This window comes from Prunus dulcis, chromosome 1, assembly GCF_902201215.1.
Source record: "Prunus dulcis chromosome 1, ALMONDv2, whole genome shotgun sequence".
NCBI classification, from domain to species: domain Eukaryota; kingdom Viridiplantae; phylum Streptophyta; class Magnoliopsida; order Rosales; family Rosaceae; genus Prunus; species Prunus dulcis.
The window spans coordinates 20,357,492-20,428,716 of record NC_047650.1 but is presented as its reverse complement, the minus strand read 5'-3'; the positions used below and the strand labels follow the sequence as shown (position 1 = coordinate 20,428,716).

At 39.4% G+C, this 71,225-nt stretch overlaps 6 protein-coding genes across 6 annotated transcripts; 4 read left to right on the top strand and 2 right to left on the bottom strand.

The window, feature by feature from the left end:
- Positions 1-16,670: 16,670 nt before the first annotated feature.
- LOC117616786 (GSH-induced LITAF domain protein) lies at positions 16,671-17,792 on the bottom strand. The gene is made up of 3 exons (XM_034346201.1): positions 17,313-17,792; positions 17,076-17,202; positions 16,671-16,971 (listed from the first exon to the last, which is right to left on the bottom strand). The coding sequence occupies exons 1-3, from the start codon at positions 17,504-17,506 to the stop codon at positions 16,888-16,890; spliced, it is 405 nt and encodes a 134-aa protein (XP_034202092.1). The 5' UTR covers positions 17,507-17,792; the 3' UTR covers positions 16,671-16,887.
- Positions 17,793-27,495: 9,703 nt separating this feature from the next.
- On the top strand, positions 27,496-29,641 carry LOC117614698 (putative uncharacterized protein DDB_G0284695). The gene is made up of 2 exons (XM_034343593.1): positions 27,496-28,134; positions 28,861-29,641. Exons 1-2 carry the CDS (start codon positions 27,832-27,834, stop codon positions 29,239-29,241), a joined length of 684 nt encoding a protein of 227 aa, XP_034199484.1. The 5' UTR covers positions 27,496-27,831; the 3' UTR covers positions 29,242-29,641.
- A 6,709-nt stretch (positions 29,642-36,350) lies between these two features.
- Positions 36,351-37,429, top strand: LOC117614947 (leucine-rich repeat extensin-like protein 3). Its single transcript, XM_034343886.1, has 3 exons — positions 36,351-36,591; positions 36,698-36,890; positions 37,110-37,429. Exons 1-3 carry the CDS (start codon positions 36,543-36,545, stop codon positions 37,156-37,158), a joined length of 291 nt encoding a protein of 96 aa, XP_034199777.1. The 5' UTR covers positions 36,351-36,542; the 3' UTR covers positions 37,159-37,429.
- Positions 37,430-37,614: 185 nt separating this feature from the next.
- Positions 37,615-39,014, bottom strand: LOC117615785 (GEM-like protein 5). Its single transcript, XM_034344940.1, has 2 exons — positions 38,141-39,014; positions 37,615-38,055 (listed from the first exon to the last, which is right to left on the bottom strand). The coding sequence occupies exons 1-2, from the start codon at positions 38,828-38,830 to the stop codon at positions 37,846-37,848; spliced, it is 900 nt and encodes a 299-aa protein (XP_034200831.1). The 5' UTR covers positions 38,831-39,014; the 3' UTR covers positions 37,615-37,845.
- A 210-nt stretch (positions 39,015-39,224) lies between these two features.
- LOC117615786 (cysteine-rich and transmembrane domain-containing protein WIH2-like) lies at positions 39,225-40,441 on the top strand. The gene is made up of 3 exons (XM_034344941.1): positions 39,225-39,584; positions 39,685-39,898; positions 40,160-40,441. Exons 1-3 carry the CDS (start codon positions 39,536-39,538, stop codon positions 40,206-40,208), a joined length of 312 nt encoding a protein of 103 aa, XP_034200832.1. The 5' UTR covers positions 39,225-39,535; the 3' UTR covers positions 40,209-40,441.
- A 724-nt stretch (positions 40,442-41,165) lies between these two features.
- On the top strand, positions 41,166-43,545 carry LOC117616166. The gene has a single exon (XM_034345396.1). The coding sequence runs from the start codon at positions 41,383-41,385 to the stop codon at positions 43,363-43,365; it is 1,983 nt and encodes a 660-aa protein (XP_034201287.1). The 5' UTR covers positions 41,166-41,382; the 3' UTR covers positions 43,366-43,545.
- The last annotated feature ends 27,680 nt before the right edge of the window (positions 43,546-71,225 follow it).

The window sequence follows — 71,225 nt, the reverse complement described above, 5'->3', positions numbered from 1 at the left end:
ATAATTGGCTTAGAATACTATTTTGATGTTCTTAAAGACAAACCCTTTTTGTTTGTGTGTAGAGGACAAAGAGTTGGTCACTTTGAAGTGCATCATGGTGGTAGAATTGTGAAAAACAAACAGAAAAAATGGTGTTATACTGGTGGGTCTGTAGGATATTTGGATTAGTGTACTGTAGAGTATATAAATATGTTAGAGATGTGGGAGCAAGTGAAACTGCTTGGGCACATGGGGAAAGTATCACTTAAAGGAGTAGTAAATGATGAGTTACTGGATATAGACACGGATGGTGAGATGTTAAGTTTGTATGATAAGGTACCACTTTCTTATGAGAGAGTGGTGCTAATTTATGTACAACACATTGAAGAGGAAGGTGTTACAGTGAATGAGGATTGTGAAGAGATAGGTGTGGCTTTGAATGAGGATAGTGAAGAAGAAGGTCTGGCATTGAATAAGGATAGTGAAAAGGAAGGTGCGGCTTTGAATGAGGATATTGGGCTTGTTACTGAGGATATTGGGCCACTAAACTATGATGAAAATGAGGTTTTTACTAAGGGCAGTGGGCCACTAAACAATGATAAAAAGAGGTGGCCTTTTACTGAGGATCATGGGGCTGCTTGCACAGTTCAAGACTGGGTTTTAAGTGATGATGATGGGCCCTTGAACAATGAGGGTAATATGGCTGATATAGGTGAGACTGATGTGGAAGACATGAATGAAGATAGTGAAGAAGAAGACAAGGAAGATGACCTTGATTTTGTTGACAGTGCTTATAAGCAGAGTGAAAATGAATGTGAGTTGTTGAAAAATGATGATAAAGCATTTGAAAATTATGTAGACCACCCTGAAGTAGTTGAAGACCCAAATGCCCTTGTATATGAAGATGAGGAGTCAACTGATGTAGCTAAAAGTGATGTTGAGAGCTTGGATAGTAGCTCATATGACGAGGATGATGGGAACCAGAAGAAAAGGAAGAGGAAATTGCCTAAATTTGAAAATTTTAGGCCATAAATAGACATGCGCAACTCTGTGTTTAAGTTGGGTTTAAGATTTGCAACCACTGACCTATTTAGGAAAGCAATTAGGAACTATTCAATTATGAACAAGAGGATGATTAAATTCAAATGCAATGATCGTGATAGGGTGAGGGAAGTGCGTGCAGGGAATTGCAACTGGGTTTGTTTTGCTTCAACAGTGAATGGGTTCAAGTGAAGAAGTTTGTTAACGTGCATGATTGTGGGACAGTTGACCACAACTTTCATGCTAACTCAACTGTCTAGACTGCATAATTGGGATATGGGAACTTTTAAGCAACAAATACAAGAAGATTTGTTTGTGATAGCTTTTAAATCCCAAATATATAGGGCAAGGCAGAAGCAACATCCATCACTGAGGACACTTTCAGAGGATTTACATTTGTTTGGCTGCAATTAAACAAGGGTTTTTGCAGGGATGTAGGTCAGTGATAGGATTTGATGCTTGTCATATCAAATGTCATCACCCTGGACAATTGTTATTTACTGTTGGTGTGGATCCTAACAATGGCATGTATCTTATTGTGTATGCAGTAGCTGAGGTGGAGAATTATGAAACATAGTCATGGTTTTGTCAACTGTTGGCAGAGGACCTTGGAATCGAAAACAACACATGATATGTCTTTATTGTTAAACGTAATGCATTTTCTCTTTGTAAGATGTATCAGTTGTTAAGTAGAGTTGTCTCTCTTGAGAAGAGCTATGTTTAGGAAGAGTTGTATCTCATTAGAATTCTAGAGTTGTGTTTGCAACTCTTGGAACTAATCCAAGAGTTATGTCTGTTATGAAAATATCTGAATGTTATTATAAATAGCCAATAAAATGGCCTAATGTTGTAATCAATTTTAGGAAATCAATAAAGCTTTAGTTTTTCTGCTTAAAACTCTCTTCCATATTCTCTCATATCCATCTTTCTCCAACAAATTTGGTATATCAGAGCCAATCGATCCCTCCGCTGTGTTAATCATGGCATCAAGTTCAAATTCCTCAACTATTGGAAATATTCAAAATTTAATGCCTATTTTGGATGGAAAGAATTATGAATAGTGGAGCCTACAAATGAAGACCTTGTTCATCTCTCAAGATCTTTGGGATCTTGTAGAAGATGATTACGAGGAACCGGAAAAAACTTCGACGGGAAAAGCGACATCGGAATAGTAGCAAGCAGTTAAAGAAAATAGGAAAACCGATGCCAAGGCTTTATTCCTAATTCAACAGGGAGTAAGCAAAAATCTCTTTCCAAGATTACTTTCTACAACTACATCAAAAGAAGCTTAGGAAATACTCAAAATTGAGTTCCAAGGTTCACAGAAAGTGATCTCCATCAAACTCCAATCCTTGTGGCGAGAGTTTGATAATTTATTAATGAAGGAGAATGAGTCCATTCAGGTTTTCTTCACAAAAGTTTCTGGAATTGTTAACCAAATTAGAAGTTATGGGGATACAATTCCATACAAGAAAATTGTAGAGAAAACTCTCGTAGTCGACCGCCAAAGTTTGATCATGTTGTTGCAGCAATAGAGGAGTCCAAAAGATCTTGCTGCACTTTCGCTCCATGAATAATTGGTTCTTTGGAAGCACATGAAAAAAAAAAAGGATTAATAGGTCTACATACCAATCCTTGGAGCAAGCTTTTCAATCCAAATTGGATTTGAAGGAAAAAGAAGACAAACAAAAAGGAGAATCTCAAAAATCCCAAAACAGAAAAAGTTTTTAAGGAGAATCTCATTGACAGAAGAATTACAACAAAGGCAACTATAACAACAACAATCAGCAAGGACACAGCCATCAAAACAACCAGAATGGTAACCTTGTCCCTGAATGTCATGTTTGTAAAAAGACTGGGCACAAAAGTGCAGATTGTCGGTATAGGTGTACCCGATGCAAAATACCCAACCATTCTCAAAGAGATTGCAGTTATTAGAAAAATAATGAAGCCAATTTCACAGAAAATAATGACTCTCCAGAGCAACTATTTTATACATGTCTCAGTGCTCGTCAAGAACCAAAAGATATATGGTACGTGGATAGCGGATGCAGTAACCATATGATGGGAAACAGACAATGTTTTGTCAAATTTGAAGAAAATGTGAATTCACAAGTCAAGCTCAGAGATGGAAAGCTTCACAACGGGAAGGCAAGGGTATTATCTCTGTTCAAATTCGAGAAGGTGCACCAAAACTAATCTATGATGTGCTATATGTTCCTAACTTGGCACAAAATTTATTAAGTGTAGGACAACTCCTACAAAAAGGCTTCTCTGTTAAATTTGATGATGATCACTGTGTTATTTCTGATAAAAAGAATAACACTGTAATGGCTAAGATAAAAATGATGGCAAACCAAGTCTCTCCGTTGATCATGACATCAAAAGAAAACTATGTTTTAGAAGCTGAAAATGTAGAAGAATCACTATTGTGGCATATGAGATACGGACATCTAAATCAAAGAAGTCTACAGCTCTTACACCAGAAAGATATGGTGGTTGGCCTTCCTTCTGTTTAGTCTAGAAAGAAATATGTGAAGGTTGTATTTTTGGAAAATTTCACCGCTTACCATTTTCAGAATCAACATGGAAAGCAACAGCCCCTCTTGAATTGGTACATGCAGATATATGCTGGCCGACTCGAACACCATCTTTTAATGGCAAGAAATACTTTCTTCTCTTTGTTGATGACTATTGCAGGATGATGTGGGTTCATTTTCTAGATAAAAGTCAGAAGCATTCTCTTTTTTCAAGCAATTTAAGGCCTGTGGAGAGAAACAAAGTGGATACAATCTGAAGACATTGAGAACTGATCGTGGTGGAGAGTTCGCATCAAATGAATTTTCAGAATTTTGCAAAAGCAATGGAATAAAAAGAGAATTGACGGCAAGCTACACTCCACAGCAAAACGGTGTTGTGGAACAAAGAAATCGAACCATTGTGGAAATGGCAAGAAGCATGTTAAAAGCAAAAGGTCTGCCAAATGTGTTTTGGGCTGAAGCAATTCATACCTCAATGTTTATTCTCAACAGGTCACCTACCAAGTCTGTCAAGGATATAACTCATTTTTAAGCCAAATGTTGATTTCTTTAAGATCTTTGGTTGCATAACCTATGCACATGTTCCTTCTCAAAAGAGACAAAAGTTTGATGAAAATGGTGAAAAATATATTTTTGTGGGCTATAGTGACAAGTCCAAGGCATACAGATTGATTGACCCAAGAACTAATAAGTTGGTAATTTCTAGAGATGTTATTTTTGATGAATTCAAGGTATGGAGATGGGAAAACAAACAAGGTGAAATACATAGTTTTTTACTGGAACTAGAAACATCAAATTTAGAAGAATTTCTGCTGCCCCAAAGTCTAATTTCAAGGGCCCCAAAGTCTAATTTCAAGGGCAAGAAGTCCAATTCCAAGTGCAAGAACATCTGATCCTAGTTCACCATATTCAACTCCTAGACTAAACGCAAGAATGCATTCATTGGCAGACATATATGAGTAGTGTAATCTTGCTTTGAGTGCTTTGGAGCCTCAAAAATTTGAAGAAGCAGTGAAAGAAAAAATTTGGCAAGACACAATGGAAGAAGAAATTAGAGTTATCAAGAAAAATTCTATGTGGGAGCTTGTTGATTGGCCTAAATCAAAGGACATCATTGGACTTAAATGGATCTACAAGACAAAATACAATGAAGATGGCTCAATCCAAAAGCATAAGGCTTGGCTGGTTGCCAAAGGCTACTCTCAACAACCTGTAATAGATTTCAATGAAACGTTTGCTCCAGTTGTACGAATAGAAACTATACAAACTGTGTTGGCTTTGACAGCACAATTGAAAACTCAAGTTTTTTAATTGGATGACAAGTCCGCTTTTCTGAATGGAGAACTTGAAAAAGTTTACGTGGAGCAGCCGCAAGGATATATTGAAAAGGGAAATGAAGACAAAGTTTGTCAACTTCAGAAAGCAGTATACGGCTTAAAGCAAGCGCCAAGAGCATGGAATAGCAAAATTGATCAATATTTCCGTCAAAATGGATTTGTAAGAAGTCCAAGTGAGCCATGACTTTATCTCAAGAAAAAAGGTACACATGATTTTCTTATTGTGTGTCTTTATGTTGATGACTTGAATTATACAAGTACCAAACCAAGGATGGTAGAAGCATTCAAAAAGGACATGATGAAAGAATATGAGATCACTGATTTGAGTTCTATGAAGTATTTTATAGGAATTCAAGTCCAACAATCGGAAAAAGGGATTTTTATGTATCAAGAAAAGTATACAGAAAATCTCTTGAAAAGGTTCAATATGTTGAACTGCAAGACAATGGACACTCCAATGGAAATCAATTTAAAGCTTTCAAGTAATGATGGAACACCAAGAGCTGATGCTTCTATGTATAGAAGTATTGTTGGCTCATTGATTTCTTTATCTAATACAAGGCTAGACATAGTTCATGCAGTTAGTGTTGTATCTCGATTCGTGAATGATCCAAGTAATCATCATTTTGCTGCTGTTAAAAGAATACTAAGATATGTGCACGGAACCAAAGGATATGGCATCAAATATACACAAGAGAAAGAAAGCATTTTAGTTAGGTTCACAGACAGTGATTGGCTGATGCAATTGATGATAGAAGAAGCACATATGGGCATGTGTTTTTCTTGGGAAGTAAAGTTATATCATGGTCGTAGAATAAGCAAAGTATAGTGGCATATCAACAGCCGAAGCAGAATATATTTCAGCCACAAGTACAGCATGTGAAGCAGTTTGGATTAGAAGAATATTAGCATATCTTCGTCAAGAACAAAACACTCCAATAAATTTGTACTGTGATAACATGTCCACAATTGCCATGACAAAGAACCCAGTCTTTCATAGCATGTCAAAGCACATAGAACTTTGTCATCATTTTATCAGAAAATTGGTTGAAGATGGAGAGATTGAATTGAAATTCTGTGTTACTGATGAGCAAATTGCAGATGTTTTAACAAAAGCACTTCCAAGAGAGAAGTTCTACTATTTAAGAGAAAAGCTAAATGTAGCAAGACAAATGCATTAAAAAGGAATGTTAAACGTAATTCATTTTCTCTTTGTAAGATGTATAAGTTGTTAAGTAGAATTGTCTCTCTTGAGAAGAGCTATGTTTAGGAAGAGTTGTATCTCATTAGAAGTCTAAAGTTGTGTCTGCAACTCTTGGAACTAATCCAAGAGTTATGTCTGCTATGAAAAGATCTGAATGTTATTATAAATAGACAATAAGATGGCCTAGTGTTGTAATCAATTTTAGGAAATCAATAAATCTTCAATTTTTCTGCTTAAAACTCTCTTCCATATTCTCTCATATCCATCTTTCTCCAGCATTTATCACAGATAAGCAAAAAGGCTTGATTGATGCAGTACATGATAATTTTTCAAACGCTGAGCATAGACACTGCCTCAAACATTTAGACACAAATTTTTTGCTGGCTAGTCACAGAGGATTGGTGTTGAAATTGCAAATGGAGAAAATCGCAAATAGCACAACCATCCCATGATGGGATGCTGAGATGAAAAATATGAGACAGTTGAGCTACATTTGATTGGGTGGCTGCCTTAGATCCATCACAATGGTGTAGAGCTCACTTTAAAACTCATTCCAAGTGTGACATCTTTTTAATAATATGTGTGAGGTTTTTAATGGTGCCCTTGTAGAAGTTCGAGACAAACCCATTTTAACCATGCTAGAGAGGATTAAATACTATATTATGTTGTTAATGACAACTAGAAGAGCATATTGTGAGAGATGGAAACATGACATTGGTCCAAGGATTTTTGGTATTTTGGAGAAAACGAAAAAAGAATCAGCTTGGTGCATTCCAAAGCTTGCTGGGGAGAGTTTATATGCGGTCAAAAACCAGGATGGAAGTCAGGTTGTGGTTGATTTGGCAAGGCATAGTTGTTCATGTAGGAGATGGGATATCACTGGGATCCCATGCAAGCATGCTTGTGCTGTCATTGGGCAATTAAATGGGGATCATATTGCTTATGTTGATGCTTGTTACAAGAAGGAAGCCTTTATGAGAGCTTACAGTCCAATGGTTCACCCAATGACAAGTGAAGACTTGTGATATAAGTGTCATAGGCCTCCTTTGATGCCACCACTTTATCACAAACAACCTGGGAGACCAAGGAAGAAGAGGATGAGGTCAGCAGGTGAACAACCACTCAAATCTAATCCTACAACCGCCAAGTTGCAGAGGTATAACTTGGAAACCCAGTATTCACTTTGTAGATAAGGAGGCCATACATTGGCAATGCATATTTGTTTTGGATCTTTATTATTTATTTTCAAGTGATTCTCTTCTTATGTTAGGTCCCATGTAAACCAAAGGTGAAGAAAACAATTGACACGACATCAACTAAAAGGGTTACAAGACAATCAAGAGCCAAGAAACCTATAAATGACTTTTCTTTGATATATATTTAAAGGAAAAGGTATGGGATGTAATTGATGTAAATTGCCTTGTGCTTCAATTTTTAGGTCAGAAGAAGGTTGGAAACTGGCCAGTGTTCTGAAATTGCCCAATGTTCTCAAACTGCACATGCTTTTGAAACAGCTCAAGCTTCTCAACCTGCCCCAGCTTCTAAAACTGCCCAAGCTTCTAAAACTGCCCCAACTTCTCAAACTACCCAAGCTTCTCAAACTGCCAAAAAAGAGAGGTTCAAGTCTCTCGCAATGAGGATTAAATTTACCAAAATGAAGGATGGTTCTCAAACTGTGCAAGGATCTCAATCTGTGTAAGGAAGTGAATCTGTGCAAGCTTGTCCAGGATCTCAAATTGACCAATGTTCTCAACCTGCCCAAACTTCTCAAACTGTGCATGGATCTCAACCAAGTGCAAGCTCATCACACGCAGTGCTACAAACAAAAAGAGGTTCAAATCTCCTACTAAGAGGAAGAAATTTACCAATCGAAAGGATTTGTTGGATGGTTATCAGCCTTGGAAATTCTGATGATGTGCAAGTGTTCTATGTTTTGTTAAAATGCCTCTTATGAAGACCTTTTCATTCCACTGTTATTTTGCAAGTCCAAGTGTTAAGGACAAGTGTTAAGGACAACCTTTTCAAATGGGGCTTTTGATTGAACTATTATTTTGCAAGTCCAACTATGAAGGACAAACTTATATCAAGTACTAGTATTCATTTTGATCTTAGGTCCAGATTGAAAGTAATGTTATAAATTGTGAGGAGTTGATGGATGTTATAAACTGTAAGGATTTGATTAGTGTTATAAATTGTTTCCAGCTTGGTGCAATTTTGATCAGTGTTATGAACTGTTTCCATGTATTCATTAGATAAGTTGATTTGTATACTCTTTTTTGTACCTTCTAGGAAGTGTTGGAGGTACTGTTGTATACCATTACAGAAGTACCAAAATCCAAAAACTGACTCCCACATTGTGCTTAAAAAAACCACATTCATTAGATAAGTACCAATACATTGTTACATACAATTGCAAAATCAAACCATGTTCCTCCATCATTACATATGTGCCAATACATGATATTTTACATACAGTTGCAAAATACAGACTTCTAAAATCTGCCTAATTCCTCCATTGCAATGGCCACATTTTGTGGCAACTGTTACAGACATTGCCAAAACAACAACATTACTAAACCCCATGAAAGAATAAGCCAACTCATTAACTTTCTTTCTCTTGATTGACAACGCCCAACGTCCTTTTCAAGTTCCTTCAATCTTCTAAGTAGCCAACTCACCAGAGCCTTCTCTTGAGGTGGAAATTCAACATCCACCCAAACAAAAAACCTACATCCTTTTTTCCTCCTCTGCATCAACCATTAATAGCAATTAATAAGAAAAATTTAACCCAATTCATAGACTTTGAACAACAAAACTTACCCCTGATGAGTTTGGACAAACATGGAATCTTCGAAGTTGGTTGGCCTCGGTCCATGAAGTTTGTAAGAAAGCTATCTTCCCACAAAAGCAAAGCGGTGTCGCCACATCCAACTCTGCCCTCCGTCAATTATTTTAGGCTTCATCTTCAATTTTCGTGGAAACCCAAGGCGACAAGCATGTCACACCCTTTAAGAAGTTCTTTGTACGCATTGTTAACAACTTGGACAATAAAAGGTTGGACTTCGATTGCCGATCCGAAGACAGTGTTATTGATCGTAGTCTTCCCGCCAGTGGGGATGAGTTTGAATTTGGATTTCGTGTGAACTTCCAATTCACCACATATTTTTTCTGCAATTTGTGGTCCTTGGACCACCTTGTTGCTTTTTATGGGTTTAAAATCGATCAACCGCTTTTGACCCTCTGCGGTGGATTCCACTGCATATGGAAAGCGTATTTTTTGGAGGATGGGTCTACTTGTATAACTGCCGATGGGGCAATTGGTTAAGGAAGTATTTTTTGTAGAATAAGCATGGTCAAGTGAAACTGATTCTTAATGATTAATTAGTAGCTGTTAAGACTCAAAGCGCACAAAACCTGACAGGACCCGATCCCAATTCCATTTTGGAATTCGAACCAAGCCCTGTGTGTGTCCGACATCTGGCAACTGTCGGGCACAAATGACCATTTTATCCTTCATGCTACAATTACTATGAAAACTTTCCCCGGACTTCTGCCGAAAATTCGGCAGAGTCTCCCCTATATTTTGACCAAACCCAAAATCTTCCACCTGTTAAACAATTAAATAAATCCACACCAACTGCTAGAATAAAATAACCAAGTATTCACCAGCTCCAGTTTTCCACTAAAACTAGATATCAGAGCATTTTCTAAAGTTTACAAGGGTTTCAAGGACTTTTCCACAAAACTCTACCTTACTTGGTGGCGCGGAAACTAGGAATGGCCCGGTGGTGGATCCTGCGCACTTCTACAGCCTGGGAGCGAAAAAACAAGTTGAAAGTTTGTGAGTGGACCAAACATAAGGTTCTTGAAAACAGTTTATAATCATAGTAACCCCCATGGTAAAATAACTTGATAAGTAAAGCTAAAGTTCGCCTGTATTTAATATAAGGTCTTCATCTAAATATATACACATATATATATATAATTGTATGTATATAAATTCGTAAAACTGAACAATTATATGGAGATATAAACATGCACGAATAATGAGAAAACTGATATAAAATGATTGAAATCAATAGCTGTGTAAAAGTGCTCAAATTCCTTTAAAACTACCACCTAATTGTACCATTGTCAATCCGTCAATTCCCCTGGCAGGTCTCGGGCGACACGCAGTCTATCCGAACTGCAAACTGGCAAGATACAGGGGACTATGGTCAGCCTGATCCGCCGGCAGGTCTCAATGACACCAAGTCGACTCGAGCCGCTCTGGCAGGTCTCGGGGACACAGAGTCAGCCGAGCCGCAAATCCTGGCAGTTCTCGGGACACAAAGTCTGCCGAGCCGCAAATCCTGGCACTCACGGTCCGAGCGTCCCCGAAATTCGTAAGGCAAAGTCAAGTGCACTGATTGAACTGTAAACAGACTGGATGTCCATAGACATCGGTCCGTCTGAGGGTAATCACCAAATAAAAGGCGGGTACATGGTGGTTCTAAAACAACTATTTTAGAAAAACTTGATATTTCTCTGAAATCTGATAGATCTGAGTTAAGCTGCTATTTCTGTATCACAAATCTCAAGTCTGCTGCTCAACTAAGTAATATAAAAGTAAAGATATTTTATGCTACAATTAATGGTCGGAACACATGTAATAACACTTATTCAAGATCAAATACTGGAATTTATTCAGATAAACTCATTTATAAAAACTTATTTATATAAAATCAATATAAAATCATTTACGTAAACTCATTTATATAACTTATTTATATAAAATCCTTTATGAAAGAAAGTCCACTCACTGCTGGTCTGAGCTAGCTGGACCTCTTGAAGGTCCCTCTTGTGGTTATGCCGGGCCTCTGGTGCCTGATTACCCATAAAGATAAAATTAATAAAACTGCTCAATAATAGAATTTAAATTAAACACCTTGCCCCGGCTCCTAGAAATGCGTGTACACATTTTAAAGTCGCTCATATGCCCGCTTAACCTTTCAGACAATTAAAACAGCCTTGAAAGACCTGAAGTTTTACTAAGCGATAAACTGTCAGACCGGCCGATCAGGGACCCGTGGGGTCCACGATCTCCGATGGCCAATCTGGGCTTCTCTGAAGGTTCCTCATAGAGAAGGAACCATGTTCCGCGAATTTGGTCCGAAACGGACGGTCGGATTGGCCAAAATCATGTTATCGCTTAAAATCCAAACCCTAGCCCTAGGGTTCGCGATTTTGGAGTATCCGGGACTCGGATTTGCAATCTGTCGAATCCTACACGATTCTGAAATCATGTAGTATGACATATCCAAAATTGAGTGCGATCCAACGATTTGACGACACTGTACCCAAGTATCGCGCGATATAAAAAATCCGTTCGGGGCTCAAACGGACTCCAAATTGAGATCCGCGAAATCCTACGCGCTTGTAACGACACGAGGATCGCAAAACTACATAGAGTCAGTCCACCACCCTTGCCCACGATCCGCCACACGGGCGGGCAGATTGGGTGTCCAAAGCAATTATGGGTTGCCGGAAAATCTCGGAACCAGGACTTCAAACTCCTATCCTAGGTAAAACACCCCATTTGGAGTCACTTTTGTTCTTGGGCATACGCCAAAAAGTGACCGGAAATGGCCGATCACGGCGGCCGAAGTTCGGCCAATTTTCAAGTTGAAAATCGAGTGTTCTAGAGCCAAAATCGATTAAAACCCATACATCCATCAGTTAGAACATGAAAAATAGCTGAGAAACCATACCTTACTCGATCGATTTGGTAGAGAATTGAGGGAGAACGAAGAGCTGGAAGATTAGATGACAATCCGGCAAAGATTTGCAGTTTCCGGCGAGCTCCGGCCACGGCAAGGGCGGCGACGGGTCGGGGAAGGACGGTGGGTGAGTGGTGGTCAGTTTGGTACCAGCGGAGGAGATCGGTTCGACCTGTGGCGGCCGGGGCGACGTCGAGAAGGCGCGGAGGTCAGGCGGCGGTGCGAATCGGGAGAAGAGAGAGAGAGAGAGGAGAAAGAAATGAGGAGAGAGAAGGGATAAAGAGATAAAAATCTGACTTTTTGTCTAAATTACCATTTTGCCCTTCGCGGTATTTTGATCGTATTTTCTTCGTTACAACTCCGATTCGAGTCTACTCCGTGTCTACGGACTCGTTTCGCCGTGCTCTACGCAACAGCGCAAGCGGAATTGCCAAATTCTTTCTTGATCAAAAAGTTAACTTTTTCCTTATTAAATAATGCGAGGGCAAAATTGTCTTTTTGCTAGAAGATATTAATCCTACTTTTTATATATTTTGTTACTTTTTTGATATTTTGTTTTGGGTTATTACAAAACCTTTCTTCACATTTATTTTATTTTTCTTATAATATCTTACAAAGAATAAATTAAAGAGCTGTGAAATTTGTTACATTTCTCCTTAAGTTAATGTCTCTTGCTTGTTTTGTTTGGACATAAAAAACCTGTGTAAAACAGAGATTTGCACTGTTATGCTTTCACCAGTCAATCACATTTTGACACGTGAAAAAGTTATTACAAGTGACATGTCGTAATTGGCCTTTTGCTATACCCGTTTCACACAAGTGTTTCTCCTGTTTGGGGGTTAGGGGGTCATCTTGGCCAAGCTGAGGATAGTATCTTAATCGAATTCATTTTCCATATTAATATGAGAGAAATTGAAATACTTGTGTTTTTCCTCTGACTCGGAGGATTTGCAGCTGCTTTTTAACAGAAATGATGTCAAAATTATGTGACGCTTTGTAACATTTAACTACGTAAGACCTTTAATTTTGCTTTCAATCGTTTTCAGACTTAAAATTGAGAGTCCACAACTCGATCTAACAATTGATAATATGGAACTCCCCCCATTTGGATTAATTCCAAATGTATGGTGGCTAAAAAAGGGAGGTCCAGGAGAGAAAGAAATTAAAGAAAAGGTGAAAAGAAAACTAAAATGCAATTTACCAAGTTGGCCTGTAAATGCCAACAAGATAAGATATATGCTTCAATGGTTGACATGTCCAATCCAGGTTCTCCATGCAGGCCCCATTTAGTTCATGGGAAATGAGACTTGGGGATGGAAAATCAATTGTTTTTCCATGTTTGGTAAGTTTAGGCATGAGAAATCATTGTCTGGCCCATGGGAAAGTAAAGGGGAAAGTAAAGCCATCCTCCCAACTTGGGTTTTGTTTTTTCTCCTCATGGGAAAGTTTGGAAAAATAAGCCAATATTAAATTAAACATTTTTCATGACCATTTTGTCCCTATTAACAATTTAGAATTACAATATATCATTAAATGCATTCTTTTTTTATTTAATTTAATATGGGTGTAATTGAAAATGTATACAAACTTTGTTTTCAATTCCTATTCAAAACAAATATGGGGAATGAAATAAAGTGATATCTTTCGGTTATTTTTCCAGTATTACCAAACGTGAGAAAAAAATCTTCCATTTCCCATCTTTTGAAAAATGACACGAAAAATAATTTCCTCTTAAATTCGTTCCGTGAACCAAATGAGGTCGCATTGTATTTTTCTTTTTATTCCATATACAGGAGGACAAAGATGAAAAGAGACGAACAAAAATTCAGAGGAGTATATATATTAATGGTGTTTTGGGTTCTTTCTTTGTGGAGGAAGCTTGGTATGTATGTTTTTAGCTAGTGATTAGCTTTTAAGCGTTGAAATCCCCAAGAACTTCAATGATTCATATCACAAGAGTGTGACACATACACAAGTCAAAAGAGCTTCTCGTGTCATACTACCAATCACAACGACACATGTCCCATGGATGCAACCCCAAAAAGCTGATCCTCTTTTTTTTTTGGTCGAAAAAGCTGATCGATTTGATATGTGCTTTTCATGGTTTTGCTTTGGCTCAAAGGTATAGACTAGTTGATTTGTCATGGGTCGACATGCGCCTTTGGTTGACACTAACTGTTGGAATTGGAATAATATACACACAGTGAGGAAGAAAATGCGTGGAAGAAATTCATTTCATGTTTGAAATTTGATCAACTTGACAAACGAAGAAAGCTAAATATATTTCCTCAGAGATTTTGTTCCCCCCAAGTGGATCTCCAACCCTTGAACGTAAGGTCAAAACCCTAAACCATGAAAAAGGAAAGAAAAAGAAAATGGTGTACGCAAATGCAAGCATAAAATATGTAGGGCACAAAATGACATGAAATCAATTTCCCATGACCCTTTGGAAATAGCCAAGAGGCAAAGAGGGTAGTCTGAGCAATGGCAGAGTGACATGTGAGCCTTGCTTTTTCTATTTTGGAGATAATGGATGAAAGAACTGACGGAGCATTTTTAGAAGGCAGAGAAAAAAGAAAGAAAAAAAAAGCTATCTATCTGCGTTATCGACAACATATCTAGACCCATCCTTGAATATGGGCGGCCTACGTTGGGCCATGAAATTTAGAACCCACCCGAGAATATATTCCACGACAATAACTTTGATGATGGGATCATGCAGAACGGATGGATATATGTAAGAGAATACTAATTAATATTTTTGCACTTTTACGTAGTGATGAGATGAATCTGCTGCACGACGCTCATTGGCTATAAATACAGGCTCTGAAGCATTGCATTGGACAAGCCAAACCCAGTGGGGTGATATATATATATATATATATCTTTATATATCTTATATTATATATGATTACGATGAGGGAAGAAAGGTCCTACATGAGGATAAAGAGCCTTGTTTTGTAGCCAAGGATGACTTGCCTGCAGCCTCCCAAGGGCTCTCTCTCTCTCTCTCTCTCTCTCTCTCTCTCTCTCTCTCGCTCAATATAATGTGGCGCTATAGCTAAGCTTGGTTTAGAATCCTTGTGTGATCTACAGGCAGTCTCCTTGGCTACCGAGACAGGTTCTTTTATCTCATGCTGGACCTCTTCTTCCATGGGGCAACAGATTTCCACCAGGATGTATGAGCTTCTTGAGGAACTCATAGATGAGGTACGTGTTTCATTTCATTTCTTATTGTTTTTGCTGACAATGCGAATCTGAAACCAAATTTATTTAACTGTGACGAAAGTTGTTGTTTGGAGGGCGGTCGATTTATTGAAGACTAATGTAGCGGGAACTGATGATTCTGATGATTCTTCTGTTATTTGTGTTATTCAGTCAAGTTCGAAATGGTCATACTGTTAATCCAAGTCACGATAGTCATGTGTTTGTTTCTGATGGACTGAAACACTTAGTCTGAAAGATGACTGCACTCTCACTGCAAAGGGGCGAGCTCAGCTATGAGTAGCTTTTATAATGAGGGGCTATGTTGAGGAATTAAAATGACGGGGTCGAATCCAGTGGTACAATAATGACTCTGCACTTAATCGGATGATTATTAAGGACCCCCTCATTTTATCCTCATGTACAATATGTGACCATATATACTAGGCTCTACTAGCACCTACTAAAGGCATTCACAATCGTCCCCTTTTTTTTCTTTTTTTGTCGGGTCCATGGGGCTAATTACGCCTGTCATGAAAACATAAAACTCTTCAATTAAGCAAATAATGTGACTTGAAAACATAAAACTCTTCTGTTGCGCAAATAATGCGACTTGGCCCAATTAGCGCAACTGCAAATTCTCTAACTTAAAATGTATTCTAAATGTGGGGTATAGTTAAGATGGTTGAGTTCTTTCACCTCTACTTATGTGGGCAGAAATTCGAAACTCCCAGACATCCAATGAATATTTGTGTAAACCTCCTCTCCTAATCACTTGTACTTAAAAACAATATTCTGACTTCAACTCTTGTAAGCAATAAAAAATCGCAGTATCAAACTGCGCCGTTTAGTGACGATTTATAAAAGAATTCCCAATTTGTTTTAGTAATTGCGTCCTTGCAACCTTCACATCATTTATTTATTTATTTTGGTTCTGTTTTCTCACCTTACATCATCAATTCGAGATTTGAGATAGAGCCATAGCGCTCATATGCACACATTTGGTTTGGTCATTTTACGCACCTAAACTGCAAGCGCAAATCCCTTCGTCAGGGAATTTGCAATTTACAAAAACAATGGAGAAGTTCATATACACCAGATGCGAAATTCACTGATAGCGGTCTCAAGTTCCTAAAGAAAGTTGGCATATGCAAAGCAAGTTCTAAGAAGCATTGTCTTGCCCAAAAATGACAGTCCCTCGATTTGCTTGATATCTGTAATCTTTACCCCACGCTTTTCCATGGAAGCCAATTTCAAACAACCCTGTTATTCCTGATCAAACCACTACCAATCTCGAGACACGGTTCAAGCAAGTTTGGATGGAGTTCAAAACATGAGCGGCGTCACGGTTGAACAAGAGCCACATGACCCTGCTGTGAACTAGACCCCAGAGGCCTGGTTTTGCAGTAAAGAAGCACCACACTGGAAAAGGGTTTCCAAGCTTTTGATTAGAAACAAAATTACTAAACTTTGGTACCTTATTGATCAACCTAGTATGGCTCCTCCTGATGAAACAGCTCACAACTCCCACAAAAAGTATATGTGTGTAACAACATCTCAGGCGCAAGAATTTGAAATTGCAAATACAATCGCATGCACGTTGAAATTGACAAAAGCATTTGATGAAAAGGTTGCACATACTAAAAATTACAATCAATCTGTATTATTACGCAGCCAAGCCACCATTTTTCCAAACTCCATATGGATGCTAAAGGGGAAGTAGTAGATTTATACAGCATCTTAAGAATACATGTATTGCAAAATATGTAAATATGGGGTTCAAAGACAGACGCAGAGAAGAAGCCGCATACACAAAGTGAAGGTCATGCAGGCAGTGCAAAGCTGTGTTCTGTCCAGTGTGGAGGATCCGCAACAATACAAGGATCTGACTTCTCAAAATCACCAACCTAGAAAACAAAACAAAACCCATGATGAATTTCTAACCAAAAATCAAAGTGATCAAAGCATACAGAGTAAGATAGGCTCAGAATCGAGAAAGTGGTTAGTTTACCTTCTCTTGGCAACTTGGGCAATGATGATATTTATGCCAGAGACAGTCGCATGAAGGCAAAAGAAAGCAGCATCCAAGAAACATAGGCATCATGCAAGCCACAACAGCTGCCAGGCTTGGCTTTGATCTGGGATTCAAACATCAAAGACCATCAATGATCAAAACCAATTTCAACCATCAACAATGACATGAACAGACACCAAAATCTCCTGCGCCAAAAGAAATCCCGGAATTTACCTGACGTGGGTAAGTCCGGAATTACCACAGTAAACGCAGTTGAAGGGAGCGGGAGTGTCTCTGTAAATGGTTTGGTGGATAGGGATGCCCTTTGGGTCGCCATAGACGGCGTTTGGGGGGATCGCGCCTGCTTGGTAAGGATTCTGTACGACGTAGAACGGAACGCCCATCACCGGCTCGTCCACCTTCGACATCTCTCTCTGTTTTGTTTGTGAGTGGTGATCGATCAAATCTTGTGATCTTTGTGTTGTGAGGGGTCTGGTGAATCAAATTGAAACAGAAATTGGCTGATTTCACAAGAGAAGAAGCAAGAAGGGGCCCTCGAGCACAGATGGGAAATTTTGTTCTTTTTTTATACTGACTTTAATGCCCCGGGCTTGGGATTATTGACTTTTACATCTTTCTTTCTAGAAACCACGAAAGTTCCAAGTTCTTACATTGATTGAATCAATTTGGGTCCTCCGTCACCTCTCACCTTCCATCGAAGTTCCTCTCGCGTGCTATTTACTGCTACACGTATTAAATTTTTATATAATTTTTTGTTTGTTTTTTGTTTTGTTTTTTTGTTGCTGTTGTTGGAAGCGCAGGCCCAAACCCAAAAGCCTTGCTCCAATTTCAATTTTCAATGTTGGTGTTTTATCACTTGGGGTTCCAGTTTTTCAACCCTGGACTGGACTTTTATGAGAGTGGCCATGTGTAAACTCAATACAATCAAAAAGCCTTTTTTTAAATTAAAAAAACAGAAAAACATTACAAATGAGATCCCCTTTGGGAAGGGGAAACTTATTTCCGCACATATTAAAGTGAAACATAATAATTACATCCATAGGAAAATTAGTAATCCAAATAGAAGAGTTATTACACTCATGCCTATTCTTAGCTAATTGATTAGTAATCATATTAGCTTTCTTTTTAGTAGCTAAAATTTGCAAGCAGTCGCCAAATATCTGGATTTTAAGTTCCAAGGTGTATCAGTTTTTCTTGTAACAATTTGTATAAGTGTCTTAAGAGTCTCCCTCTATTTTCACCTGCAAAATTTTCAATCTTGATGCCCAAATTATCTCTTGTTTAAAAAAAGAGGTTTCAACTTGTAACACAGAAGAATACCCTAATGGTGCGTTTGGATGAGGGAAATAAACTTGGGATTTTGACAAAAGTCAGAATTTCTAAATTGACATGAGCTAATTCTCGTGTTTGGATTTTTTTTTATTTAAACATATAAATTTAGAAATTCCTCATGGGAAAAAAACATGGAATTTGGAGGTCATAAATCCCAATTTTAAATTTAATCTAAAAGTCATCTTTTTTAAAATTCCAAGAGAGATTGAGTTTTAAAAAAAGATAAATTTACAAATAAAGGTTAAATTATGTATTAAATTTGTTACCCAAACATAATCAAATATCGATGATTAATAATTTATTCTCCAAAACCCTAGCCCTATTTCTCCCAAAAAACACTCCTAGAACCTTTTTCACTTTGAGGGGGGAGGAAGTTATTGTTCTTTCTCTTCCCTCTCCCCTCTTCTCTTCCTCCTTTCACATCTTCCCCCATTTTCAAAGACAAATGAGTTTCCCTATTTGTCTTAGTTTTGTTATGATTTTCATCCAATAATTATAGGCGGCTGTGTCTTAACGTCAAATCTTCACCTGCATTTCGGCGTTCGATCTCTCCACCACCATCTTTTTTGCAATTTCATTATGTTTGGTATAAGTTGCATAGACTCTTTGGGTTCTCTGGTAATTTTTACCTCTCCTTTTGTGAGAGTTTTTCAGCTCTCCTTTGTGAGAGCTTTTCATGTAAGAACCCAAAACAAAATATCTAAAAAGAAAGAAAATATCTCAAAAGTAAGGAAAATATCTTTTTGCAAAAAGACAAGTTTGCCCTCGCATATTTTAATGGGGGAAAATTTGACTTTTTAATCGAGAAAGAATTTGGGAATTCCGCTTACGCCATTGCGTAGAGCGCGGCGAAACGAGTCCGTAGACACGGAGTAGACCCGAATCGGAGCCATAACGAAGAAGATATGGTCTAAAAACCGCGAAGGGCAAAACGGTAATTTGGCCAAAAAGTCAGACTTTTTATCTCTCTCTCTTCTTCCCCGTCACTTTTCTCTCTCTTCCCTCTCTCTCTCCCGCGCGACTTGGCCGTGCGCCCGTTCGACTTCCAGGCGACGGCCCGGCCACCACAGGCCGAGCCGATCTCCGCCGTGGGTACCATCGGGTCCGCCTCCGTGTCGCCGTCAAGACCTGACCGACCTCAACCCCGGGGCCGCCCTGAGCTGGCCGGAAAACCATGTTTTCCGACGGAGGTTCCTTCGAAGCCACCCGAACTTCCAGCTCAAAATTCTCCTTCGTTTCTCCACCAAATTGATCGAGTAAGGTATGATTTCTCAGCTAATTTTCGTGTTCTAGCTGATGGGTATATGGGTTTCGATCGATTTTAGCTCTAAGGGGTTCAATTTCCGACTTGAAATCTGGCCGAAACTTCGGCCGCCAAAAAATACTATTTTCGGTCACTTTTTGGGGTATGCCCAAGAACAAAAGTGACTCCAAATGGGGTGTTTTACCTAGGGTAGGAGTTTGGAGTCTTAGTTCCGAGATTTTTCGGCCACCCGAAATCGCTTTGGACACCCAAAGCTGCCCGCGCGTGCTGGAGCTCGTGGGCGAGGGTAGTGATGTAATTCTGTGCAGTTTTGTGACCCTCGTGTCGTCACGAGCACGTGGGATTTCGCGGATCTCGATTCGGAGTCCGTTTGAGCCTCGAACGGATTTTCCATATCGCGCGATCCGTGGGTGCAGTATCGTTAAATAATCGGATCGCGCTGAATTTCGGATATGTCGGTCTACATGATGTCAGGATCGTGTAGGATTCGACGGATTGCGAATCGGAGTCCCGGATACTCCGGAATCGCGAACCCTGGGACTAGGGTTTGGATTTTAAGCGATAACGCGATTTTGGCTAATCCGACCGTCCGTTTCGGACCAAATTCGCGGAACATGGTTCCTTCTCTATGAGGAACCCTTAGAGAAGCCCAGATTGTCCATCGGAGGCCGTGGACCCGGGGGGTCCCGGGTCGGCCGATCGGACAGTTTATCGCTTAATTTAAGCGTCGGGTCTTCCAAAATTGATCTAAGAGTCTAAAAACCTTAATATGGGCTCAGGAGTAACTTGGATTTGAACGCACGTATTTCTAGGAGCCGGGGCAGGGTATTTAATTTAATCCTTTTATTCAGCAGCGTATTAATTTATTATTCTTGGATAATCAGGCACCAGGAGTCCAGCTAACCCACGGGAAGGACCTTCGAAGGGTCCAGTAGGTCGGACCATCTGTGAGTGGACTTTCTTTCATAAAGGCTTTATTTAAATAAGTTGTATAGATAATTTCTATAAATAAGATTTCATAAGAGATTTATATTGATTTTATATAAATAAGTTTTCATAAATGAGTTTATTTGAATAATTTCAGTATTTGATCTTGAATAAGTGATATTGCATATTTTCGAAGCGTGATTAGCATTGTGAAACATCTTTATTTTATAATATTGGTTGAGCAACAGACTTGAAGGTTTTAATACAAAGGTAGTAGTTAGTTCAGACTTATCAGATTTCAGAGAGTTATCAGATTTTCTAATTAGGCCACCGTGTACCCATTTATTCTTGGTGATTACCCACAGTTGGACCGATGTCTACGGACATCCAGTTCGATTTCAGTTTATGTCAGTGCACTTGACTTTGCCTCACGAGTTTCGGGGACGCTCGGACCGTGAGTGCCAGGATTTGCGGCTCGGCAGACTTGGTGTCCCGAGACCTGCCAGGATTGCGGCTCGGCTGACTCTGTGTCCCCGAGACCTGCCAGGATTGCGGATCAGGCTGACTACGGTCCCCTGTATCCTGCCAGAGCGACTCGAGCGGACTTGGTGTCATCGAGGAATCTGCCGGTGGGACAAGTTGATCATAGTCCCCTGATTTTGCCAGTTTGCGGCTCGGGTAGACTGCGTGGCACCCGAGACCTGCCAGGGGAATTGACGGTTATGATAGGGGTACAAATAGGTGGTACTTTCAAAGGATTTTGGGTTTTATCTTATTTAATTATGACCTTCAGTTATTTTATATCAGCTTTTCCAATTTTCAGGCATTGGTACCTTTTTATATTGTTCAGTTATGCAAGGTTTGAGCACAGAGCTTTTATACAAGTTTGATTTCCGTGTTTTATGCAAGCTTTGGTTTCAGTGCTTTTGTACGAAACTTTTCTAGCTTGAATATGATTTATATAGGATGCCTTGAGTTTAGCTTGCTTTAAATGGAGAGACGTATTTAGTTTTATTTAACTATTTTTAAATGGGGGTTATTATGTTTATAAAATTATTTTCAAGAACATTATTTTTGTCCACTCACCTTTTCAACTTGTTTTTCGCCCCCAGGCCATAGAAGTACGCGGGATCCACCACCGGGCCATTCGTAGCTTCCGCGCCATCAAGTAAGGTAGAGTTTTGTAGAAAATCCTCTAAACATTGAAAACTTTAGAACATGCTCTGATATCTAGTATTAGTGGAAAAATGGAGTTAAGGACTGTTACTTGGGATATTCTGGCTGTTGGGATGGAGTTAATGATTGTTTAACAGGTGAAAAATTTTGGGATTGGTCAAAATACAGGGGAGACTCTGCCGAATTTTCGGCAGAAGTCTAAGGGAAATTTTAAAGAGAATTTGTTACGAGAAGGGTAAGAGGGTCTTTGTGCCTAACATAAGCCAGGTGTCGGACACGCACAGGACTGGGCTCGAATTCCAAAGCGAAAATTGGGTCGGGTCCTGTCATTTCATCTCTCCTTTGTGAAAGTTTTATTTGTATTGTTATGGCTTTGTTTTTTCAAGCTTTATCTTTTTTTTAATGGAATGATTTCCCCAGTCCAATTTTATCCACTTACACTCCTTTTTTAGCTATAAAATGGAGTGTAAGTGGATAAAATTGGAGTGGAAAAATCACCACTCTTTTTTTTATTATTCTAAGTTTACAATCTTAGTTGGGATGCTTATGCCAGAGTTTCTTCGATCCTGCGTGATCGTTAGTGGAGACACACCAGATTGTCTTAATTTTGATGTTAGAACGCTCCGTTATTGTAATGACCATTTTGTGGCTAGTTTGTATTGGCCATTTATGGCTAATGACTTTTTTGGTTGAATTATGAATGCAATCATAGAATTTCTCAACAACAAAAAATTCATTACCCAAACAAAAAAGTTACAAATTCTAGAACATTGATTTCCGTCATTCTAAATTCCATCATTTATGAATTCCTTTGTACTTTTAAATTTCTTCATCTGAACGCACTGTAATGGACAAGATCCTGCAATAATTGAATGACCTTGTTTGTTGTGCATTACCCCTTATTTTTCTTCTTCTTCTTCTTTTTTAGCAAAGAAAAAGAGCAAGGGCATGGGCATAAATAAACCTGTCTAGAATGTAGGATGCTAATGATCCAATTTCTGAAATTACAATAGTTGATTGTTAGATTACAATATGGCATGAATTAAGAGATCTAATTGTTTGTAATTGTCAATTAACTTTATTTTCTTTATTTTGATGTTTCAAGAGTAGTAAACTATGATAGATTTCCATCAAGTGATTGTTTTAAACCACTGCATGCATTGTACCCTATTGAAGGGACCAAACACAAAGAAAACCACAACAACAACCAAACACAGAGAAAATTTTGCAGGCAACAAGGACATGTGAAATGGGATGTATTAACCAATCCCATCCCAAAAAAATTCAATAATTTTAGGGTTTTTTTTTAAAAAAAAATTCAAATTTTTATCATAGTTTATTGGAGGACAAAAAGGAATCGGAGAGCCCAGATGCCGCCAACGGTAAAAAAAAATTTGAATTGAAGGGCTGACGCCAACTTGGCCTCAGCAATGACATCAGCCCAAAATTCGAGCTCGGCGCTGGCTGACTTTGCCTTCAGGCCAGCCCTTGTTGCTAGAAACGAATTTTGGGCCCTCACCCCCACCCCAGCCCGGACCTCTGGAAACACCCTAATAATCCAAGCAATTACAATTGCTGATTGTTAGATTACAGTATGGCATGAATTAAGAGATCTAGTTGTAATTGTCAATTAACTTTAATTTCTTTATTTTTATTTTTCAAGAGTAGTAAACTATGATAGATTTCCATCAAGTGATTGTTTTAAACCACTGCATGCATTGTACCCTATGGAAGGGACCAAACACAAAGAAAACCACAACAACCAAACACAGAGAAAATTTTGCAGGCAACAAGGACATGTGAAATGGGATGTCTTAACCAATCCCATCCCCAAAAAATTCAATAATTTTAGGGTATTTTTTATAAAAATTTTGAATTTTTATTATAAATTTATTGTAAAAAAAATTGGCTGTCGTAGGATTGGAAGACCAAAAGAAATCGGAGAGTCCAGACGCCGCCACGTGGCTTCTAGCCATTGGCGGAAGCGGGCGCTCGCGTGCACGCGCCAACGGTAAAAAAAATTTGAATTAGAGGGCTGACGCCAACCTGGCCTCAGCAATGACATCAGCCCAAAATTCGAGCTCGCGCACTGACCTTGCCTTCACGCCAACCCTTGTTGCTGGAAACGAATTTTGGGCCCTCACCCCAACCCCAACCCGGACCACTGGAAACACCCGAATAATCCAAGAAATTACGATTGCTGATTGTTAAATTACAGTATGGCATGAATTAAGAGATCTAGTTGTTTGTAATTGTCAGTTAACTTTAATTTCTTTATTTTTATTTTTCAAGAGTAGTAAACTATGGTAGATTTCCATCAAGTGATTGTTTTAAACCACTGCATGCATTGTACCCTATTGAAGGGACCAAACACAAAGAAAACCACAACAACAACCAAACACAGAGAAAATTTTGCAGGCAACAAGGACATGTGAAATGGGATGTCTTAACCAATCCCATCCCATCCACACCAGGAGTCCCACTACTTAACACTCATTGCCATATTGATATTGGTCATCCAAGCCTTCAAAAACCTCTGTTCATCCTTTTTTTTTTTCTTTTTTTTTCAGGTACATTTATTTTTTACTTTCTTTCTTCTTGAGCAAATAAAACCAAATTCCCTTGGCATTAATGCAAGTGCTCAAGTTAGGCGACCGACAGAAGTTAGCATCTTAAATATCTCTTGGCTTATCTTATTTTTCTGTACTAATTACCCTCATTCAGATTTCAACCCATTGCTCTCATCTTATGATTATGATCCAACAACACAAATGTGAGATGGATGTAAAAAAAGCATATAAATTTATAGAGAAAAGAGCAATGTAGGTGCCGTGCAAGAAGCTTTATGGAGCTTCCCTTCCAATGAACACAATCCACAATATAAATAAACTGCGTGCGCACCCACCCAGCACCAGGAGCGAGGGAGGGAGGGAGGAGCACGTCTTAGCCCACTAGCGGATGTTCCCTTACCTTGGCCCCCTCAACTCACATTACTCATCGCTACATGTGCAGGGAATGAATTGGAAATCTCGCTCAAACATACCAATATTTCATTCTTTCTATATATAATCTTCCTTCCATGTTGCTAATCTAGATTTCAACCCTAATGTGATGTTTCACAGAGAGAGAGAGAGAGAGAGAGAGAGAGAGAGAGTGTGTCTTGTACATCTTGACTGATGCCATGAGTCCATTACCTGCCATAGCACTAAGTTAAAGCTGAACAAAGGCCCATGGGGTAATACATATATTTTGAATTGAACCCAAAAATAATTATAATAAAAAATAGAGAGTCACTCCACTAATATTTGTGAAAGAAAAGCAACAAACCAGCCATGTTTGACCATACGTACACATGCAGTATTGCAATATTGACTCACAGTACCGATGAGTGTTTGAAAATAATATTTTAATAACAATATTGCTTAGCTTCTTTCCAATTCTGAGCTTGAAGTTTGGTTTGTTAAGGGTGTACGATATTTTTTCTTCTGTTTAATAAAAAGAAAGTGACATGCCTTTGGTCATGAAAAGTGGGACATCTTCTTCTTGCTCAGAGAAATTTGAAATTAAATTAGATAATTAATTAGCAAGAATTTGAAAAATGGGATTGCAATGAAATCCGTGAGACGGATTTCCGAATTTGCATACAAATACAAAAGCAATGGAACATCCCAAGGACTCTCCCCGCTGGTCATCGCAGCAGAGGGAATATAAATGCAGAGAGAGAGAGAGAGAGAGAGAGAGAGAGTTTCTGAGTTGCTGAGTTGGTGTCAGGAGGAAGACTGGTAAAAGTAGGAGAATAGATTCCACTAACAGGAAAAATCCGAGTGATATTGGGTCTCAAAGCTCCCACCAGAGCAAGCTCAGACCCTAGCTAGCTCCCTCCCAATATTCCCCACGGCCCCCAGCCATCACCCATCTCGTGAACTTCATCACAAAAAAAACCCCATTTTGCTTAATTTATATATTCTGCACCAATAATATTTCTACCTCCCTTCCCATACATACATGATATATACATGCATGCATGCATGCATAAAGAAACCGGCAGCTCCCCCAATACATTCGCTCTGTCCTCTCATCTCGTCCTTTTGTTTGCCACCACTATTAATTTCGTAATAGTTTATCTACTTGAAATAAAATAATCAACTGTAAACATTCTCTCTTTCTTCAAAGAATTGAAACCTTATTTTTATTAAAATCCATCTTGGGCTCCAAAAGTCTAACTGTACTGTACACAAACGAGAGCTTTTAATGGTGAATGTTGATATTTGATTCTGAATTAGTTTATGTCTTAAAATCAACATGCTATCTATCTAGCTCGGGGTGGAGGGAACCAATATTATAACGGACCCTTTTCAAGCCACATTGGTTTAATCATTTAATGTAACATGCTAGCGTTACTATATGGTAGATACTAAATATGCGATTGTGAATAGCATGATACTAACAGGGTGTTAGCTGGATTACCGTTTTTGGTGTGTTTCCAAGTAGTCATGGATTCAAGTATCCATGGTACCCTTGTGTGTGAATTTCCATCATTCCCTTTCTAACTTTAGCAAAAAATAAAAAATCTCAAGGCAAGTAGATGAAACATTCAACACACGTTTGACTTGAGTAAAAAGAGAGTTTAGGTGTTAGGATTATAAATTAAACAACGAGTTTATAAAAGGGGAGCACTTAATTGGCGCACGTTTAAAAGGATCAAGGCTGAAAAGTGTGAATAAGATTTGGTGATTTAGAGGTAATTTGACTTTAAATTCTCAACTAATATTTGAGGTCCAATCATGATCGATATTTAACTTGTCATGATTTCCATGATTAATTACCACATGGTACAACAGTGTGTCCATAGGTGATTACGTTGAAAAAAGGGTCATAAACTTGATGCATCAAAAGATTTTTCGTTGTTAATTCATGAACAAGCTAGTGCTTAGTGATAATTAACATTGATGTGGTTTGACTTTAAATTCATAAAACTTCATGTCTACCCAAACCGGCCAAATTGCTCTAGGACAGCTAGGATATATATATCATTAGACTCTACATGGGTTTCAACTGCCAAATTTGATTCGCGGCCTCATATGAAGACTATTGATATTTATGACTACATAATAAATAAAAATATTGCCACACCCACAATTATTTTTTTTTATCGTAGTTTCTAAGTACTAAAATAAAAATCTCAATTCTGTTTGTGTGGATTTTGCATTTATGGAGAGTCCGCGCGTGGTCAGACACGCTGCCAAGCCCCTAGTCCCGCCATTTCAAAAACCCACCAACTTCTTTTTTATTTTATTGGAAAAATCGACCAAGTTCCCAACATTTGAAGAGAAAAAATAAAAAACAACTGTTTATTTATTTTTTTTATTAAAAAATTTTTTGAAATAGATTTCTGATTCTCACCACCAACTCCAAAGCATACCCATAACCTTTAACAAGAAGAATTTATTATTAACAACTGAACGCAAACACTGATAAAACTACACACAATACAACAATTTTATCAACTAAATCAACTCTCATTGGTTAGAAACTGTTAATTGTTTGTTAAAGAAAGTTCCGGCATTCAGTTTCGGTAATTGCGAAATTACTGGCTCTCTTTTTAGCTTTTTAATTTGAAGCCTCCCAAGATTATTCCATCAGCTTTATTTAACTAATTTTTCTGTAATTGGGGAGCATTGTTTACTTTCACGCGCCTCCGTGGCGCCTGTGATCCTCAGCAAGGGGAAGCGATCATGTGAGACAAAGTGCATAGTGGTCCCACCCGGTATGAGCTCAAAGATCCCCACGCGCATTTACAGGGCGTGAGCTCCAATCTGTCTACCCCGCCCTGCCTGCCTCTACCTGTTTGTGTGACTCTACCCAAAGTTTTGAAGTCCCTTCCCTTGTTATATTTGCCCTTCCAAAATCCCACCTTTTAATCTCTCTCTCTCTCTCTCTCTCTGAGTCTCTCTGTTGTGACTGATTTTGTTTTGTTTGTTGAAGCTGATTTTTGCAATCATATTCTGGGGTTTTCTGTGTTGTTGAGAGTCAATGACAGCTCCAAACATGGCGACGATTGCTGCTTCTCTGGAGAGGTCTCTCCAAAACTGCTCCTTGAACCACCATCATCACCACCAGCAACAGCAACAGAGCAGCAGCTGCATCTTCACAGGCGGTGAAGGGCAAGGGTCAAGCGTTACGCGGCAGGGAAGGTCATCGTCTTCAACCTCATCAACCTCAGATGATATTGCGCACCAGAATCAACTGCTTCCCAATTACAGCAATGACGCCACTTTAGAGCTCAACTCCCATGTCTCTCTTCCTTACCATTGGGAACAATGCCTCGATTTAAAGGTTGGTTCTTTTCCCTCCTCCTTCAACTAACAAAACCCATGTTTTTGTTTGGTCTTTTTATCCTTTTTCAAGCTTGAATAAATGCAAAAACACGGCAGATCTTGCAACTTCTTCAATAAATTCCTCAACTTTCTGAATGTACAGGGGAGCTTTCACTCATGGATTGTTGTATTTAATGCTTTATTCTCTCTTTAATTTCATTAATTGCTTACAGTATTTAATGCTTCATGCTCTCTTTAGTTGAAAGCTAAGAAAAAAAGGAAAGCCCTTTCTTTTATAAATCTGAGAGTCAAGATAGGGTACCATTCCAGACCAAAAATTCTCAGAAAGGGAAGAAGCTTTTCTTTTCAAAGCTTTTTACTTTTCACTCAAAAAAGAAAAGCTTCATTGGTTTTGACATTCCTGTTTGTACATTTCAGTAAAAAGAGATTAACTTTTTTCTTTTCTGTGTTTGATCATCTCATGATAGATTTTCCTCTCCTGGTTGCAATAAAGGAGAACTCTGTTTGGTTTGCAAACTCTGCAATATGTCAAACGAGAGAAACTTTAAAAATAAAATAAAAATCTGGGCTTTATGATACACAGTCGTTTTCAATAGCCAGTACACTTACTTGTTCAACTTACAAAGCCAACAAGTACAAAGACCAAATTTTTTGTTTAAGGTGCTGGTGTTAATTAATTGTATGATGATGGGTTTAATTCTAATTAATGTTTACTTATTTGCAGACAGGGGAGATTTACTACATAAACTGGAGGAACGGGATGAAAGCAAAAGAAGATCCAAGAGCAAGAGCAGAATACAGTGGAGAATACTACTCAGAAGACGAAAATAGCTCCTATGATAGCGAAGAGTCTTCGACCGAGTCGTCGCCATCTTCGTGCAGACAGAGGTATCAGCTGCAGAAGATAGAGAATATTAACAATAACGAGCACAATAATATTAACAACAACAACAATAATAATAATAATAATAGTAATAATGTGTTGGTAGTGGCTGGCTGCAAAGCCTGTCTCATGTATTTCATGGTTCCAAAACAGCTCGAAGACTGCCCCAAATGCTCTGGTCAACTTCTCCACTTTGATCGATCCGAAAATGGCTCTCCATGATCATCCATCACATTCATTTCTCTTCAATTTCTTACCCCACTTTTTTTTTATTTTTCTTTTGTTTTGTTTTGCTTTTTTTCTTTCTCTATCCATCCCGGAAACTAGAATCCATTTGTGCTCTAAAAAGCTCCACTGAGTCCGAGACTCTGAATTGATAGACAGATTACAAATGGGTTATTAGTTTGGTGGTGGTTGTTTAACTAATCCTTTGTTTTTTTTTTTTTAAATTTTGGTTGAATTGTTTGGGAGAGAGGCCATGGGAGTGGCATAGACGAGACCCTACAGTGCCAGCGTAGAAACAAGGTAGCAGGAATTATATTTGGTAATGATTGCGACGTGTAGGTTTCCTTCTCTTTTGTTCCATGATCATCTCTTATTTTATTTATCTTCACATTTTCTATATATTTTTTTTTAATATCCAGATTATTCGTTATTATTTAACAAAGTACTCATCAATCATATCATGAGAAACCCGCAATAATTCCGCTAAGAATTTATTACGCAAACTCTGCAATTTGTTTCCTTGGAGGACAGATATTAATGGATGTCAATGTTTGTCATACGCATATATGGTAGTTTTTCTTTCTTATCCGATAATTTGATTTGTCAAGCTATTACACTAAAACCAGGACCATGACCATCATGTCATTCAATCAATAGAACCAATGAACTGGAAGCACGATTTAGAGTGTTGATTGAAAGTTAACCACTTAAAATGCTATATTATTTACAAAGAATTTGTAGTTTATGTGGTTAAAAGTATTTATCTCTGCATTTGATGTCCCATCCACCACGTATGAAATCGAGCTACAGAACAAAGCCTATTCATCAAAATGAGCAAATTTCACTCATACCTCGCTAGATTTGATTGCTGATCCAAAGTGATCCGACAATATGATAATTGAACTTACCATTAAACTAATTGAACTTACCATTAAACTAAGAACTAATTAGTAATCCAATATGTGGTTGAGTCATTTATAACCATAGCATTTTATGCAAGTGGTAGGTCTAGTCTTAGTTAGGTATAAGGGTTAATCCTATATTTACAGTACACCGAAATATGTAAGCTTTGTTGTAGCTGTCATGTAAAGCACTATTCGTCCACACACCCAAAATCAAAGTTTAAATTTATCCCTCTTCCTCTGGTACCTAATTAATAATACATATTGACAATGCTTGCTATTCTAAGATTCTTGGTTGGAATTTTATTAATTCGTTTTATATTAATTAATGATTTTTCTCATCGAAAGTCAAAGATCACATAAAAAAAAATTTGTATGAGCCAACTATATTCCAAAATCCTTCAATGCACGCGTGAGTAGTGGATGGAGTGGGTTTTGCTAAAGTAATGGCGTGTAGCTGAACGCAAAAGCTTTGGTGAAGAAAAAAATCAATTAAACCAAAGTCAAAATTTTAATTTAGGCTGCCCAAATAAATAAATTGCGGCCACCTTGACCTTTCCATAGCCTAGAAACGTTCATTGGCCATGCCTATGCCGGAGGACTCGAGGTGTGTTTTGTAAGATTAGTAATAAATAATTTGAAGATTTTTGTAGAATTTTGATATTAAAAAATAGTTGTAGAATTTTACATTGAATGAGTCTAATCCCAATCCCAATGGATGGTATAAAAAGAAGTCAGCGCTAAACAGTTTTGCTCTGAGAATTTTTTAAAATTCTTGTAATATAATAATAATATACTTTTTAAAAGTTTTAATGTGCTTTCTACTGTAGTTTATGGGTTTCTCTTGTCATACAATTTCATCATTTCATGCGGTTTCAACTTCCAAAAGTCAAGGGATTAATTTCCTAATTAGTTAGAAGATTAGGGATCGTATAAAAATGTATTAGGATTTGGTATTTGTTGAAGGCAGAAACACAAACCGGAGTTTCCACCATGAAGTGGAAGAGATTATAAGCATGCAGGACAAATTCTGTCCAAATAAAATTCTGAGTCAGGGAGAATATCTTTCTTTTTCCTTTTCAATTTCAAAAGATGACAACTTTGAGGGTCCCAAAATGCATGATGGTTGGTCGACATTACCGAGTTTAATTTCAACACTCCTCCTCCTCCTCCTCCTCCTATGTCCATGTTCTAATCGACCTTTACTATTATCAGCACAGAGAATCCTTGGTGCTGTATCGTTTGACCTCCAGACCATACATCATTAGTTTTTTGCCCAAACATTATAAGTTTTGTCCCATGATGTCATGTGTTCTTGTCGTCTTGATGCAGATTTCTACCACTATTTTGTTTATGTTCTTTCTATTGCAGCACGTTATGGAGAAGATCTATAATAACTTTCGAAAGGAACTGAAAATATTTTGTTTGGAAATGTTCACTGTGATTTATGTCATTTAGTCATCTTATAAAGGAAAACTTTTCCCATAAAAAGTTGTCGGGCAACTTTCTTCAAGGGCCATTTCAAGTAAAAAAACTTGTATGAAATAGGGATACCACATTTTTACTATTTTCGGCCAATCACAGAATGCCACAAGAAAAAGTTATCACGCATGACATACCGTAATTAAATAAAATAGAAAAATAGTATTATTCCTGTTTTATGTAATTATTTCTCCATTTCAAGAGAACTAGTAAATTTTTTTTTTTAAATGTACACAAAAACCATATTCTTAAATATTTATATATATGTAATGTAATGTAAGTGGTTACTTTGAATTCTGCAGAGTGAGGCTATGGCGCTATGGAATTTCAAGAGAATGATTTTAGCTCCAAAATTTTGAAATGGCGAAGAAAAGACAAATCTGACTCACCTAATCTCATCTCCGGGTGTTTATGGGTATCCGAATTCCGAAGCGAATCCAAATATCACTTTCAAAACTTTAGCTTCCGGCATTTGTAAAGTTCATTACTGCATTCCTTGTGCATATCGCCACCAAGTCTGATCCATGTCCTCACTTCGATTCTCCACAAGAGAGAGTGAGCCTATGCAAATGACAAGGAGCCTTGAAAAGCGACATCATGTGCATATGTACACACACTAACGATGTTACCATTGTAAAAAATGTTTTTACAGTAGAATTGAATAATTGAGTTAATAATATATATGGCAGAAGTTAAATTTAATATACATATACATGCATGGTGCATATGTTGTTTGCTCTGTGTTTGTAGGATTTCGAGGCCCTCTGTCCTAAAAGATTCGAATTTCAGAGGGACAGAGATAGATGGATGGTGATGGTTGAATAATTTGGTACAATAGAAAGAGATCAGGTAAGATGGATGGATGCATGTATATATATATATATATGGTCCAAGAAAGAATATATATAGCTGGCTGGCTGGGACTAGTGTGGAGAAAACAAAGGAAGCTTTCCTGGTTGGTTGGCAGAATTAAAGGAATCTATGCATCAAAGAGTGCACTGTGGCACTGTGCCCCCTGTGGACTCTGGGCTCTGTATATTATGCAGATGAGTGAAGTTGAAGGTGAAGGTGGTGAGACTGTGACATGTATGTATGTAATGTTATATGAGAGAGAGAGAGAGAGAGAGAGAGCGGCAAAGGAAGGGGAAGAATTAAAACCTCTCTCTCTCTTCTCTGTCTTAATAATTTCTCTCTTTCTTTGAGTGAGTAGTGAGTTGCATTGCATTGCATGGTCAAAGACAAAGGGACTGATACTGGTAAGTACTGGACTGGAGCCTGGGGAGGGTAACTGATAAGGACCCTCTTATTATTTACAAGCCTATATATATATATATATATATATTATATTTTGAATTTACCATCTATCCTTTTTTTAATGATCCAGACGTTTCTCTGTGGAGTCTGTACATATGGAATCTCTGTTTGTCGGTTTCTCTATCCCCCACTCCTTGTGTGTTTCTTCCATTTTGCATCTTTAATTTCAAACTACTTAAAAGTATGTCCCCATCTTTAATTTTGCAAATATTAATTGCATGTTTTACTTCAACTAAACCCACTTAACCACCCTTTTATTCCTGCTTAAATATTAGCCACGGCAGTGTGCTCGACCAACTGTCAGTGAGGCAGTAAGGAACACGTTAACATATAAATCCAAGAAAACAGAGGATAAATGAATAACAAAACCGAAACCGAGCAACTGTGCCTCCACTGATTACACACACATATATTATTCTCTTATTCGGATGTATGCACGTTATTATCGTGTGAACGCCATAGTAAACAAAGAGAAAAGCATGAAGGAGTAGTACAACATACACAACATCCACACAACATCCAGATATCCGCATAGCATAATTTCCGTGTATATATATATATATATATATGTCAATCGCATTGTGGACATCAAGATTGTAAAGAGGAATTGAAGGACTCAGAAAGGCATAATCCATCTGCTATAGCTAACCAAAGAAGCAGTTGCAGTACATTATCAACTTGCTTTGAAATCTAACGCACATTGTGTAAGAATATACATGTATGTAATGTAACATAGAGTTTATGATTTCTCATGTTGAGTTACAATGGTTTTGGTAAAGGATTCAAATTTTCTTTTCTACTTTTTTGCTGAATTTTTGGAGGATGAATTGTTAGGTGAGATTGTGTTAGAAGGCCAAACATTGTGCAGGTCAGGTTAGGTTGGGTTACATGGTGGATGGGCTTTATTTCTGATTCTGAGCAGTTATTGTTCTGGGACGAACATTAGGCGTCCCATGGGCCCATAACTTTCGACGGTGACATTTCTGAATGAAGTAGGTGGCTGCTATATATTCAACTTGCTCTAGTCAGTGCACTGGGTTTTCAGGTAGCTTCCCAATATCACTATGAATTTTGAGAGTGAGAGAGTCAATGTGCGCGAGAGAGTTGACTGTGGACACCCTGTTCTTGCAAAGTAAATTTAGATTTTAGTCACAAAAAAAATTTTACTTTTGAAAAAAGCAAAACTTTTCAAAAAAGACAGAAAAACCCCTCAACTTTCAAATAAAAAACATGCAAATATAAAAGATTCATTAGGAAATTCAAAAATAAATCAGGGTCTTTTTTTCCATTTTGGCTTCTTTTAAAAATATTTTTCTCTCCTTTGGCATTTTGCAAAATGTCACCGTGAAAAAGACGAAACCCTAAACCCTAATAGGGAAAATAACAAAGTTTCCAAAAATTATTAAAACACAAAAACTGGATTTTGGGTTGTTAAAAGATCTCGAATGCCTGAAAATTCCATACGTCATGGCAAAGTGATGAGTTTTACTTGTGATGTCGTTCTCTTTGAATCGATGGGTCATGTGCCCAAATCTGAGCGCAATGCCCAGACTTATAGTTTTTCAGATTTGCCCTTACGCGTGCATCTCTCTAACTCCTCTTCAATTGCTTCCGTCATCTGTTCTACATCATTTAGTGAGATTTTTGTTGTTGTTCATATTGTTTGATATAATTGAGAATTTAATGGCAGATGTAGTTACAGTATGGAACCATGTTAAATCCCCCGAAAAAAGGTGATAGCACCATGATCAAACTCAACCATTTGAGATGTGGAAACTAAGCACGGCTCTATTGTAAAGATTTACATGAGCCGATTGAATGTGTTGTAAAGACGGACCTGTAAATTTAACTTGGGGTTTTGATACACCTTCGTTACCTACAGTTGCAATAATCTGTTTGCATTGCTCGAGTGTAAGGTGTGGTGCTATGGTCTGCAATTGATGGAATTGAGAAGTCTCAGGGCTTTGGACAGCTATTACCTCAGATGCACCGATACGTCAGTTTGGAGGGGTATGCTCGTATCGGATACGGCTCTGATACGATACGGCACCGATACGGCTCCGATACGTATCTGATACGCCACGTGGCGTATCGTTGACTTATATGGCATGTTGACTTCTCGATACGGATCCGATACGTCCTCGATACGGTCGCTATACGGCATCGATACGTTTGGGGTTAAAAACGAAAATATTTGCAGACTTTGGGGGTGATTTTGAAAGTTTCTAAACATTTGGGGTTAAAATGTAAAAACACAAACTATAATTTCAGATTGCTGTCTGTCGAGAGGCTAGGTTTTTGGGGTTTCATTTCAACAGAACAGAGGCCAAGATAACACCGGAAAGAGCGGAAGATTTAGTATTTGTGCATAGCAATCTTCGTCTCCTTTCAAGGAAAAGGCCCGAATATAAAGAAGGGGAAATTCATATGTGGGATGTTGGAAGCGATGCATTTGATTCCATGGATTTGGAAAATGCCGGAGTGCTTGAGATTGCAAACCTCTCTCTTGATGAACCGGACTTAGAAGGCATCATATTTACCCATGATGAATGAAGTTAGAGCTTTGAGAAGTGATTTCTAATGTTTTAATTTGTGCTTTGTTTATGGATACTTGTATTTTGTGTGTTTTGGTTAATTTTTGCGTTGTTTATGGAGATTTGAATGAAGTTATGTGTTTTGTTAATGTTTTGAAATTATTATTGGTGAAATATCAATTTTCAAATTTTCTAGTTATATTATTTTTAAATATATATTATTTTAATCGCCGTATCGGTACCGTATCCGTATCCTATTTTTTGGAGATTTGCCGTATCAGCGTATCGTATCGTATCGTATCGCCGTACCGTATCCTTATCGGTGCAACATAGGCTATTACGTATCTTAACAGTCTCTCTGAGTTTTTTGTTTTCTATTCGTCTCTTTTTGAAGTAGAGAACATACAAAAGTACCTAACCTCTACGATATGCACATGTAATCTCAATCCAAATTTGTAACATTGAAAACAGAGGATATATGAATTACAAAAAATCTGTGACAATTAGTTGCAGACTTGCAGTGAATTCTCAATGGCTTTGAAATCTGACACAAGGTTTAGGAGGTGATATCCCAGGCCTTTTCAAAGTTATCAATCTGCACAGCACCTAATAAGTTTATGATTTATCATTTTGATGAGGGGCCTTGCTCAACTTCCTCCAGCTGGCTTGAATGGTGGATAGAGTACTGACCCTCAGGTAAGCAGTAAGCTCCTGTTTCTCTTTGGGTTTTCTTTTCTTCTTTTCTAAATTGGTAAAGGGTGGACTGTTAGGTGACCTACTTCTAGAATGGCAGGTGGAAGTTACATGGAGATTAACTTTTTGTTTATGTATTAACTTTGTTTTATTGCTCGAATTTTTATGGGAAGATCAATTAAAATTATAATGCTAAAATGAAGCCAAAACTCGATGGAAATGAGAAAAGCATGTTCCACATGATTTCCACACCAAGACTCACCGGGTGGTCAATTATATAGTTTATATATACGGCTAACAGACATAACCCTCTTCCCTGTACTGGTTTTCTAGCCTTTGCACTAAGCTAGGATTGAAGTCGAAAAGCAGAGCAATGAGTTACAGGCCTGTTCCTGGTGAGCCTCCACCCCCACCCCCGCCAGGCAAGTGATCAAGTCACCAACCACATTTTCTTTAACCACCCTTCTGGTTCATGTTATATGTACTAATTGCTTGTTTTGACAAATACATGTTCCTTGCCTCCGCCAGAGTATGCACCGCCGCCGCCGCCGCCGCCCCCTCCCCCGCCGCCGCCAGACTACCCTCCTCCTCCAGGCCCCCCACCACCACCTGGCTATCAGGGTTACTATTATCCGCCGCCACCGCCAAACCCAACTCCACCCCCGCCCCCTTCACACCAAGAGGATGGTGAACCTGACTGCTGTTCAGTCCTCAGAGGCTGGTATGTTCATGTTCTCCATATCCTTCTGTTACCACAAGCTCTTTAATTGTTTGATTTGATCATCATATTTGGCTTGAATTGAATAAATGTGTGTTTTACTCTTTGTTCTTTATCTGTTTTCTCTAAAAAAATTAGGACTAATTAAAATGACTTTTTGGCTTCCTTGGTTCTTCTCCCACCACTTCACTGATCCCAACCTCTCTTGTGTTGCATTTGCAGTTTGGCTGCAATTTGTTGCTGCTGGATATTGGACGCATGCTGTAATTAGGCCCTTAGATGCAATCTGATCTTTATTTGAGATGTCCTACAGTAGTGTTGCAGTATTACTGGAAAATTGAAACTGTAGATGCACGTTACGAAGACAAGCGCATGCTTTACATGATGAAGGGGAAGGTTTTCTTGTTTGACACTTTCATGTTTGCAATTGTAATCCTATATTTTAAGTTCATTTCAAAGTTGTACTTCTACGTGTAACACTAGTGGAGTAGGCATCCAGCTCAATTTGAACTTATAATATTGAAACATTAATTTACAATTTAGTATGTATGGGGCAATAACCTCATTGTTTTACCAGAGAACAACCATAGCGTCAATTGTGATTACTTATCCAAAATCACTTCAATTAAGATTATTTATCCAAAATCACTTCCAAACGAGAACCTTCAGTTGCAGTTCGACAAGTAAAGTTAGTGTAGGTATGCAAACTCAATTTGAACTTATTATATTTAAAACATTAATTTACACTAAATAATATCATATGCGTAGATATCTGAAACAAAGGTTACAATTTACAAACACATAAAACACACGGAAGCAAAGGATAGAATACAATGAATTACAGATTCAACTAAACCATAATCCTACAAACAAATCAACAAAGCCAAAACTCTGAAAATCAAAGCTCAAAGGAAGATGATGATCCTGAGGATCCAAAAGGAAAATTCATCTTCAAGCTCTAGCCAACAACCGGTTGCGCTGAATTCCCAGCTGTTCTGAAATCTGAGACACTGTCTAAGAGGTGATGGGATGCCTTTTCGAAATTAATAAATCCCATAAACCAGAATTCATGGCCATCTATGGTGACAATCTGAATGTACTTCTCTGGTGGACTCTCTTTCATGACCACAGGGTTCACTGTACCTATATTTGCCAAAGGTATCATCACCTGTTCAAGAACACAGATTTCCAGTCAATACAAATTACTTCCATCAATTTTCTCAAAAGGGTTCATTTAATTCAGTGTTATTTACCTTGTAGTAGCTCCAAGCTGCCTGTCCAGATGGGGTAGTGAAAGTTAAAGGACGATCGCTGCAGAAAGCAAGCCTGGCAGTTGAGAGATACAGAGTGCCAGCGACAGGACCTGTGGAACTGGAAAGGTAGCAGGCGAAGGTCTTCTTGAGCTTCTCGTTCGGATCAGTCGCGAAAATCTGCTTAAATAGAGACTCAAATCCACCTTCAGTTATGGCTTTTGCCGTCAAGTTGACCTTCCCCCAGGCAGCTTCAGAAACAGAGGGCCCTGTTTTGAGGTTGTGCCAGATGTTTCTAGCTATGGTCTCGGCCTTGGCACTCCACGAATTGAACACGTGGATCGCAGGCTCAAAAGGGTTGTTGCTGGGCTTGTTTATGGGAGCGCACTGGACATAGGGTTGTTGCTGCTGGTGAATTTGCTGGTGATCAGATGCTTTCCATTGGGCGGCTCTCTGGTTGTCTGGGTGGACATTTGGGGCTGCTGGGGCTCCCATGATGTGGGTCCCATATTTCTTGGTGTCTTCCTCCTCTGCTGGAGATGATGAAGATGAATGTGGTGGCGGTGGTTGCTGAGGCGTCTGTGAGTCCTGATGATCAGTAACAGTGGCAAGGGATGGAGAATTGGATTCTGGGTCTTTGGCTGCTTGAGATGATTGGTTATGGGGGTGTGTTTCTTCTGGTATGCCTGCCATGTTTAGAGAACTGATGAGCTGATAAATGATGGTTTTTCTTCTTTCCTTTGCTTTGTTTTCTTGTGTTTATAATCTGTTGAGAGATAAAATGAGTTTTTATAGAGTGGAAGGTTCAGGAATTTCCAGAATATCTGAAAAAGTGACACACGGCTCTGTTATGTGAATGCCTTTGCCTTTGCCTTTGCCTTTTTAGCGAAGCAAAGTGTTGTGTTTATTCAGGAAGCTAGCGGCAGAATTACAAGCTCTCCCTCGGCCTAATTGACCAGTTGTTGTGGTCAGGACAAAAATCAAGAAGCTTCATAAGGATAACTAGTCTAACCTTGTCACCGACTGACCGTCATAAAAGCATTTGTAATAATCTACATTATTGTGGAGGAGCTTGCATTTATCCATAACTTTTCTCTTGTGAATTTCTGTTTTTTTTTAATTCCCCAAAGTAATAAGCTTTAAGTAACCTCATAAAGTTGATGAGCATGTCATCATGTATGCCAAGTTGTTTATATCGATCCTTCCAAAAGAAAAGTAATGCATGCTGGTTGACACTGACATAGCTACGTTCCCGCCAAGTGTCCTCCTCCCCAATGCAGCACTGACACTTCAAAGAAACTTTGGAGAGAAGAAAGGTTTAATATTTCATTCGAGCAGAGCACTCAACAACGCATAATCCCAGAAGTCAGCCAAATCATCGGATAAGGCAAAAGAACAATGAGTTACCAACACATCCATGTTCAACATGAACAGCATCCCCCACCAGGCAAGCCATTTATAATACAATTGTAAATTTCCCCCAATTTTGGATTTGTTTAATTATCCAATAATAATCATTTGTGTTGGGTGTGTGACTGAATTTTCAGGGTACCCACAAGAGTATCCTCAGCCGCCGGACTTGCCACCTCCACCGCCACGGCCAGGGTTCCCAAATCCATCTCCTCCGCCACAAGAATATGGATATCAGGGTTACTTCTATGAAGGGTACCAACCCCCACTATCAGCTGCCCCACCTCCCCTCCGCCCATACCACCACTACCACCAAGATGACTATGCCTGCGATTCTCTCTTTAGAAGCTGGTATGTATGTATGTCTCTGCTTTCTATCTATTATATCCCTATTAATATCTATTGTTTATGTTTATGTTCATAGGGTCCAATACAATCCAAGTTTCTATTTTCCATCCAATTGATTGTATATTTCCTGTTTCGAATCTCCTCAATGTCATCAAGTTAAGTCAATAGTTGCATGTAACATCAAACATTGGATTGCAAGTGAATATATGCCGTTTGTTTTGTTTATCATCTGATATCTCCCCCCTCGTTGGTTACAATTCGCAGTTTGGCTGCACTTTGCTGCTGCTGCTTGTTGGAGCGCTGCTGCTTCTAGATATGCATAATAATAGCCTGCTCTGCTGCTGCCGTTGTATTCTTGGTTTCTGTTTTGCTCTTGATTTCTTACAAACCTGCAAGACTAAAATTCAATCAATCTGTATGTCGTTAAACGTAGCTTGTGTTATTCTCAATAAATTAAACTGAGAAGCAAGTAGATACAATTTTATGGCTTTTATGTCAAGTGTGGTGCGACTTTGATCGAATAGGATCCCAAAACCTTTTTTTACATTTGAGGCTTGCTTTATACATGAGTTGAGTAGGTTTGGTGATGAAGGGTTGCCCTTGTCAAAAGCCCATTCTGATTCTTGGCATGCACGCTGGTTTGAAAATTTAACTTGAGCTGGTTTAAGGTATGGGAGAAAAGCTTTGGATTAGCCATCAACAACACTCCACGTGAAACCCATTTTGTTGCCCATTTCCTTACTAATGCCGACCTAGCTGGTTTTATCTTTCTTTGTTTCTGGCTCTTTAAGAAATAAAATAAAGTTTGAAAATATTACAAGTATGGCAGGCTGATCATCGGTTAGGAGATCGACTATGACAGCCCAATTCAGGCATGAAAAATGACAAATTTTGTCGATAACTTTTCTTATCAATTTATTCATATTAGAAATAGTAATCGTTGCTTTGTGATTATAACAAGTCGAATTTTAAACGGGGATTAATCTCATTCGTCGAGTATAGAGACACCTTGTGATATTTACTAAAAACTAAAAAAAAAAAATAGTAATTGATGGTTGTAAGCATAACGAATCACACACTACAAATTTAAGTAGTTTATTTATCAATCAGGTAATTCCTAGCCAATCCACATTCTGATTCTTGGCTTGCCGCTTGTGGACAATCCACATAAGCAAGAAACAGTCGTGGGTTGAGCTGTTTTATCCTTTTCGGTACGAAAAATTCCTTATTTAAGATGGTTTCCTTTTCTTTATTTAATTTCAAATCCAATTTATCAGAAAAAGGAAACACTAAAAAGTCGCCTGAGTGTCTCGAAAATGGACTCGGCAAAAATATATTGTCTCGAAAATGAAAATGAAAATGAAAAATCAGATGTGATGAGCACTAAGTTTGGAGCCCAAGTAACTGCCCTCCTATAGATCCGCCTCAGTCGGTTAATATCGTCCTTCCTCTGCTCACTCCATCACAATTTCTCACACCTTGCAACCATGGCTCCTCCCAGTCTTCTCGGTCCTCCAGAGCTCACCAATCCCACCCACACCTCACCGCCCCAATCTCAACCCGTACCCGACCCCGACCCCAAACCCGAACCCGCCACCGGCGAACCCTTCGTTGACCTCATGGTCTCAAATTTCAACGACATAGCGATGGACAACAAACTCCCGATGGGCTTGACCGAGAATAATTCCGCCACCTATCTCTCCACCGGCAACCCCTGCCTCGATTTCTTCTTCCACGTGGTGCCGAACACCCCCGCCGACTACGTCAACAACCAGCTCCCGCTGGCCTGGACCCACAGCGCGCCGACCACGCTCAAGCTCATCTGCAACCTCCGCGGCGTACGCGGCACCGGAAAGTCTGACAAGGAACACTTCCACACGGCGGCGGTTTGGCTCCACAACCACCACCCCAAAACCCTTGCCTGCAATCTCAGGTCCTTTGCGGACTTCGGTTATTTCAAGGACCTACCCGAAATTCTCTACCGCCTTCTAGAAGGCGAGGACGTGCGGAGGAAACAGAAGGATGCGTTGAAGGAAAGAAAATCCGCCGGCGGCAGGAAGAAACATAGGTTGGGCTGTGACTTGAGCCCCGAAGCCGTTCCGTTCAAGAAAATCAAGACCGGGGGAGAGAAAAAAGCAGCCAAAAAGGACATGTCGAAGGAGGAAAATGAAGCGAAGGAGAAGGAGTGGGTAAAATCAGAAAAGGAAAAGGCAAGCGTGTTGAGGAAGGCGAAGAAGATCGCCATGGCCAAGAAGGCGGTTGCCAGGTATGGATCCGACCCGGATTTCCGATTCTTGCACAAGAGGGTTTCGGATCTTTTCGCCGAGTTGTTGAAGGCCGATATGGAGAATTTGAAGTCGAATCAGAGCAACAAGATCAGCCTCGCGGCCAAGTGGTGCCCTTCGATTGACTCTTCGTTCGATCGAGCCACTCTAATCTGCGAGAGCATTGCGAGAAAGGTGTTCCCGCGCGAATCGTACAAGGAATACGATTACGAAGGCATGGAGGAAACCCATTACGCTTACAGAGTGAGAGATCGGCTGAGGAAAGAGGTTCTGGTGCCGCTGAGGAAGGTGCTGGAGTTGCCGGAGGTTTATATGGGAGCGAAGCAGTGGGGTTCGCTTCCGTACAACAGAGTGGCGTCAGTGGCCATGAAGAATTACAAAAGGTTCTTCCTGAAGCACGACGAGGAGAGGTTCAAGAAGTACTTGGAGGACGTGAAGGCCGGCAAGGCGAAGATTGCGGCCGGTGCTCTGCTTCCCCATGAGATTATTGGGTCTGTGGAGGAAGGTGACGTCGGGGAAGTGGCTGAGCTTCAATGGAAGAGAATGGTGGAGGACATGTTGAAGGTGGGGAAGATGAAGAACTGCTTGGCCGTGTGTGACATGTCCGGTAGCATGCGTGGGACCCCCATGGAGGTGGCGATAGCGTTGGGGCTGTTGGTGTCTGAGCTGAGTGAGGACCCGTGGAAGGGGCTGGTGATCACATTCAGTAGGAATCCTCAGCTGCATTTGGTGAAAGGGGATGATCTGAAGACCAAGTGCCAGTTTGTGAGGGATATGCAGTTCGGAATGAACACTGATTTTCAGAAGGTGTTTGATTTGCTGCTGAGGGTTGCGGTGAAGGGGAATTTGAAGCCGGAGAATATGATCAAGAGGGTGATTGTGTTCAGCGACATGGAGTTTGATGAGGCTTCGGCCAACAGCTGGGAGACTGATTATGACGTGATACAGAAGAAGTTTAGGGAGCATGGTTATGGGAATGCGATCCCACAGCTGGTGTTTTGGAATCTGAGGGACTCGAGGTCTACACCGGTGCCCGGGAATCAGCCCGGGGTGGCTCTGTTGAGTGGCTTCTCTAAGAACTTGCTGAAGCTCTTCATGGACAACGATGGGGAAATCCGACCAGATGAATTCATGGAATTAGCCATCTCTGGAGAAGAATATCAGAAGCTGGTTGTGCATGATTGATTTATCAACCGATGAGTTTAGTTGGAGTTTTGTATGTTAATAAATGGGGATAATGCAGCTAGCTTGTGTTAGGTTTCAATTTTGTGCAAGGCGAAAAAGGTGAAATGAAATGAGAATGAATAGTTTTGGTCATACATAAATATATATACATACATATCTCTCTTGATTTCTACCATTATTTCTATGCTTGTTTTCTTTCATCCAAGGAAATAAAATTTTACGTAGGTGTTAATTTTTTTTATAATCTCCATACATTAGCCACATGACATGACAGAGTGAAAACTTGAAAAGTCCAGGCACAGTAGGTTTTTGCCATCTCTCGTCTATGTTTTGAGTTCAATGGAAAATTTTGAAAAATCAAACTTGAATGGCAATAGTCTCATAAATGTTAAAACAGACTGAAAACTAATGAGGAAATAACAAACGTATTCAAAAATTTTCCAACTCATAGAAATAATGGTAAGGCCATAGGCTGGCTTCTTGTAAACTGAACTCAAGTTTTCAGCATCAGGAACCCAACCCATTTACTCATGCTACATCGTACGGGTAGAGCTTACAGGGATTCAATGGCCCATTTCAAATCCGACCACAATCTATCCACCAATGAAGAGTACCAAAAAAGAAGAACAAAAAGAGAAGCTATGGTTCGGTTGGCCAGACATCAACCCCCTTATCAAAATCTACACTCAAGATCAACATTTTATAATATTATTTTCTTGTGAAACAGTTTGCATGAATTAGTATCATTTTGAACTATTATTCAAACTCAAATTTGTAGTTATTGTATATCAAGAATTTTTCAGAAAAAGGAAAATATTCGAATGAGGATTTAAACATTTTTTAACTATAACAATATAAAATTAAAACATATAAGGATCTGTTATAAATGATGGATGGTCCACAAGTTGAAAGTGAGGAACAATGTTGAAAATTAAATATTATGTTCTACGGAAAGTTGAAGATTTATAGGCTTAATCACTATTTACAAACAATAAGAAGCAATTATTGTAGTTGTAGAGTAAATGTTCTGAATAAGGCTCATCCACTTAGCACTCCAATAGTCGTTCGGTCTCTTGACACTAAGTGCCAGTTTAGCATTGTTTATTTGGGGTAATAAGTGATTTTTAAAAAATTTTGAGAAGCCCAACCCGTTTGGTAAACTGTGAGAAAATCACTTATTGTTAAAAATTGCTGTGAGAGAAAGCTATAAGGGAAAGCAGCTAATGATGTGCTTTCATTTTCTGATTATGCCGGAATCAGTTTCGAAGAGGCGCTGGGTTTAATGATTATGCGGCAATCATTTTCTGATTATACGTAAAATCAATACCAACAACACTTTGAACAAAAATTTTACCAAACGCCAAACTGCTTTATCTCACAGCTGATTTCTCTCATAGCAAATCTGATAGCAATTATTTTTACAGCATAGCAATGCCAAACTGACCCTAAGGCCACGTTTGAGATTGCTTTTTTTCTCCAAAAACCTGCTTCACTTTAAAGTTAAGCAGTTTAAGGTGTTTGGTAAAAATAAAATATATCGATTATTTTAAAAGCAATGGTCTTTTGACATCAACTTTTAAAGCATGCTCAGAGTTACTTTTCAAAGCTGCTTTCAAAAGAAGCATATATAAGTCTTTAATGAATTTTTTAAATTCCCAAAATACCATCATTCATTTTTAAAAATGACACCACCTCCACCTCCACCTCCACATCAAACTCCACCACCACCGTCACCGCCACTACCACCACCACCACCACATCCTCCTCAACCACCACCACCTCCTCCTCCACCACCAACACCACCTCCACCTCCACTACCATCATCCCCACCACCACTTCTATCTTTGTCATTACCACTACCACCTTCACCACCTCAGCCATCACCGCCACCACCACCACCATCATCTCCTCGTCCTCCATCTTCACCACCTCCACCTCAAGCACCACCTCCACCACTTCCACCTCCACAACCACCATACCTACTACCACTACCACCTCCACCTCCACAATCACCATCCCCGCCACCACTACTACCACAACCACCACCTCCACCACCACCATCTTCACCTCCATCTCTTTCACCACCTCCACTATCACCACATAATTAACGCATAATACTTTCAACACCATATCTATTTGAGTCATTATTCACAGTTACCACAGTTTTATATTAAAATTTACCAAATGGTTTTGACACAAATTTTTGTACTAACATCACTTTAAAAGAATTATTTACCAAACATGGAGCTGATTTACTTTATAGCTAATTATTTTCAAAGCACAACATAAGCAAATTTTTTTAAAAGTGACAACAATCTCAAACTGGCCCTAAGAAGAATCCATATCGTCAAAAAGGGGATGATGAAATTATCCTTTGTCCATAAGTACCATATCTTATTACAATAGGTGCTTTATTGTACTTAACACAATGTACCAGACCAAACATAGTATTTTCAGTAAATCTATTATCAAGATACAGCTCTACCCCAACAAGTCGACATTGGACCGGTATCAAACATATTAGACGATATCTTCGTGGGACAACATACATAGGCTTATCCTACTCCAGTGAATCGACCAATACGCCGAGTCTTTTTGGATATGCTGATGCAGGATATCTCTCTTATCCTCATAAAGGTCGCTCACAAACTGGGCATGTGTTTACATGTGGAGGTACTGCAATCTCATGGCACTTAACAAAACAAATGTTGATTGCTACATCTTCCAATCACTCAGAAATACATGTCCTTCATAAAGCCAATCGTGAATGTGTTTGGTTAAGGTCAGTGATGCATCACATCCGGAGCACATATGCCTTACTCTCAGCAATAGACACTCCAACCGTCCTGAATGAAGACAATGCAGCTTGCATTGCTCAGATCAAAGAAGGATACATCAAAGGTGATAGGACCAAGCACATATCACCAAAGTTTTTATACACATATGAGCTTCAGAAGAGTCAAGAATCAAAGTCAGACAATTCCGTTCAAGCGATAACCTGACAGACCTCTTCACCAAATCTTTGCCAAAATGTACATTCTGAAAGCTAGGGCATGGTATCGGATTACGTCAACTCTATAAGCAACCGAATTGAAGCATGCAAAATCAGGGGGAGATATTCATTAAGGGGAGCATTCAAGAGTCCTCTAACACATGACATATTCGCGTTGCACTATTTTTCCTTCGACTATAATTTTTCCCACTGGATTTTTCCTAGAAATGTTTTAATGAGGCAACATGAGCGCATTCAACGTTGTTCTAATGCCTCAATTAAGTTGTACTCTTTTCCCTTTGCGTTTTTTTTTTCCACTATGTTTTTTCAAACAAGGTTTTAATGAGGTAACCAATCAAGGGACTTGTAGGCATCCAAGGGGGAGTATTGTAAATGATGGATGGTCCACAAGTTGAAAGTGAGGACCAATGTTGGAAATTAAATATCATGTTTTACGGAAAGTTGAAGACTTATAGGCTTAGTCACTATTTACAAACAGTAAGAAGCAATTATTGTGGTTGTAGAGTGAATGTTCTGGTTGTTAAGCATATACCATCCGCTTATAAATAGAGTCAATCTTCAGGCTTTGATAAATACCAATCCAAAGAGAAAAGTGAGAGAGAAATCTAAGAGTTAGAAAGTTTTATCCGAAAGAGAAAATTCTATCAGTGTAATACCACAAGAGCAAATACAATCATTCCCCTATATTCAGTGGTACTTTCATACTCTGCCTACTTTATAACAGGATCTTATGCCTATGACTAATCGACTATAGTCTATATATTATATCAATTAATATGAATAAAATGCATATAACATCATCAATTAATTTAACAAAAATTATTATCAATTCATTTAATTAAAATGCATATCAAATTATCAATCAAACAAACCATCATAATTGATCATACCTCGAGTCATGTGCCACGTAGCCTCTTCCTCCAAGAGTTTGCTACATAACGTGCCAAATTAGAAAAATAAAATAAAAAACATATTATAAAAAACTAAAAGAATAAATAAAACCAAAAGAGAAAGAACAAAAATACCTTGTGATTGGAATTTGGGACTACTGGCTGCTGCAAGAGCCTCAACGCAAGGAGGCTTCTTTAATTCAATTCATATTACAATTTGGACTCCGCTTTGTATTAATGACAGCAGGTTCTACATTGGAGGTAAGACTTCATATGGCAGGTTTCCCCTTTTTTTTTTTTTTTTTTGGGGTCTTGGTGACAGGACCCGACCCAATTTCCACTTTGGAATTCGAGCCAAGTCCTGTGCGTGTCCGACACCTGGCAAATGTCGGGCAAAAATGACCTTTTTACCCTTCTTACTTCAATTTATCTTTAAAATTCCCTTAGACTTCTGCCGAAAATTCCCAGAGTCTCCCCTGTATTTTGACCAATCCCAAAATTTTCACCTGTTAAATATTCAACAAATCCACACCAACAGCCAGAATAGGATAAACCAATATTTGCCATTTTCAGTTTTTCCACTAAAGCTCGATATCAGAGCAATTTTCCAAAGTTCACGGGCTTTCAAGGATTTTTCTACAAACCCTACCTGACTTTGAAGCGCGGAGGCTAAGAGTGGCCCGGTGGTGGATCCTGTGCACTTCTACGACCTAGGGGTGAAAAACAAGTTTTAAACTGTGAGTGGACAAAAAGTGAAATTCTTAAAAACAATCCAGAATATAATACCCCCGTTTTGAAATAACTAGGGATATATATTTATATATCGAAAATTTAACTATATCTCAATATAAAAGATTCTATAAGCATGAATCAATATGCTGATGAATAAACTTACATAATCGATCAAATATACAAAGATATCACTGCCTGGAGGAATCAAGAACTGGGATAACAGAATAAAGATATAGAGATATAACTGTGCGAATACTAAAAAGCCGATATAAAATCGCTGAAAGTCATCCTTGAATAAAAGAAAACTCAAAATCCTTTGAAAATACCACCTATTTGTACCCCTGTCATATCTGTCAATTCCCTGGCAGGTCTCGGGCGCCACACAGTCCACCCGAGCCGCAAACTGGCGAAATCAGGGGACTATGATCAGCCTGTCCCTCCGGCAGATTCCTCGGTGACACCAAGTCAGCTCGAGTCGCTCTGGCAGGATGCAGGGGACCGTAGTCAGCCTGATCCGCAATCCTCGCAGGTCTCGGGGACACAGAGTCAGCCGAGCCGCAATCCTGGCAGGTCTCGGGACACCAAGTCTGCCGAGCCGCAAATTCCGGCACTCACGGTCCGAGCGTCCCCGTAACTCGTGAGGCAAAGTCAAGTGCACTGACTGAACTATAATCAGACTGGATGTCCGTAGACATCGGTCCGACTTTGGGTAATCACCATAAAGAAACGGGTACATGGTGGTCTAATTAAAAATCTGGTAACTTTCTGAAATCTGATAAATTGACTGTAGTCTCGATGCTGTTCCTATTCTGTTATATAAAACTCGAGGTATGCTACTAAACATAACTTTCATCATATATGTAACTCGAAATATTTAACAGTATAAAACATGCTCAAAGATTTGCAAAATACTTATTCAAGATCAAATAATAAGATTCGCTTATAATAACTTATTTATAAAAACTTATTTATATAAAATCGAGATAAAATCCTTGTATAAAGTCACTTATAAAATCTTATTTATGGAAACCTCTATATAACTCATTTATATAAGATAATCCATGAAAGAAAGTCCACTCACAGATGGTCCGAGCTAATTTGGCCCTTTGAAGGTTCCTCCTGCTGATCGGTTGGACCTCTGATGCCTGATTATCCATGAACAATAAATCAATAAACCGCTGAAAAAAGAATTAAATTAAACACCCTGCCCCCGGCTCCTAGAAATACGTGCGTTCAAATCCAAGTTACTCTTGAGCCCACACTAGCCTTTTTAGACACTTGGACCAGTTTCAAAAGGTCCGACGCTCAGCTAAGCGATACACTGCCCGATCGGCCGACCCGGGACCCCGTGGGTCCACGACCTCCGATGGCCAATCTGGGCTTCCCTGAAGGTTCCTTACAGAAAGGGAACCATGTTTTACGAGTTTGGTCCAAAACGGACGGTCGGATTGGCCAAAATCGCGTTATCGCTTAAAATCCAAACCCTAGCCACAGGGTTCGCGATTCCGGAGTATCCGGGACTCCGATTCGCAATCCGTCGAATCCTACACGATCCTGACATCGTGTAGACCGACATATCCAAAATTCAGCGCGATCCGACATTTTAACGACACTGCACCCACGGATCGCGCTATATGGAAAATCCGTTCGGGGCTCAAACGGACTCCGAATCGAGATCCGCAAAAACCCACACGCTCGTGACGACACGAGGGTCACAAAACTTTACAGAATTACATCACTACCCTCGCCCACGCGCTCCAGCACGCGCGGGCAGCTTTGGGTGTCCAAAGCGATTTCGGGTGGCCAAAAAATCTCGGAACCAAGACTCCAAACTCCTACCCTAGGTAAAACACCACATTTGGAGTCACTTTTGTTCTTGGACAACCCCCAAAAAGTGACCAGAAATAGTAGTTTCGAATGGCCGAAGTTTCGGCCAAACTTCAAGTCGAAAATCGAACCCTTTAGAGCTAAAATCGATCGAAGCCCATATACCCATCAGCTAGAACACGAAAAATAGTTGAGAAACCATACCTTACTCGATCGATTTGGTGGAGAAACGAAGGAGAATTTCGAGCTGGAAGTTCGGGTAGCTTCGAACGAACCTCCGTCGAAAAACACGATTTTTCGGCCAGCTCAGGGCGGCCCTGGGGTGGAGATTGGTCAGGTTGTGACGGCGACACGGAGGCGGACCCGTAGGTACCCACGGCGGAGATCGGCTCGGCCTGTGGTAGCCGGGCCGCCGCCTGGAAGTCGAACGGGCGCACTGCCCAGTTCGCGCGGAAGGAGAGAGAGGAAGAGAGAGAAAGTGACGGGGAGAGAGAGAGAGGGGTATAAAAATCTGACTTTTTGACCAAATTACCATTTTGCCCTTCGCGATTTTTAGACCATAACTTCTTCGTTACGGCTCCGATTCGGGTCTACTCCGTGTCTACGAACTCATTTCGCCGTGCTCTACGCAATGGCGTAAGCAGAATTCCCAAATTCTTTCTCGATTAAAAAGCCAAATTTTCCCCCATTAAAATATGCGAGGGCAATTTGGTCATTTTTGCTAAAAGATATTTTCCTTACTTTTTAGATATTTTCTTTCTTTTTAGATATTTTTGTTTTGGGTTCTTACACTTGGCGTTTTGGACAGGGACTTAAAAAAAAAAGCTTTTATTATAAATGGTCCCCAAGTTTAGCGAAATTATCACCTTTTGTCCTTTTTTTTTTTGTGTGACGTTAATGGTCCTTAAGGTTACTCTCTATGCATCAAATTGGTCCATACCGTTAACTTTCGTCAAATTTTCCGTTAATGTGCTAACATGGCACATATATGGAGCCCACACATCCAATTATATAAAGCCAAGTGGATTTTGAATAAAAGATACCATAAAATTAAAATCCATAAAAAAAAAATGTAGATAAAGGAGAATAAAAACTTCAATTTAAAAAAAAAAAAAAAATTGCAACCATCTCTCTCTCTCTTTATCTTCCACAATCCAAACCACCCCCCAACCCCAGCCAGCCTCACCCGCAGTGCAAAGGCCCTTTCTTCTGCTCTCACTTAACTCAGTGCTCGTGACCAACTTTGTATTTCCTGCCATCTTCTTTTCTTGATTCTTTCTTGGAAGAGAGCAAGGTCTAAAACATCGATAGTCCAAAAACATGAAAATTTTGATGGAAATATCGGGATATTATCGATATCGATAAAAATTGAATAAAAACCATGGAAATAGTAAGAAAAACTTGGAAATTTTTAATTGAAACTTTGGAGGATGTTTATTTAGTCAATTATCTATTAGGTTATCACAAAAAAATGGGAAGGAAATGCATTGCATGATGGGTTTAACTGATTTAAGTTGATTATATAGTAAGCGGACAAACAGTATGAGCGTAGAAAATATGTAGTAATTAATCAAAGATGATTAAACACACCATAATCATTTATATATAATGATTTACTTCAGTATTTTACACTTTATACATTGCATAGTAAGATACATGAGTGACTTAGTACTACATAGAGTTCCCCTGTACGTATTATAAAAAAAATTAAGCAACATGGTGGTTAAGGCATTGGAGGAGTGAAATGGTAGGGGTTCGAATCCCTTTTGCGTGTGTGCTTTGTGTTTTTTTTTTTTCCTCTTTTCCATTACATCGATATTTTCGATATTTTTGATATTATAGCGATATTTTGACAAAATATTGCTGAAGTGTGAGCGAAATTATCCACATCGATATTTTTCGATATTATCGATATTTATACGATATGTGTATGGATATGTTTCAAAATATCTGTGACTCAAAAAAACGATAATATCCTCCATATGTCGTCAATATTATCGATATTTTAGACTATGGAAGAGAGAGAGAAAGAGAGCTCCGGAGAAATTGTTAGAAAATTAAATTATAAATATTCAAATTTATAATAATGTGAATGGAAATTATATTAAGTGTAGGACTAGTGGCTTTTCAATATCGTACATGATCATCGATTTTTTGGTATATGACCATTGGCCCTGTGTGTGACTATTTAAGTTACACAAAATAAAATTTTAATTTTAGTATCAACATTTACGATTGATGGGATGAGGCTTTCTATGAAAAGTCACTAATAAAATAATATTTTATGAAAGGTTGCAATTCAAAATTGCAGAGAAGTGCTAAACATTGTCATTATCTGGTCTTGGTCAACGTGCATTTGTTGGGTAAGTGGTGTATCAGTGTGTATTAAGATTGACAGCCAAAGGTAGTGTCGAAACATATGCCGAAGACATAATACCGTAAGACCTGCTCTTAAGTGGTATAATTACTACTTGTTTAGGTCCAAAAATTCACGGTTGGGCTCAAATAAATTCTCGGTCCAATGCAATGCCTTATTAAGAAAACATTCGATTTGGAGCACGCAAAAGTTCGTCATTCACACTCACACGAGTCATGATCCATATGCCATGCCAAATAAATATGCAATATGTCATGCTAAGAGTTGAAATAAGCACTGGCTTTACGAGCCCAAGCTAATTATCCCGTCAAGCATCATATCCCTCTTCAAAGCGACACAATTCAAGTACGGCAAGCGACATGTAATGCCAAGCGAAAAATCAATATTATTACACCTAGCCACGCTACAAGCTTAAGTGGGCCTAAGCCACACAAATGCCCGGGACTTGCTTGAGTGGGTTGTGGTATGGATGGTAACGAGCTTTCATGAGGCCCATTGATGAGCCAAGAAATGGAAGTTTTGGGCTGCTTGGGAGTCCCAAAACTCAAGCCCATTTCTTGAGCCCAAATATGTGGGTAAGCATAAAAGAGAGGAAAAAGCCCAAATACCCTAAAAAATTGGCCCAAATACCCTAGAAAATTAGCTAATCACTTAAGAAAATTAGCCCATGTCCTTAATGGGCTAACTCATCACTTTAGCAAGCCCCAAGCAAGCCAAGAAAAATATCTATAGTCTCCAGCACTTAGCTGGAAACATGAACCACGATGAAAGCCAAAGTGTTATGTCGAGGAGCTGCTGAGAGGCTCCCGCACATGGGCTAAGAACGAACACCAAGGTGGAACACGCAAAGAACTAGGGGATATTAGCCCGCGTAGGAGCCAAGGCACCCTTCAGACCAACCAAAGTTATCTATCTCCTTCCTTTACCAGACCTTGCCGTGAAATAGGGGAGGAAATGAGGAGAGATGATAGCAAAAAAAAAAAAAAAAAATCACCGCTGAAACAGCTAAAGCCTAGAGCTCCCAAAACCCCGTTTTTGTGAGATTGGGTAGAGGGAATTTCACCAAATAGGATGAGTCCAAGGAAGAGAAGAGAAATGAGATGAAAGACTTGGCCAAATTGGATAGAAACTATTAGGATTTCTTGGGAAGAAGGAGCTCCAGTGCCAATAAAAGGAGGCTTCTTCTACCCAGCAAAATCATGATCCAGGGTGCGACTTAGTTTTGCCAAGCAACTGGAAATTCACTCAAACCACATTCAGAGAGAAAGCTTCATCTCTTGCCCCTGAAACCTATGCAAATTCAAGCCCTATTCCTCCATATCCTCCAATTTTCTCTTCTGATAAATCATTCCACAGCTTGACAGAGTTTTCGTCAAGCTACCGGAAACTACTCAACACACCCATTATACCCCAATCTCTCTCCCTCTTCAATAAACCCTCTTAGAATCCACTCCCCCTTACCTTAGAACCCATGTCTTTCTTAAGAACTCACAACTCTCTCTTTGTCTATGCTAAACTCATGATTGTTTTGCTCCCATGCCACAAGCCTCTCATGCCAAGCTAAGATTCTACCTATAAGCACTAAGAATTTATCTGTAAGCAGCCATTATTGTTTGTGGTGAAGGTAACCAAGGTGTTTCCTAAAGCTTTACTATCATTTCGAAATATTTTGGGGTTTGATCTTTGAACTCAGACACAGGGGGTAATTTCACATTTTTCTCTTTTCGGTAGCCTAAACCCATTCGTCAGGCTACTAGAATCCTCTCCCACATAAATTGGCCACTTCATTGGGGATCAGGCTATTATCTTCACCGATGCCTCCAAAGAAGAAGACCAGAAGCAATACCACGGCTTCCCAAGACGGACCAAACCATGGTAACTCGAAATCAAGGTAAAATGCCTCTCCTAGAGAAGAAGAACATGCAAGTGAGAGAGGTTTTACCATTTCAGACCTCATTGCAACCATCCCTGCTATGGGGGAAACCCAAAGGGTGATGGCAGACACAATCAAATAGCTGAAAAGCTCAGTCTCCAAGCCAAGCAAAAAAAATGAAAGACCTCTCCAAGAGGAATCTGCTGCTGCCGGAAAGGGTTCTGAACCAAAGGGACCATTTTTTGTCACTTAAGAAGATGTCATCTTTATGCTGAAGAAGAAACTAAGTCGAAGCGAAGAGGATTGGAAGTATGTCCCTCAGCCACCATATCCATCAAGCCTACTCCAGCAGCCATACCCCAATGGCTATGAACCACCAAACTTTGTCCTTTTCAATAGAAGGAAATAAAGCCTGAAGAAGCATGTCAACCGTTTCATTGATGCCTTGGGACCATACGCTGGTGATCATAATCTGTCTCCGGGAGTTTTCAAAAAGCCTTACCGACCGTGCTTATACGTGGTACACAACATTGGCACCAGGCTTTATTTACTCTTGGGAAGATTTGTCAAGCAGGTTTTGTAAGAAATATTTCCAGCATGAAGAAAGAGTTACAACCACTCAACTCAACAACACTCGCCAAAAACATGGGGAAGATCCTGTGGATTTCGTGCGCGGTTCCGGGATCTGGCTCTGGACTGCTATGATTAGAATGATGAAGAAGTGCTTGTTGAAATTTATATTAGCAACATTGTGGCAGATTACAGAGTCTATCTAGATAATATTGACATCAACCAATTTTCTCGACTGCTGGAAGCAGTGAGGAAAACAAGCATTTCAGTTAAACTGAATGGGCATGAAGCTTGGAAGAGTGAAGAGGAAGAGCGCCACTTGGGGGCTTTATTTGGTCAGCAAGATTATCGAGAGATATCTGCCGTAACCTCTCATAATCTCACAGAAGTTGAAGAAAGTACAATGGGTTATGAGCTACAAATCACTCTTTGATTAGTTGGGTTATGAGCCACATGCAAGTAAAGCAGCAGTTGTGGCTCTGTTAAATAATGGCAGCCTTGTACAATGCATGCCAAATACATGCCAACCTAAGCCACAAGCTTTCATGCTATTACAAGTCATGCACACCCCTTGGCCCTTTCATACTTGGGGGCTTGATTTGATTGGAGTATTCGTCAATGCAAAGTGGCTCAAAACCTCACTACTGCTGAGTTGCTTTTGCACCTATCCTTTTATTTTTGGATTTTCAAATTTATTTCAAAGATGAACTCCTTTTGTGTTTTCACCATATGCTTTCACAACTTTTGTAGAATGCACCATCATTATGGCATGCCAAGGTGTAAGATGATATTTGCAATGAGAATGAGGTATTTTGGAAAAAGAAAAAAGCCTCTAGAATTCTTTCCTTGCTTTTATCTTCTTCTGTTTTGCAAAACATGTTCTTTGAAAAAAAAAAAAAAAAAAATTTGACAAGCACACTTTCCTTAAAAAAGCTAAGCCTCTCAGTAGTAACTATACCAAGCAAAGCCATTTAGAGGGGACCCTAAGCTGTTAACAAGCACCATGCACAAGCAATATCATGTGTCAATCTTGAAAAGAAAAAAAAGGAGATCATGCTATCAAGGAAAATATTTCCAGTCCCAACAATATTTGAAGAGAGTGAATGCATTTGCGTGCTATGAAAAGAAAAAAAATTAGATCATGTAAGAAAGGCCTTGTGGAGGTAGAAAAAATGCAGAGGCAATGGGGCAAACACTTTTGTGATCTTGTAAAAAAATTGGCAGCATGTACCTTGCACCTACCACAACCCAACCTGTTAAAATCTCAAGCAACTCTTGCATTTCAACCAAGCAAAGTGTACAGAACAAGTTGGAAATCATTATCTCAATGCATTCCAAACCTCAACAAATTCTTGCATTTCATTATTTCCAACCAAATAAAGAGTACAAACAGGCCGAAGCTTAATATCTCAAGCATTCTACATCAAAAGTTCTGACATAAAGTATGCAACAATGTAGTGTTTCAAGTTTCCAACAACATGAGCTGTAGGCTCTCAAAAAAAAAAAGGGTTACAACTCAAGCCGAAATGCAGTCAACTGTGCTAAAGTTCGATACACCCTGTGGTTTCAAATGGAAAAGCTACTATGCATCGAGCCAGCTCCCCGCAACAAAGAAATGCAACCTGCAAGAAAAAATAAGGATGCGTGTTAGAGAAGGATGGTGCTGGAAGATTTGGACTTGCTAAATAAATAAAAAAATTATATATATTACGGTGTAAAGAATGAGAATTAGGTACCTCAACTAGATCACGGTGCATGACTAAAACAAAACAGAAGAAGTATGGAGAGATGATCCTTTCGATGTTTCCACCACGCGCCAAGCGCCATTCTCAGTTGCTCATTTGTCAAGGAGAAGGTCGTGTAGCTTACGACACTGGCTCTCTAATTTGTGTTTCGAAAGGCTTAACGCATTAACGACAACTCTTGTTTAAGGGGGACTCGAGATGCATCTTTATGCTACAAGCAGCTCGTGCTCTAAAAAATAATGTGACATAACTTCTTCTAAATATGAAGCGGGAAGTCCATGCGAGGTCCTAATAAGACGCTTGCTCAAACCCTTTTAGCACACTACTCCCTTCTTGATGCTGCAGGGGTATTGAAAAAAATCCAGAAGCCGCTGGAAACACGTCTTTCTTCTATACAAGACCTGGAAATGAGAGTAGTCTCCAAAGCTTACACAGTGCCTATGATCAAGTCTTGGCAAGTGTTTCTAAGCTATGAAGGTAGCTGTCCCTTCTTCAACCCATTGTGCAAGGGAAATAGGCCATCACTCATTACAGAGGTCATTGCGACTCAGTGCTTGAATCTCTCCAAGAATTGCCAACAAAGAATATGCTGCAAAAGGTTAAAATACAAAGTAAGTTCTCTGTGTTAAAGCCAAACAATCTCCACACTATCATGCAAGCAATATAAACTTCACATGCCAAGCAAAGCAAGCTATCTCATGCCAAGCGAAATGCATAAACAAAAAAAAATAAATAAATAAATCGAAGCATCATGCAATCTATTACTCGAGCTCATGACAAGCAAAGTTCCCATTTCATGCTCAATCAATCATTCTAGCAGACCTTTTTTTTTTTTTTTCACAAAGCTAGTGTTACAAATTGAACACTACTTACCTTCTAGTAACATTTTTCACAAAAAAAAAAAAAAAAACAAAACAAAAACAAATTCCTTACGAGTTATACGACATTCTTGCAGACCCATCATACACATGTTTATATCTATCTCTATAAAGCCAAAAAAATAAATAGTTATCCATGTCCAAGCTCTAAGCTCATAAAAAGAAAGCAATGGTGCTTTCCTCAAGCTTTCAACAGCCTCTAATCCTATGTATTAATCATGCGGTTACAAGCATATGCTCGTGGTGCCTATAGTTCAACAACAATAAAAAAGGCGGTCGAGAACGTAGCACACGCGAAATATATGCCAAGCATGGCAAGTTAAGCTCACGCCAGAGGAAACGCTTAAGCAAATATCCAAGCAGCATGCAATTTATCCATGGCAAGCAAAATTCTCAAGCAATTCCCATGACAAGCAAAACGATTCAAGCATTACAGAGCATGCATTCTGTCAATTTCTATTTCCACAACATGAGGAAAAAGTCCATATTTAATCAAGCATCTGTTGAACAAGTCTAGGCCAAGATATCAGTCTATATCTATTCATACAGAGTTAAAAAGAAGGACCTGAGATTCCAGCAAATGAGCAGAGCTACTTACCAAAAGACCAAGATAGAGGTCTAGATGAAGCTGGCATGCTCAGAGCTTCCAGTAGTAAGGAATGCAACGAAGGCTTCCAGCGCTTCTCCCTTTCATATGCCAGAGACATACAAATCTACAAACACAGAAGCAGTAGATCACACAAAAGTTAGTCTTTTTTTCACTAAGCACAGAGGGGCCCAGCAAGCAATAAAGAAAAAAGAAGAAAAGAAAATGGAGCAATCCATAATAGCGATTTCTTCTCACAAAGTTCGTGCTCTTCTAGCAGCTTGCCAAAAAGAAAGAAATCAAAAAGGTGATAACCCCAAAAACTGACGCAAACCCTTCTTTTCTGACGATTACTCAAACAAAAGATGGATGAGTCAAAAGGAGTGGGTGCTTGGCTACCAAAACAAAGAGCAAAACCTATGGGCATGAAGAACCCAACAAACCCCTTAATAGATTCAAGAAATTGCAACAGAAAAGGGCATACTTTGTTAATCCCCTCAAAGGATAGCCTCAGATGCACCAAGAAATAAGGAATTGGGAATTTTGGAAGAAAAGTCTACATAGAGACAATCTCGTTCAGCAACAACAAGTGGGTTTCTTCATGCAGGAGATGACGGAGTAGGGTTCGGCTCAAGCTCCCTTTCTTACGGCTGAAGACATGAGGCTCTTCTTCATCTCACTCTCTCTCGCTCTAAGTTCGTTGGAGTAAGAAAAGGAAAAAGAAGATGAAGGTGATGGGAGAGGGTTACTCTAGTGCGCATAATGATGAAAAAGAAGAATGAGGAGGTTGGTATCTGGGAAACCACAAATAATTGCTGGAGCTTATGAATTTGATTTTTCGATCAAGTTTAATTATTCGGCACATTCCAGCACTTGTTCTTGGCCCTAATAATTAAGGGGGCTAATGTTGAGGCCCAAAAATCCAGGGTTGGGCCCAACGCAATGCCTTATTAAGAAAAGACCAAATTTGGAGCATGCAAAAGTATGTCATTCACACTCACTTGAGTCATGATCCACATGCCATGCCAAATAAATATGCAATCTGTCATGCTAAGAGTTGAAATAAGCACTGGCTTTACGAGCCCAAGCTAATTATCCCTTCAAGCGTCATATCCCTCTTCAAATTTCAAGTACGCCAAGTGACATGCAATGCCAAGCGAAAAATCATTATTATTGCACCTAGCCACGCTACAAGCTTAAGTGGGCGCAAGCTACTCAAACCCTCGGGGCTTGCTTGAGTGGGTTGTGGTATGGATGGTAATGAGCTTTCATGATGCCCATTGATGAGCTGAGAAATGGAAGTTTTGGGCTGCTTGGGAGCCCCAAAACTCGAGCCCATTTCTTGAGCCCAAATATGTGGGTAAGCATAAAAGAGAGGAAAAAGCCCAAATACCCTAGAAAATTAGCCCGTCACTTAAGAAAATTAGCCCATGTCCTTAATGGGTAACTCATCACTTTAGCAAGGCCTAAGCAAGCCAAGAAAAATATCTATAGTCACCAGCGCTTAGCTGGAAACATGAATCACGATGAAAAGCCAAAGTGTTATGTTGGTGAGCTGCTGAGAGGCTCCAGCACATGGGCTAAGAACGAACACCAAGGTGGAACATGCAAAGAACCAGGGGATATTAGCCCGCGTAAGAGCCAAGGCACCCTTTAGACCAGCCAAAGTTATCTATCTCCTTCATTTACCAGACCTTGCCGTGAAATAGGGGAGGAAATGAGGAGAGATGATAGCAAAAAAAACATAAGAAATCACCACTGAAACAGCTAAAGCCTAGACCTCCCAAAACCCTGTTTTTGTGCGATTGGGTAGAGGGAATTTCACCAAATAGGATGAGTCAAAGGAAGAGAAGAGAAATGAGAGGAAAGACTTCGCCAAATTAGATAGAAACTATTAAGGTTTCTTGGAAAGAAAGAGCTTCCAGTGCCAATAAAAAGAGGCTTCTTCTACCCAGCAAAATCATGATTCAGGGTTCGACCAAGCTTTGTCAAGCAACTGGAAATTCACTCAAACCACATTCATAGAGCAAGCTTCATCTCTCACCCCTGAAACCTATGCAAATTCGAGCCGCATTCCTCCATATCCTTCAATTTTCTCTTATGGTAAATCATTTCACAGCTTGACAGAGTTTTCGTCACGCTACCGGAAACTACTCAACACACCCATTATACCCCCATTTCTTTCCCTCTTCAATAAACCCTCTTAGAATCTACTCCCCCTTACCTTAGAACCCCTGTCTTTCTTAAGAACTCACAACTCTCTCTGTGTCTATGCTAAACTCATGATTGTTTTGCTCCCATGCCACAAGCCTCTCATGCCAAGCGAAGATTCTACCTATAAGCACTAAGAATTTATCTGTAAGCAGCCATTATTGTTTGTTGGTAAAGGTAACCAAGGTGTTTCCTAAGGCTTTACTATCTTTCGAAACATTTTGGGGTCTGATCTTTGAACTCAAACACAGAGGGTAATTTCACATGTTTTTCTTTTCGGTAGCCCAAGCCCATTCGTCAGGCTGCTAGGATCCTCTCCCATACTATTGACTATATAAGGTCAAGAGATAATTTAGCAGATCCGTTTATGATAGGTTTGACGAGAGAGATAGTTAACAAATCATCAAGGATAATGAGTCTAAAGCCTATATCTCAATAGTTGCCATGATGGACACCCAACATAGCTGACTAATGATCCCAAGACCTAGGTTCAAAGGGACAACTAAGTTATGTGAGACTAAAGTGCAAGCATTGTAGGGATTCTATCCCTTGCCCATTCCTATGATGATAGAATGCTCCCTGCATCGTGTATGGTCAAGCTAAGATTTTAACAATTCCTGTGAGGAAATCCAAGTTGGGTGTAGAATGATACTCTTTATTGGAAGTCACCTATAAAAGTACGAAATGAGGCCATTTCTATGAGAATTGTCAGGCTCAATTATCTAAAGTATTGACAAACACCAAGAATGATCCATAGCCGTAAGGACACAACCTAGAACCAAATGTGTATGAAAAGGTATGATGTTTTACAGGATGGCTGAACAGTTCAAGACATCATGTTCACTAAATAGCTAGTAAATCCGGTTTTACTTCACTATGGAAGGTTCAAGGCCAAATGTAATAAACCAAAACAAAATATCTAAAAAGAAAGAAAATATCTAAAAAGTAAGGAAAATATCTTCTATCAAAAAGACAAGTTTGCCCTCGCATATTTTAATGGGGAAAAATTTGACTTTGTAATCGAGAAAGAAATTGGGAATTCCGCTTACGCCATTGCGTAGAGCGTGGCGAAACGAGTTCGTAGACACGGAGTAGACCCGAATCGGAGCTGTAACGAAGAATATATGGTCTAAAAACCGCGAAGGGCAAAACGGTAATTTGGGAAAAAGTCAGATTTTTATCTCTCTCTCTCTCTCTCTTCTCCCCCGTCACTTTCTCTCTCTTCTCTCTCTCCCTCGCGTCGCACCCGCGCCGTGCGACGCTTCGACTTCCAAGCGACGGCCCGGCCACCACAGGCCGAGCCGATCTCCGGCAAGGGTACCGTCGGGTCTGCCTCCCTCTCGCCGTCAAAACCTGACCGACCTCCACCCTTGGGCCACCCTGAGCTGATCGGAAAACCATGTTTTTCGACGGAGGTTCGTCCGAGTCCACCCGATTTTCCAGCTCGAATTTCTCCTTCGTTTCTCCACCAAATCGATCGAGTAAGGCACCAGAGGTCCGGTCGACCCGCAGCCGGGACCTTCGAAGGGTCAAATTAGCTCGGACCATCCGTGAGTGGACTTTCTTTCATGAATTCTTTTGTATAAATGAGTTATATGGAAGATTTCTATAAATAAGATTTCCTATATGATGTTATATTGATTTTATATAAATGAGTTTTTATAAATGAGTTTATTTGAATAAATTTCTTTAGTTGATCTTGAGAAAGCCTTATTATGTTTCCGAGTATGATTAGTACAGAAAGAGTTCCATAGTTTTGTGCTGCTTACTTACACATGCTAAAGAGTTATAGAAAACAGAGTTTGAGGCTTATGGCAATGAAATAATAGCACAATTTCAGATTTCAGTTATTAATCAGATTTCTCTAAAGGAATTTATTTTAAAACCACCTCGTACCCATTTTCTTTGGTGATTACCCACAGTTGGATCGATGTCTACGGACATCCAGTCCGATTTCAGTTTATGTCAGTGCACTTGACTTTGCCTCACGAGTTTCGGGGACGCTCGGACCGTGAGTGCCAGGATTTGCGGCTCGGCAGACTTGGTGTCCCGAGACCTGCCAGGATTGCGGCTCGGCTGACTCTGTGTCCCCGAGACTGCCAGGATTGCGGATCAGGCTGACTACGATCCCCTGCATCCTGCCAGAGCAACTCGAGCTGACTTGGTGTCATCGAGGAATCTGCCGGCAGATCAGGCTAATCATAGTCCCCTGATTTCGCCAGTTTGCGGCTCGGGTAGACTGCGTGGCGCCCGAGACCTGCCAGGGGAATTGACGGATATGACAGGGGTACAAATAGGTGGTATTTTCAAAGGATTTTGGGTTTTCTCTCATTTAATTATGACTTTCGGTTATTTTACACTAGCTTCTTTGATTTTCATACATTGATATCTTTATATTTGATCAGTTATGCAAGTACATCAATCAGTATATTTACATATCAGTTTCCTTGATATTCGTACGTGTTATATATATATATATATTATATATATTTGTTCAGGTATACGAGTATATTTATAAACGTATTTATTCTCGTTTATTTGAATACCTTGTATTGAGATATAGTCGAACCATAGATTTATATCCTTAGTTATTTCAAACGGGGGTTATTATGTTTATAAAGTCGTTTCCAAAAACCTTATTTTTGTCCACTCACATTTTCAACCTGTTTTTCGCCCCCAGGCCGTACAAGTACACGGGATCCACCACAGGGCCATTCATAGCTTCCGCGCCTCAAAGTCAGGTAAAGTGTTGTTGAAAATCCTTACAACCCTGAAAAATTTAGAAAATGCTCTGATATCTAGTTGAAACTGAGAAACTAGAGTTGAGATTGGTTACTTGAGATATTCTGGCAGTTGGTGTGAATTTATTGATTGTTTAACAGGTGGAAAAATTTTGGGATTGGTCAAAATACAGGGGAGACTCTGCCGAAATTTCGGCAGAAGTCTAAGGGAAATCTGAAAAGAATTTGAGACGAGAAGGGTAAAAAGGTCTTTTGTGCCCGACATTCGCCAGATGTCGGACACGCACAGGATTCGACTCGGATTCCAAAGCGAAAATTGGGTCGGGTCTTGTCAATTTGGTATCAGAGCATAGGTTTTACTTCCTGTAGACTTCGCACTCTGGGCATTCGTGTTTTCTTTTCAAGATGGGCCCAATTGGTGGTGGTATCCGTAGGGAAATTAGACAGATACCCCGACGTAAGGAAATGAGATTCCCAAGTCAGACAGGAACTGCACCGGTGTCTGAACCGGCAGAGTAATCTTTTGTAGAGGCTCGTCAGGAGCCATACCTACTGTACTTAGTAGGCAGGGAGATCCTAACACTCAGTAGACCCTGGAGGTGTTAGCTCAGGCTTTAGTCAGCCAGAGATCTATTAGTGAGATAGGTGGATCCAGTAAAAAGGATTGAGGGCTATAAATTTTGGCAATAGTTGTCCTCGGTAGTAAAAAGGAGGATTAAATTGAAGGAGTAGAGTAGATTTGGGAGGTTTTTGCTGTTTCACAAAGGAGTAGAGTATTGATGGGATTTGGTTAAGAACGATACTAGAACTCTTTGACTCGTATTGGACAAGCATTTCAGAGCCGGATGTGATAGTCAGTCTTATCTATAAGTCTACAGAAGGTGTGAATGCAGGAGTTTTTGCAGCAGGATAGAGGATAATGGTTGAACCCGAATACGAGAAAAAGGTTTCACGTGCTGTTTTTACTAATAGAGATTGGGAAGTAAGAGGTAGTATCTGGTTGCGATAAGGTTAAAAGCCTCCATTCAAGGTATTGTGATCAGTTAGTAGTTAGTCAATTTTGATGCCGTGGTGATGTCTGTCCCAGTCAGATAATGGGCAGACCCTGGGGTGCACTTTGTACACAGTATTTGGAATTAGGTAATCTTAATCAGAAAGAGTTTAAGAAAGGTATCTACAGTAGTGATCACTGTTTCCGGTCATCGAATGGCCGTAGGTATGGAGGCTGCCAATCTGGATCTAGTTCCAGTAAAGGTACCCGTCAGGGTAGTAGTATTGAAAATCCTTCTTGGACTAGTATAGCCAGGAGTATCGAAAGACAATTGTTGTCATACCCTAACAGGAGAAGGTGCCCTAATGTGCCAGGTGTGGTAGGTACCGTTCTGGGCCCTGCTAGTGGAATACAGTTGGAGGATATTACTTGTAAAAAGGGTTGTTGCTGTTTCTTTACCATAAAAAGATCCTTACCGCAACAAAACAAGTAAGCAAGGTAAATCATAGGAAACCCTACAGTATATGGAGGCTTTGTTTAGTGGTGGGCCCAGATCAGTGTGGCTAGTTGAGGAAGCAGTCAGCCGAGGGGATGTGATGACAGTTTTAGGCCCGCCGATAGACAGTATAACATGTCTCAGCAGGAAGCGTGAGCATTATTTATTGCAGTTACGGATTGAATTCCTCTCCGGCATGGTTGACTGGATGTTATCTTAGGGTTGAACTGATTTGATCAGATACCATGTCGCAGAGTTACTCTTCATTGGGAGATTGGGTATATTCTTAAGCTCATTCCAGGAATGGAGCCTATTTTTCGGGTGAAGTACAGAATGACACCAGTAAGCTGCAGAAGCTAAAGAAGGAATTGCCGGAACTGATAGCAAGGAGAATCGGGTAGCTTAGTGTTTCTCTCATTTAAGGAAGGAGATGTCATCATGAAATTATGCATGGACTCAGGGTAGCTGCATAAGATTTCAGTACGGAAATAGGCATCTATGGTTCCACAATAAAGAATTGTTCAATAAGCTAAGGAGTGTTAAGGGATTTTCTAACAAGTGATTTGAGGCTTGGATATTTCCAGTAATGAATTAGAAAGGAGTATGTACTTAAAGCAGCGGGTTGAATAAGGTATGGGTACTTAAGTTCCTGATCATGATATGAAGAATTAAAGAATATATCAGTTGTATTTTAGACCCCCCTTGAACAGGATGGTTGGGCAATATTGAGATCGCCTCATGATCGTAACCAGATAACCTGTGAGTGTATTCTAAGAAGCAGAAGGCACATGAGAAGTATTTGAACTTTGGGGGGGTGGACTGTGAAAAGGTAGTAGCTTTATGCCAAGCTCAGTAAGGGTGTATGTTGAATGGACAGAGTGAGTTTCTGGGAACACATAATTTCAGTTAAAGGTATTTTGTTAATTCTCAAGGATTGAAGTAGTAGCAAATTTAGTTACGACTAATCAGTGCTACTGAGATACAGAATTTTCTAGGTAAGTCGATTCTTACTGTCGCCCTGTAGAAAGGTTATCCACCATGGCAACACTGTTCATCTTTTAGAAAAGAAAGAAGTTAAATTGGCATGGTCAGACCAGTGTGAAGAGGATGATGTTAAACTTAAGAACAGGCCAACCACTACTTTGATTTCAGCACTGCTGGCGGTTAGGGAGAACTTGATATACTACAATATTATTTGTCATAAGAATTGAGGTTTGTACAGATGCAGTGTGGTAGAGTGAGTGCTTATGCATCTCAAGAACGGAGGAAGCATAAATCGAAGCATTCTATTCATGATTTGGAATGGATCACAGTAAGGTCTGGCTTAGTAAGGTTGGAGGCCGCTTTTTTTTATGAAGAAATATGCAAAATCCTTACAGATCACAAGAGGTTACCAAATTTCTTTATACAGGAGAAAGAAAACTTGAGACGGAGAAAATGGTCAGAGGATATAGATACACTCAGTATGGAATTCTCAGGAAGAAGTGGCTTATCTCCGAAGGAGATAGATTATCAGTGATAGTTGGACAAAAAGTTGAGTTGGATACGAATAATCAGGAAGCACTGTTAATGACTTGTTAAGGAAAATCAGTACTAATGAACACGAATATTTACAGGTTAATTTCAGGATCTTGATTTGACTCCTACAAGTAAAAGGTTGAATTATATGACATGAAAAGCAGAGGTTCAAAACGGAAATCTTACCAGGAGTTTCTTATGATGAAAGGAACAGTAGAACTTGTCAGCAAGGAATAGCTCCATGATAGGAATCAACAGGGTTCTTGCAATCATTTTCGAGATCTGAAAAGAAGCAGGAGGAACTTACGATGGATTTTGGTATTCAGCCTTCTTGAACATAGAGAAAGCAGGGTGGAGTGTAGGAAATTACGAATCGATTTAGTAAGTTTGTATATGTTCCGCAGGTGAGAACCAAGTATAGTCTGAACAAATTGGTAAGAATTTTCACAGATAAGGTTTTGCGACGCTATGGAATACCAGTCCCTACGGTACAGATCAAGAAATCCAGGTTATGTTTCAGTTGGACTCAGTTAAAAGAAGCTTTTGGGCCTTGATTACAGTTTAATACCGCAATTCACTCTAGACAGATGACCAGCTTAAGAAAATGACTCAAATTGTGAGAAGGTTATTGAGACATTGTATGGACCATCCAAGTATGAAGACGGAATGTTAAGCAAGATTTATTGAAATCTGAAAGTGTAGAAAGAAATAAATAATCTTATTGGATTAAGCAGAAAAAGACCCAAGTAACCAGGATTGGTAAGAAGTTATGCAGATACTAGAAGAAGAATCTTCCATTAAGTATTCTCGATATTTATCGCCTGAGGAAGGTGAAAAGAGATTTAAGGAAGCAAGGGAACCAAATCCTAGCTGTATCGGACCCAATGAGAATATAGAATGTGTGGAAAACAAGCAATTCAGAGTTTGGAAGGGAAAGTGATGAACTTTCAGTGATTTATGCTGTGTAATAACTTAAGTTGCAGATATAGATACAGTCCTTTCCCCTCTTTAAACGACAAGGAGGTAAATTTCGAGGACGAAATTTTTATAAGGGGGGTAGATTGTAATAACCCAAAACAAAATATCTAAAAAGAAAGAAAATATCTAAAAAGTAAGGAAAATATCTTCTATCAAAAAGACAAGTTTGCCCTCGCATATTTAATGGGGGAAAATTTGACTTTGTAATCGAGAAAGAAATTAGGAATTCCGCTTACGCCATTGTGTAGAGCGTGGCGAAACGAGTTCGTAGACACGGAGTAGACCCGAATCGGAGCTGTAACGAAGAAGATATGGTCTAAAAATCGCGAAAGGCAAAACGGTAATTTGGGAAAAAAGTCAGATTTTTATCTCTCTCTCTCTCTCTCTTCTCCCCCGTCACTTTCTCTCTCTTCTCTCTCTCCCTCGCGTCGCACCCAGCGCCGTGCGACGCTTCGACTTCCAAGCGACGGCCCGGCCACCACAGGCCGAGCCGATCTCCGGCAAGGGTACCGTCGGGTCCGCCTCCCTCTCGCCGTCAAAACCTGACCAACCTCCACCCTTGGGCCGCCCTGAGCTGATCGGAAAACCATGTTTTCCGACGGAGGTTCGTCCGAGTCCACCCGATTTTCCAGCTCAAATTTCTCCTTCGTTTCTCCACCAAATCGATCGAGTAAGGCACCAGAGGTCCGGTCGACCCGCAGCCGGGACCTTCGAAGGGTCAAATTAGCTCGGACCATCCGTGAGTGGACTTTCTTTCATGAATTCTTTTGTATAAATGAGTTATATGGAAGATTTCTATAAATAAGATTTCCTATATGATGTTATATTGATTTTATATAAATGAGTTTTTATAAATGAGTTTATTTGAATAAATTTCTTTAGTTGATCTTGAGAAAGCCTTATTATGTTTCCGAGTATGATTAGTGCAGAAAGAGTTCCATAGTTTTGTGCTGCTTACTTACACATGCTAAAGAGTTATAGAAAAACAGAGTTTGAGGCTTATGGCAATGAAATAATAGCACAATTTGATATTTCAGTTATTAATCAGATTTCTCTAAAGGAATTTATTTTAAAACCACCTCGTACCCATTTTCTTTGGTGATTACCCACAGTTGGATCGATGTCTACGGACATCCAGTCCGATTTCAGTTTATGTCAGTGCACTTGACTTTGCCTCACGAGTTTCGGGGACGCTCGAACCGTGAGTGCCAGGATTTGCGTTTCGGCAGACTTGGTGTCCCGAGACCTGCCAGGATTGCGGCTCGGCTGACTCTGTGTCCCCGAGATCTGCCAGGATTGCGGATCAGGCTGACTACGATCCCCTGCATCCTGCCAGAGCAACTCGAGCTGACTTGGTGTCATCGAGGAATCTGCCGGCAGATCAGGCTAATCATAGTCCCCTGATTTCGCCAGTTTGCGGCTCGGGTAGACTGCGTGGCGCCGAGACCTGCCAGGGGAATTGACGGATATGACAGGGGTACAAATAGGTGGTATTTTCAAAGGATTTTGGGTTTTCTCTCATTTAATTATGACTTTCGGTTATTTTACACTAGCTTCTTTGATTTTCATACATTGATATCTTTATATTTGATCAGTTATGCAAGTACATCAATCAGTATATTTACATATCAGTTTCCTTGATATTCGTACGTGTTATATATATATATTATATATATTTGTTCAGGTATACGAGTATATTTATAAACGTATTTATTCTCGTTTATTTGAATACCTTGTATTGAGATATAGTCGAACCATAGATTTATATCCTTAGTTATTTCAAACGGGGGTTATTATGTTTATAAAGTCGTTTCCAAAAACCTTATTTTTGTCCACTCACATTTTCAACCTGTTTTTCGCCCCCAAGCGGTAGAAGTACGCGGGATCCACCACCGGGCCATTCATAGCTTCCGCGCCTCAAAGTCAGGTAAAGTGTTGTAGAAAATCCTTACAACCCTGAAAAATTTAGAAAATGCTCTGATATCTAGTTGAAACTGAGAAACTAGAGTTGAGATTGGTTACTTGAGATATTCTGGCAGTTTGTATGAATTTATTGATTGTTTAACAGGTGGAAAAATTTTGGGATTGGTCAAAATACAGGGGAGACTCTGCCGAAATTTCGGCAGAAGTCTAAGGGAAATCTGAAAAGAATTTGAGACGAGAAGGGTAAAAAGGTCTTTTGTGCCCGACATTCGCCAGATGTCAGACACGCACAGGATTCGACTCGGATTCCAAAGCGGAAATTGGGTCGGGTCCTGTCACCAAAAGCTACCTATCTTGATGTGGTGCATTTTCATTCGAACTCTCTCAAGTGTCTGCATTGTACATTTGCATTTGTGATCAATTTCCATTCATGTGCGGAATTGTTAGAAAATTAAATTGTAAATATTTAATTTTATAATAATGCGAGTGGAAATTATATTAAGTTGTGGGAACAATGACTTTTCAATATGGTACATGATCCTCTGTTTTTTGGTATATGACCATTGGCCCTGTGTGTGACTATTTAAGTTACACGAAATAAAATATTAATTTTATTATCAACATTTACGGTTGATGGGATGAGACTTTCTATGAAAAGTCACTAATAAAATAATATTTTATGAAAGGTTGCAATTCAAAATTGCAGAGAAGTGCTAAGCATTAGGGGTGGGTAAGGTCCAGTTCTGTCTGATTTCCATTGAAAATTTACAAATGATCCAATTTCATGCAAAAAGAGATATTAGGCCATAAAAGAGAGATGTTTTGAAGTTGGCTTAGGCAAATATTAGTTATGAGATTAAAAATGTAGCATTGGATTTAAATGATTTTGTAAAATAAATAAATAAATATATATATATATATATATACACACAACTCGTTCAGTCCGATTTGATAAGGTGTGAAATCAGAATCGAAACCTATTGGAATCAATCCGGTTTGGTTTGGTGCCATTTGAACCAATCTGGTCTGGTTTGGTGTCGGTTTGTTGACTTTTTTAGTCAATTATTTTTTTTTCTTCTAGTTTTTTCATCCTGTCTGGCTCGATGTTCCTATTTTCCAATCTCGATGCCAACACCTACTAAACATTGCCATTATTTTGGTCTTGGTCAATGTGCTAATGTATCTGTTGGGTAAATGGTGTATCCGCATGTATCAAGATTGACAGCCAAAAGTAGTGGCTACCCAAAAATGAAAAGTTACACTGGTTCTCGCATGAAAACACACAACATTGTGTAAATTTTCAGTCGCATCTTTCCAAAACAGATGCGTAACTCTCTATAAATAGATAGCAGTCCCAAAGTTCTGATTCATCCAATTGTCATCCGACAATAGTAGTTTTTAGAGCATTAATATCATTGTATTTTTAGAAATATAGTGAGATAGTAAGAGAGACTTCATACACAAGTTTGTGTTCGCTTTGCTTGGGGATTAGAGTGCTACTTCAACAAGAAGTCGATCGTTGTATCTTGGGAGACGTTTGCCAAGCAAATCCTAAAAGCACATACAAGGAGACAATTTTGTCTTAAGGAAATAGAACCAAGTTCTAGACTTGATCATCTGTAAAGTATTCTTAATTTTCCTTGTCGTTATATTCTTGTATTTATTTCGAATTTATAGTGAAATTTTATTTTCGAAATTATGTAAATAGAGAGAGAGAGAGAGAGAGAGAGAGAGAGAGAGAGAGAGAGAGAGAGAGAGAGAGAGAAGAGAAGGGGAGGGGAGGGATGAATTCAATTTTTTTACTTATTGAAATTTTAATCTCCTTTTTCTTCAATTTTTTTTTTAATGAATTTTAATGTTTATGATATATTTTTTACTTATTTACTGTAGTGCTCCTTGAAACTTTGGTCAAATATCACTTTACCCCTTGAAAGTTAAAATGACCCAGAGTACCCCATTGACCAAGGTTTGGTGATTCACTTTGCCCCCCACTGTTAACTCTGTTAAAAATTCTGTTAAAAACGCTGATGTTGCACAAATAGGACTCACTCTTTTGTTGAAATATATGTCACCTAACCGCCACATGTAAAAAAAAAAACAATAAAATATTTTATTTAAAATTTTAACAAATAGAAAAGAAAAAAAAATTACATTACTTCTCTCTTCTCTCTCCCTATTTCTCTCTCTACCTGAGTCCTGACCTCCACCCCCACCAACCCACTTGGGGTAGCCATCACTGCCCCACTAGCTCCTCCCCTCACTCAAACCAGCTTAGCTGCCCCTAAACCCTCAAAACCACTCCTTCCAAACGGAGCTGGAGCACACCGACTCGCTACTGTGGATGGAGTACAGGAAGATGAAAAGGCATGTGGCGTTTGCGAGAGCAACAGGGGACGGCATTTTCAACGTGATCATATGGGACGTGGTGGTCAACCCCTCATTTCAGCTGCTGGGGCTGGGGCTGGGGTTTGGGAAAGCAGTGATGGAGAAGTTGGTGGAGGAGTTGGTGGC

Coding starts and splice junctions, on each gene's coding strand:
- LOC117616786 (XM_034346201.1), bottom strand. CDS start 17,506: ATGTCGAAGGTGGACGAGCCGGTGATGGGCGTTCCGTTCTACGTCGTA. Junction 17,203..17,312: donor TCCGGACTTACCCACGTCAG/GTAAATTCCGGG, acceptor TTTGAATCCCAG/ATCAAAGCCAAGCCTGGCAG. Junction 16,972..17,075: donor GCCCAAGTTGCCAAGAGAAG/GTAAACTAACCA, acceptor TTTGTTTTCTAG/GTTGGTGATTTTGAGAAGTC.
- LOC117614698 (XM_034343593.1), top strand. CDS start 27,832: ATGACAGCTCCAAACATGGCGACGATTGCTGCTTCTCTGGAGAGGTCT. Junction 28,135..28,860: donor AACAATGCCTCGATTTAAAG/GTTGGTTCTTTT, acceptor ACTTATTTGCAG/ACAGGGGAGATTTACTACAT.
- LOC117614947 (XM_034343886.1), top strand. CDS start 36,543: ATGAGTTACAGGCCTGTTCCTGGTGAGCCTCCACCCCCACCCCCGCCA. Junction 36,592..36,697: donor TCCACCCCCACCCCCGCCAG/GCAAGTGATCAA, acceptor TGCCTCCGCCAG/AGTATGCACCGCCGCCGCCG. Junction 36,891..37,109: donor TGTTCAGTCCTCAGAGGCTG/GTATGTTCATGT, acceptor TTGCATTTGCAG/TTTGGCTGCAATTTGTTGCT.
- LOC117615785 (XM_034344940.1), bottom strand. CDS start 38,830: ATGGCAGGCATACCAGAAGAAACACACCCCCATAACCAATCATCTCAA. Junction 38,056..38,140: donor CAGCTTGGAGCTACTACAAG/GTAAATAACACT, acceptor GTTCTTGAACAG/GTGATGATACCTTTGGCAAA.
- LOC117615786 (XM_034344941.1), top strand. CDS start 39,536: ATGAGTTACCAACACATCCATGTTCAACATGAACAGCATCCCCCACCA. Junction 39,585..39,684: donor TGAACAGCATCCCCCACCAG/GCAAGCCATTTA, acceptor CTGAATTTTCAG/GGTACCCACAAGAGTATCCT. Junction 39,899..40,159: donor GATTCTCTCTTTAGAAGCTG/GTATGTATGTAT, acceptor TACAATTCGCAG/TTTGGCTGCACTTTGCTGCT.
- LOC117616166 (XM_034345396.1), top strand. CDS start 41,383: ATGGCTCCTCCCAGTCTTCTCGGTCCTCCAGAGCTCACCAATCCCACC.